Genomic DNA, 71,654 nt, shown 5'->3' with positions numbered 1-71,654 from the left:
GTTCCTGTGGGTCTGAGAGAGTCCCAGTCTCAGCCTTTTCTTATTGGAATCTTATTAATGACATCCTTAGGGTTTATAACCATCATCCAGATATTAAAGCTTTAATTACTGGGGGGGGGGAGGGGAGAAGTTCTTAAAGAAACCTCCTGCGTCTAGAGCAGCCTCGCAGCCGCCCTCCCGCTGCCCATTTATTATCATTGATAGGTCTGATGAGGAGACTGTCCCTTTATTATTTTTTAATCTTTATTTATTTATTTTTAATTTATTTATTTATTGAAGATTTCTGCCTCCTCCCCACCACCGCCTCCCATTTCCCTCCCCCTCCCCCATCAAGTCCCCCTCCCTCGTCAGCCCAAAGATCAATCAGGGTTCCCTGCCCTGTGCGAAGACCAAGGACCACCCACCTCCATCTAGGTCTAGTAAGGTGAGCATCCAAACTGCGTAGGCTCCCACAAAGCCAGTACGTGCAGTAGGATCAAAAACCCATTGCCATTGTTCTTGAGTTCTCAGTAGTCCTCATTGTCCGCTATGTTCAGCGAGTCCGGTTTTATCCCATGCTTGAGACTGTCCCTTTAAAACCTATTCCTGATCATGTTGTGTCTCAATTAGAGTCCAAATCATCTAAAAACCAACTATACCCTGATTTAAAAGATCTTTCTGATGCCTTAACACCCTAGAAAGAGGCTTCCTTGGAAAGAGAGATGGCAAAATACCATAATTCCTACCCGCCCCCCCCCAAAGGGGACGGGACGCAATTGCCTCCTCGCATTCTCGGCTCAGCGAGGCTGCATGCTGCACCCGTTCCTGCCCTTCCCGCTAAGCAAAAACGTCCCTTAAATTCCCTCCCCACCTTCTCCCCTCCGCCTTATTCATTGCCCTTCTGTGCCCCAGTCATGGATGATGATTTTTTTTTTTAATTTTATTTATTTATTATGTATACAACATTCTGCCTCAATGTATGCCCGCACACCAGAGGAGGGCGCCAGATCTCAGTACAGATGGTTGTAAGCCACCATGTGGTTGCTGGGAATTGAACTCATGACCTCTGGAGGAGCAGCCAGTGCTCTTAACCTCTGAGCCATCTCTCCAGCCCCATGGATGATGATTTTAGCTCTGAAAATTCTCCAGTCTGGCTAGCAAGAGTCTCCGCCCTTCGGAAACGTTTAACTGAGCGTCGGGAGGAACTGCGATTAACGAGGGAACTTGAGGAGGTAAATAGAGAATTGGCTCATTTCGCTCTCCCCAAAATCATTAAACAAAAAGGTTCCTCCAAAAAAAGGCTCTCTGCAGTCTAGACTGGTCCTAACTTTTCCAGTCACTCATAATCTATGATCAAAGCATTCTGAAGAGGAGGAGGAGGAGGAGGAGGAGGAGGAGGAGGAGGAGGAGGAGGAGGAGGAGGAGGAGGAGGAGGAGGAGGAGGAATCTGTAATGCAGGGAGGGACCTGGAAGGTCCCTTGGGGAGGATGATAAAGTTCCTAACTCTGCCTCAGAGGAGGAAAATAATCCCCAGTCAGGTTCTGCCTCTGAGGACAAGGGTTTAGAAGCTCCCCTACAAAGATATAACAACTTAAGTTTATGGTATTTGGAAAAATTAAAGGCCGCTGTCGCAAATTACAGGGCACTGCTCCTTTCACCTTAATATTATTAGAGTCGCACTATATCATCTCCCCTTTTCTGTCTAATTAAAAAGGAAGGTTTAACTTTATCATAGTAAAATTACATATACAAAAGTTATCAAACGCCGGGCGGTGGTGGCGCATGCCTTTAATCCCAGCACTTGGGAGGCAGAGGCAGGTGGATCTCTGTGAGTTCGAGACCAGCCTGGTCTACAAGAGCTAGTTCCAGGACAGGCTCCAAAGCCATAGAGAAACCCTGTCTTGAAAAAAAAAAAAAAATTATCAAACAGGAATTATAATAGCTAGTCCATTTACATTTGGCAAATTAAGGAAAATATTCTATCACCTATGTGAGTCTAAAGTTTTATATCTAATTTATCTTTTATATTTGTATCAATAGACCAAAGTCTGAAGCATGATTAATTAAAACTCAGAGAGAGGAACTGGAGTTCAACCTGAAGACCAGAAAAGCAATGTAGCCAGCCACTGGCTCTTACCTTGACCTCAGTCTGAAATGGTGATCTTGCCTCCAGAAATCTCAGAACTGTTTCTTCCCTTCTTATAATGATTAAAGGCATGTGTTACCACTACCTGGTCTGTAAGGTGGGGGGGGGGGAGGTTGTTTTACTCTCTGATCTTCAGGCAAGCTTTATTTATTAAAATACAAATGAAATGCCACTGTATTTCCCCTTTTGTTTAAAATAAAAAAGGCTATAACAAATATAAGAAAAACTAAATACTATAAGTCCAATAACTATATACAATATAAATGGGCAATAAATACATCAACAATGCCTAGTCTATCTGCATTTGACAAATTCAGAGAAAATACTCCACATCTATCCTATCTTGGTGCGTCCAAAATTTTGTTCCCAGTTTACTTTCTACCACAACTTACATTACTATCCAAAACTATCTTTTCATGTCTCTCAACCTTATATATTTTACATTTCTTTAGTGATTTTTTCTGAGTCTCATAATCAAGGGAGACCTATAACCATACCTATGTATTTTTTCTGAGTCTCATAAACAAGGGAGACCTATAACCATACCTATGTATTTTTTCTGAGTCTCATAATCAAGGGAGACCTATAACCATACCTATGTAGTCTTCAACTACCTCAGAGACCCGAGAAGGAACTAGTAATTGAGAGCAGTAAATAAATAAATAAAAATACAGAGATTGCATGCCAAATTGGCTTATCTAGAGGAGGGAAAAGTGACGGTGGATTTGGGTGTGTTGGCTCTTGTAACTGAAAAGTCAAAAAAAACCTGGTATGGTGGTATATATATTTTAAAAACACATATGGGTGTTTATATGTATGTCTGTATACCAGAAGTCAGAAGAAAGTGTCAGATCCGCCTGGGAATGGAGTTACAGACAGGTTGGAGCCACCATGTAGATGCTGAGACTCAAACTTGGGTCCTCTGGAGAGCAGCCAATGCTCTTAACCACTGAGCCATCTCTCCAGCCTAGGCACGTTTAATGCCAGCATCAGAGGTACATGGATCTCTGAGGTCAGTACAGCCTATGTATCAAGTTCCAGGTCAGCTGTGGCTATCCTGTATCCAGAGTTGATGGCGATGACAGAGGCTGAATGACTCACAGACTCTAAAATTATCTGGCCCTTACTAATCTGCCTAAACAATGGCATGCTGTGTAATTCTTACTGAGGGAGCTGAGTTGTTTTCTAAATGTGATGAAGAAACCACTGGAGAGTCTTACAGCAGTGATCCATATGATCTGATCTATGATCTCTTTTATCTTATTTATTCTATTTACTTTCATGTGTTTGAGTGTTTTGCCTGCTTGTATGTCTGTGCACCCACCATATGCATGCCTGGTACCTAATCTCTTGAGATTGGAGTTCCAGACAGTTGTGAGCTGCCATGTGGTTACTGAGTTCCAGGTCCTCTGGAAAAGCAGCCAGTGCTCGCTCTTAGCTGCTGACTCATCTCTCCAGTCACCTGACCGGCTTTCTGGAAGATCCACTCAGGGAAAGGATCAGAGGATGCTAAGTGTAACAGGGAAGCCAATCAGTGGGGTGCAGCCATAATCCTGATGAGACTGGCAGGAGTGGAAAACAGAGAAGTCGTTCTAAACACTACAGCTTAAAGTTGACTGTAAATACAGGCCATGATCTGCTTGTGTCCAGGGAGTGTGAGTATGCTAGTTTGGGGACCAGAGGGAACCTTATAAATGGGGAAAGGCAGGTTGAGAAAGATAGACATTCAAAGCCCATCCTAGAGACCAGTGAGCCCTGAAGCCAGGCTAGAAACTAGGAGGGAAAAAAGTGGGGCGCACTTGTGAAGCAGGGGGAGTCCTGGATTAAAGGCAGGCACCGGGGTGAAGTGAGGGCTTTCCTCACCACAAAGGAGGATGTTTGTCTAGGACTTGGAGAGACACCTGAGGAAGTAAACAATTGGAGTCAGGCCACCTGCACCCCAAATGCATGACTAAGTCAGAAAAGGGAAGAGTCAGACAAAAGATCACCATTTCCAGAAGGGAATTTCCCAGAACAGTCGACAATAAGAGAAACCAATCATCTGCCTTCCTTCCTGCCCAGTGGATGAGGACATTCCCCCCTCCCTCCTCGCAAACACACACTTTACTTTGTAGGGATGTGGAAGGGCTATAGCTGAGGTGTTTCCAGGGAAGAAATAACATTTTCAGGAGCTATAGCCACAGAGCAAATTCTTTTTAGAGTGGGGACAAGGTCTGATTGTACCTGGCGCTGACCTCAAACTCACAGCAATCCCCTGTCCCCAGTCTTCCAAGTGCTGGGACTACAGTGTGAGCCATCCACTGGTGTCATGTGCATGGACATCATGTACAACAACTGAGAAAGCTCTATAAATGAACGGCGTTCATCTCAGAGAACAACTTTAGGGCCACAGCAAAACTGAGTATAGCGTTCCCTGTCTATACCTTAACATGGTCCCCTCTACCTCAACTCAGTCTTGGTGGGCTTTGTTTGTTACTGCTACTAAAAAAGGGTCTCCATATGTAGCCTAAGCTAGCTTTCAACTTATTCTGCAATTCAGACAAGCCTTGCTATTTTGACAAATCTTGCTTTAGCTTCCCTCTGCTGAGATCACAGGCAGGTACTGCCATACCAGCAAACATGTCTTTTTTTACTTGCTTGGTTTTTTTCTTTGGATACCTTTCTCCTCACAGCTGTAGGTATCCAGGATACCTCCCTTCACAGTTGCAGGTCTAGCCTAACTTCCGACAGTCAGGACACTGTTCCCTCCAGAGCTGCGACACTTGTACTTAAGACAAACACCTTTTGCTTATTCCCAACAATACTTCTGGGTGATTGTAAGAAAACATCAGACAAGCTGGACATGGGAAATGGCCAGTTGCAATAAAGTCAAGCTAAGGAAACTCTGACACAAACATCCTACCAAACAATGAGACCATTGAGCAGAAAAAGCAGAGTAAAATTCCTTAAAAGCCTAGACTGGAGGATTCACTTCCACTCCCAAACACACGTCCTACTGTCTCCAAAATCCCTTCAAGATGGGGAGGAAAAGTCACCTTCAAGATGGACGAAAGCCACAAGGCGCACCGTGAGGCCAGGCACTCCCCACTGCCCTGCTAGTCTCTGCAAAATCTCACCTATTTGCCCTGGACTCATACAGAAAGTTATTTGTATGATTAATGAAAATAAAGCAGACCTTGTGCCAAAAATAATAATCTGAGAGTAGTTTTGACGCCACTCAGTCGTGTGGTCACCACAAGTATAAGCACAAGTACTGGCAGGCACTGTAACCAAAGCTGGATGCTGAATGTTTTGTGAGCTAAATCAGATTCTCCTGCAGTGAACAGCAGATTGAGACTCACTGATAAAGCTGTAGAAGAATCTTGACCAGAATTCAAACGATCACATTATCTAAAACTCCATCACTTGAATCCCACTCCTAATCAAAGCAAACTCACCCAAGACTTCAAGGCCCTCCCAAACTGTTCATCTTGATCTGTGACCCTATCATTCTACCAGCTACTAGCTTTGGTTCAATAATTATAATAATCAGATAGACCCATGGCAGTAGATTATCTCTTCTGTTCCTTCCCAAAGATGGGATGTAGTTTTACACAAAAGACATAATCTTCAGTATTAATCCAAATCCTCACTTCCTACTCCCATCCTCCAAATGGCCTGGCTTTTTGAAGCATTCACTTCAAACATGCATTCTGAACGGACCAGCATAATTTAATTGCTAGGACCTCAAAATAAAACTCATTGAGTGTTGTACATTTTTTAAAAAGATTTATTTATTAATTATGTATACAGCATCGGCCTGCATGTACCCCTGCAGGCCAGAAGAGGGCACCAGATCTCATCATAGATGGTTGTGAGCCACCATGTGGTTGCTGGGAATTGAACTCAGGAAGAACAGTCAGTGCTCTTAACCTCTGAGCCATCTCTCAGCCCCGAGTGTTGTACATTTTAAAAAATTCATGGGGTTGGGGAGATGGCTTAGTGGTATAGCGCTAGCTGTGCAAACATGGGATCTAAATTTGCATCCTGTGGTGGTAGCGGTGCAGAAAGATCCTCGGAGCTTGCTGACCAGTCAGTTTAGCTGGTGAACACTCTAGGTTCGGTGAGATGCCTGATGTCAAAAGCCAGTGTGGAGAGCAACTATGGACCAAGATAGACTTCTGGGTTCCTTGTAGGAGCACACACACAAACACAAGCATCTGTGCATGCAAAATCAGTTTCATAAGACCAAATAAATAAATAAAGAGGGGCTAGAGAGGTGGCTCAGAGGTTAAAAGCATTGGCTGCTCTTCCAGAGGTCCTGAGTTCAATTCCCAGCAACCACATGGTGGCTCACATCCATCCATAATGAGATCTGGTGCCCTCTTCTGGCCTGCAGGTATACATTCCAGCAGAACACTGTATACATAACAAATAAATAAATTAAAAAAAAAGAGAGAGAAAAGAAAGGAAAGAAGAACTAAATTCCATACAACTGTGTGGAACTCATTTTCTTTTTTTAAAGCAAAGATTGAGCATGCACATGATGGTTCATACCTTTAATTCCAGCTTGGTCTACATAATGAATTCCAGGTCAGCTAAGGATAATTAGCGAGACACTGTCTCAAAATAAAGCAAAAACAAAAGGCAAAGATTAGGGAGACTGAGGCAGGAAGGTTGCCATGAGTTTGAGGCCAGCTTAAAATAGAAACCATGTGGTTTTCGTGAAAAGGTCCAGGGCTAATTCCATAAGTAAACACAGGCAGATGTTGAATTCTGTTCTACAAGTGAACATTCTTTCTGCAATTGTCTTTTCTACCTTTGTTTGTTTGTTTTAATTCTTGGCTTTTTGAGACAGGGTCTCGCGTAGCCCAGGATAGCCTTGAACTCATAATCCTCCCAATTTAGCCTCCTGAGTGCTAAGACTACAGGTGTGGGCCATCACACCCAGCACCTGGTTTTTACATTGTCATTTACACTGAATCCCTGCTCCTGTGACCACTGATCTACTTTCTGTATTCATGGTTTTGCCTTTTCTAGAAATTTCATAGTAACGACATTATAGCATATGCACTCTTGTGTACCTGGCTTCTCTTACTCAACATATAGATTTTGAGGTTCACCCTTCTCTACAATGTTTTTCTTCCAGCAATAGGAGGAAATTTTAGATAATTTCTTAGTAAATTTCTATAAACAGAGAGAAGTTGCCAAGGCTAACTGAAAGCATTCTGGAAGATATATTTCATCATGAGACCAAGTCCCAGATTATACAATGTGATCTGTCTTCTATGTTAAAATATTGACTGTACTGGCAAAAAAGACTATTCCTTTCCTCATGACCCTTCTGCTCATGTCTCCAAAGCGCCATAATTTATATTCTGTGGTTCTCAGTTCGCATCAGCTTTGATATTCTGTATTCCCTTTCCTTTGCCATGGAGTGGTTTATAAAATAACAGTGTAAGTTGCCTCTCTGGCATCCACTCAGTCACCTGGAAACTGAACAGACTGCAACTGCCTTTTATGGAATTCAACACCTTGACAGGTGTTCATTTATTAAACAAGATGCATGCTATCGTGGATCTACCTCACAGGGAAATCGACAGATGAACCTAAGAGCTCCAATCCTAAAATTCTGAATTACAAGTCATGGCATGTATTAGAATAATAGATGCCACTGACCAAATTAAAAACACCCCAGGAGCTCGGGTTTTACGCCAATGAGCAGGTACCAAAGCAATAACAATCTCCCTGTGCACCCTCAAAACACTGAAAAGTCTCCCAGAGTGGGTGGGTGGGTGGAATTTCTGATTACAGCCTTGAAGACGGAACCACACAGAAGCTGCTAAAGTAGCTGCCCATGGAAACCACAGGCTTTGATAGGCGAGGGTGGAAAGCAGGAAATGCAGACAGATCCAGGCTAGGGTCAAATATCTGTCAATCACATTTTTTTTAAAGAATATTTCTTTATTATGTATACAATATTCTGTCTGCATGTATGCCTGTAGGTCAGAAGAGGGCACTAAACCTCATTACAGATGGTTGTGAATCACCATGTGGCTGCCGGGAATTGAACTCAGGACCTTTGGAAGAGCAGGCAATGCCCTTAACCGCTGAGCTATCTCTCCAGCCCCCATTTTTTAAAATCAAAGTCAAAACTAAACTGTTCTTTGTCTTTTTCATCCATCTGTAATCGTTTCATGCTTAGCCTGGGGACTGTAGTAACTCAGGCCTCTCTAGGGAAGTGGGGCTTGTAAGGACTCCACCCAAAGTCACCCAGGACACTGGAACACAATTCTCTGCTCACCGCCTTTCTTCCTGGGGTCAAGGTTGCTGGGGTGTAATACTCTCAAGGCAGCTCCCAAGAGCAGAGGGATGTGAGCTGTTGAGTAAGGCCCCCACCTTCATTGACTCTCCAGAGCGCAGGGTTAGTCATCAAGAGTTGTCACAAGTCACCTGTGCTTGTCACCAAGTCTAAACTTTTCAGTGGCCACCCAGCATTGTCCTCTGTATGGAGTCTAGTATTTCCAGGATGATACTTCCAGGCCCACACAACCTGCACCCAACAACTGACCTTACTAACCTCTGACCAGTATCTCCCATCATTTGAGGGCTCCAGTCTCAGCAATCTGGCTTCCCAACATGCATCACAAACTGGCCTTGACTGCCAGCTGAGACTTCTTTGCAGAGCATTCTTGGATGAGGAGAATCAGTCAGTCCTCTGGGCACACTGGCCTGGCTCCTCCATGTCTCACCCCTCCATATGCCCCAGCCTCTGTGCTAGGGGCTCTATACTGAATTACCATAGCTATTGTGAACATGCATTAGAGTCCACTATGTGAGTAATAGTTTACTAATCTGAAATAGGATCCAGTAAAATATCAAATCTAAGACAGTCCACTGACTGTTGGTTACAAGTGACCTGAGATAGGGAACTAGCTAGTTCAACTGACACCTTTGAATTAACCATCCTACGGGTCTTAGCAGATCCAACCAAAGGTCCTGGGGGCTTTGTCAGCCTGGTAAACAAGTTTGAACCCACTAAAATAATATATTCATTTTAAAATTTCATGTAATAACACACTAATGTTTGCTATCAAAAGAATGTTATTGTTGTGTTGTTGTTGTTGTTGCTCATTTTCTTATTAGGTTTTTGGTTGTTTTAGTACAGATCCAAGGTTGGCCTCAAACTCAGAGACCTGCCTATCCCTGCCTCCCAAGTGCTGGGATTAAAAGCATGCACCACCATGCCTGACTATTCAGTCCATTTTTTTTTTTTAAACTTTTTGTTTCAGGAGAGGTTCTCCCTTAAGTTACACGGCCTTGAGCTCACTATGAGCGTGGCGAGGAGTTGAACTTGTGATCCTTCTGTCTCTTTAGTGGCTGGGATCATAGATCTCAGCACTATGGCCATGAGTTTTAAGGGTTTCGCTTTGTTTTGGTACCAGGGACTGAGCCTAAGGCTTCCCACATATGAGGCAAAAGCTCTACTACTGAGTTACACTCACAGTGACCCATGCCCCTTTTGTTTTGAGACTGGATCTTGCTAATTTGCACATACCAGCCTGAAACTTGGGCTCTTCCTGCTTCCATCTCCTGCATAGCTGGAAATTCAAACATGTGCCCCCTAACCTTCCTCTTTCTATTCATTTTATGAGACAAAATCTCTATGTATTGCTGGTTAGCCTAAAACTCTCTGTGTATCTCAGCCTGCCTCTGCCCCCTGAGTACTAGGAGTACCATCAGCAATTGTTCTGTCCAGTTCACGCATTGTTTTAAGACAAGGTCTCACAATGTCTTCCAGGTTGGCTTTGAACTTGAAACAATCCTTCTGCCTCAGCCTTCATGTGTCCTAGGATTATGAACATGATCACAATACCTGGTAGTTTTGCATAATTTTTAAGAGAATAGATAGATAGATAGATAGATAGATAGATAGATAGATAGATAGATAGATAGATCTAAAGATCCTACCTCTTTTCCATCTGTGGCCTGTTCTGTAGGAACAGACCTTCAGAGTTGAGATGCTGACCCTGCAGTGAGGGCACTCTTTGGCAGGAAGGCCCAGGAGTTTCCTCCCCCTGCTCCCAGACAGCTATCTGGATGATAAATACACAGTTCTCGCAGGACTCTGCCTCCCAGTCAAGTTCAGATAAGTAATCACACCCAAACCTATCCATTTTCTAGTCGTTCTCCAACATTCTCTGGGGTGACTCATTCGGTGATGTGAAGCAACTTTCTGGGTTTTTTCCATGAGGACTCTCCGTTTTCATGACTCCTTCGTTGTTGTGGAGGCCGACATCTGGAGACGACATGTGACTTCTTTGTCACTTCAGGACATATTTTGACCAAGGAGGGACTGGCATGTGGACATCCTTCTCTTTGGTTTAGTTTGGTTATTACTTCTCGTTTGATCCAACTCTTTACATTTGAACCATGATGGCCTGTGGAGTCCATTTTCTCTTTCCAAAATCCTGTTTTGATTTTTGGTACAGTGTCTCATGTTGCTCGGGTTGACCTCGAACTCAAAGTGATCCTCTTGCCTCAGCCTTCTGAGTGCTAGAATTACAAGTATAGCTGGGGCTGGTCATAAACATTTTTTTTTCTAAGGCAGGGTCTCTCTATGTAGCGCTGGCTGTTCTGGAACTCTCTATGTAAACTGACCTGGTCTTTAACTCACAGAGGTTAATCTGCCTCTGTCTCCTGAGTGCAGGGATTAAAGGTTTGCAGCACTATGCCAAGCAAAGATTTTTATTTTTTGTGTTTGGATGTTTTGACTGCATGAATATACACCCACATGTGCAGTGCCCACAAATGTCAGGAGAGGGTGTCAAATCTTTTGGAACTGGAGTTACAGATGGTTATGAGTCATCATGTGGGTGCTGGGAACAGAACCTTGGTCCTCTGGAAGAACAAGAAGTGTTCTTAACTGCTGATCCATCTCTCTAGCCCAGTCATAAATTTTGATCCTTCTGCCTCTACTTCACAGATGCTGGAATTACAGATATGCACTACTACGTCTGTTTAAAAACATTTATTTAATTTAAACTTTAATGAATGAATGAATGAAATTCATTGCACTGAGGGAACTGAACCCCAGGTGTTGGACATGCTGGGCAAGTACTCCCCCACTAAGATACATCCCTAGCCCCTGAGCATGGAGTTTGAGTTGAGCAGGCTGGGCTTCAGTCCTAGTTCTGCTATATGCCAGCTGTATATTACACTCAAAAGGAAACTTTCCCTTCTCAGTATCCTCATTCATTATAAACAGGAGGCTGTGAGAAGGAACGATGTGGTCAAACCTGTAGAAGCGTCTTATTGTCTGACACTGAGAGGAGAGTCAGAGTGGGAATTTTTGTCTCTCCTTGCAATAGGAAAATAATCTAACTCTGTGGCCTGCACAATAGAGCTGGTACCCAATAAAGCGCCAGCTATGATGAAATGAGCAGGCGGACCTCCTGCCTGGAGGGTAAGTAAGGTCTGTCTGTGCCATTTGCCTCAGTCTCTCCAGCTTCTATCTACCAAGGAATGGAACAGACCATAGGAATTCGATGGGCAGACGGATAAAGATGTGGATGAATACATTTTTGCACACTGTAAAGGATTTAGGGTGTTTAAGCTATCTGAAGTCATCAAAAAACTTATATGTGAAACTTAGCTCCAAAAACTTATCTAATCCCTCCCTATACATCTGGATATATATATATATATATATATATATATATATATATATATATATACACTCAAGTTGGGAGGACTGGCCATGGTGGCACATACCTGTAATCCAAGCTCACTGGTGGGTGGCGGGAAGATGATGAGTTCCAGGTCAGCCTGGTCTGTATAGCACATTCAAAGCCAGATTAGGCTACACAGAGAGAGCTTGTCTCAAAAAAAAAAAAAAAAAAAAAAAAAAGTGATGTAAATCCATAATACAGAATATTCATAATATACAAAGGGGTAGCAGATGGCTTGAATTTAGTGTCAGAGCAGGTGGGCTGGTGGGCTGAACAGATTACAGAAGGTAATTGCTGGGGGTGATCAGCAGTTGGCAGAGAAGGCGTGAAGAGGGATTGCCCTGTAATTACTGTTTCAGAATGAATATATAGGGTTTGTTTTGGCAAGTATGTGCTGTGCTCCTGGCTGTAGTGACAGGAGGCTTTGGGAAGGGTTCCCATGATTAAGTAGAGCCTTGCATACCAGATGGCTCCCTGCTGCCACTATCTCTGGCCTCCCAGCCACCTGCCAGCCAGATTCCTGCCTCCATGGTTGGTCCAGCACAGTCCATTCTTCCCACCATAGCCACAGCAGACTTCCTAAACCCAGTCAGAGCTCATGACCCTTCCTGCTTAAAACTTCCTGATCAGTTTCCCTCACAAGCAGAGAAACTTCTTGGTGCCCACTAGCCCCTTATGATGATCTGGTCCCCACCGACCTCTCTGCAGCCACACTGGACCTCTAGCCTCTGCAGTACCATGCCCACCTTCCTGCAGGGTCTTTGACTTCGCTTTTCCCTGACTTGTTCTTCCTCATAGGCCGGCTCTCCCTCTGTCTGGGTTATTTTCCCAGAATGCCTTTCCCTGACTTCCTGAGGTAAAGAAGCTCTCTCTTTCCCTCTGTCTTCTTCTTCTGTTTTGTTTCTTACAACTCTCTCCCAGCAACCCATTCCTCCATTTGTTTAGGACTGCTTTGCTCATTTTCCTTCTCCGGATGAAATCTGGGGCTACTGGCATTCACATTTCTCTGGTTCACTGCTCTTGTGCCCAGCAAGAAATGGTCACAACAGGCGCTGCACTGCCGTACTAGGTGAGAACATGGAGGACAAAGGAGCGCTCTACTCACTTCTCACTGTGCTTTGCTAATGTGGGGGCAATGCCCCTGAAGGGCAAGACACTGTTACAGGGAGGACAGAGCTCAGAGCTCCCAGTCAGCACTGTGGCCCTCGGGCATTAGGTCATGTTCAGTGACTTGCACAACAGCCTGTTCCTAGAGTTCTCTGAAATCTCTCAAAGAGTTGCCAAGCACGGACTGAGGGTATAGCTCATGGGCACAATGGTGTAGTTCATCAGCACAATGCTTGCCTGGCATGTGCAAGGCCATGTGGGTTCAATTTCCAGGTAAACCTGGAAGGAGCTATTGAGTCCATGTCCCCAGAATCCCATTCCAAGCCCAGAGAATGAATTTGGTCATCATCTATTCTTGATGTGACTTGTTTGGGTTCCCGTACCCAGGGGTTCAACTCCCTTGCACAAGGAATGATGATATTCAGGAATAATTTGGCAGCAATGATATTAGACAGTGTGTAGCTAAACAGGATGGAACTTACTGGAAAGATGTTGGAGGCACAGAGAAGGAGGACCTGGCACAGTGAAGGTGGGAACGTAAGGAAATGCAGGGCTGAGTAGATGATCTATGGGAGACCAGAATGCAAGCCAAGAATGGCAGCAGGCAGGAAACCTGCCCTCAGCTTCAGACTTTAGGTGGAACCCTGCCTTGCTTCCCATTCCTCTTAAGGTTGAGGAAGGGCAAAACTGTCCGGAGCAGGATATCCGCCAGCTAAGGAAGTAGTGCAGTTTCCCCTGCTCTCTACCTGCAGAAAAAATGCAGAGGTGACTGCAGCACGTTTGTCACTTGTCAGCAGCAGGCCGGGACTGAATCCACTGCTGTCAGGACTGTGAGGGGGAGTGGCCCTGACTTGGTCACAAACACGTGTAAGGGACTGGTAGCTCACCCGGGTCCACCTGAGGCAGTCAGTTTGATGCTGTACTTCTTTATGGACAAACTGGGCCAGGAGACTGTTTGCAGCTGACTCTCACCAGCTTGAGGGAGCTCACTTGTTAACCTCTCCAGAACCTTTCAAAATGGCTGAGGTCATGCATGCTGGCAATTTAAACCTCACCTGGATGGCAGTGTTTACACCACTAAAACTGACAAACGCCATATGTCAAGCCTACTTGCTTTTCTTTCTCAGAGAACTAGTTATTAAGCCAGCACACACACTACCCACTTACATTTCCAGAACACACTCTGCTTGGTCTTTCTAATAGTATTACTTTTTAATCATTACTAGATTATATCTTTAACCATGAGATTAATCTGTAGGTTTTTTTTTTTTTTTGGACAAGCCTTACATTTCTCTCTGTGTGGGGAGGCACACCATGACACATGTAGAGGTCAGAGAACGGCTTCCAGGAGTAGGGTTCTTTCTTCCCACCATGTGGGTTCCAGGGATGGGGCTCAGGGTTACACACTGGACTGACAGTCCCTGTGGGGTTTTGCTTTTGTTTTTTAATTGAGAGTAATACATTCTTTGGGTTCACCCCACTCCCTGCCAAAACTGATGGTCCCTTTTGTCCCAGGATTCAAAGTGCAGGGTTATAGGCTTGACTTGACTGGCTTTGTCAACTTTATTTCTCCTCCTCCTCCTCCCCACTATGTAGCTGGAGATATCCTCTAATGTCTTATCCTCCTGCCTCAGCTTGCAGAGTGTAGGCATTATAGGCATGTACTTTACTTCGTAAAGCTGTCCTTATTTTAGTCATCTTACTTTTAATCTCTCATCCTCCATCATCTAGGAGCTATTTTATTATATTTTTAAGGACAGCATGTCACTATTTAGCACTGGCTGGACAGGAACTGGTTATGTAGTCCAGGCTGGTCTTCAATTTGCAGCTACCCTCCCATCTGTCTCCTGAGTGCTGAGGTTGCAAAGTGGTTCCCTTATTCAGGAAGTATTTTAAAACACAGATCCTAGGCCATTCACTTAACCAATAATAAGAATCTTTGCGGGTGAAACCCGCATTTTAATTTGTTAAGATTTATTTTTGTTTTATGTGTATGGTATTTTGTCTGCATGTACTGTGGTCCACATATGTGCAGTGACATAAAGTGGCATCAGATCCCCTGGAACTGGAGTTACAGACAGCTGTGAGCTGCCATGTGGGTGCTGGAATTTGAATCCGGGTCCTCTGGAAGAGTAGCCAGTGTTCTTACATCACAGTTACATCACAGTACATAGCCATAGTTAAGAAATCACTGGTACAAACCAGGTGGTGGTGTCGCATTCCTTTAATCCCAGCACCTGGGAGGCAGAGGCAGGCAGATCTCTGAGTTCAAGGCCAGTCTGGTCTACAGAGCAAGTTCCAGTGCAGCCAAGGATGTTACACAAAGAAACCCTGTCAAAACAAAAACAAAAACAAAAACAAAAAAAACCCCACTGGTGCAGCCCAGAGCTTCTCAAATATTAACAAGCACAGGCATCACTTATGGGCTTGATAATACAGTCTACTTTAACAGGTCTGGCTGGATCTTGAGACTGCTTTTCCAACAGGCTCCCAGCACTGCCAGCCATGGCTCACACTTGCAAACCAGGAATAGAAATAACATGTAATTTTCTGCGTTTTAAAGGTTATATGGAATATGGGATATAAAAAATGGCAGTGATGCAGCCATTTTACCCTGCAGTGTTTTCAATACCAGATCTCATTACTTTTCCAATCAGTTCTAGTCAAACTGTTGTCTGTTTCAACTCCTACTGTGAGCTAGCCTGGTGGTGTAGGCCTCTACCCCATTACTGGGGGGTGAGGAAAGAGGAGCCCAGGTTGCTTGCCTAGGCTACACAGTGATGGTACAGTCAGCCTGTATGACTTAGTGAGATGCTAACCCCCCAAATAAATAAGAAATAAGAAATAAATTGGACTGTGAATGTAGCTCAGGGGTGGATTCCCACACAGCATGCATGAGGCCCTGGCTTAGAATCCCAGCACTGAAAAAGAAAACTTGCTGGAAGGTAATCTCAGAAAGCAGCAGAGATGGACAGCTGTGGCAACTGCATAGTTAGCTGTCTGTTGGGTTTGGGGAGGTGGTTTTACTTTTGTTTTGTTCTTTGAGACAGGGTCTTTTTATATGGCCCAGGTTGGCCTCAAAATTGTGGTTTTCTTCCAAGTGCACCACTGTGCCCACATTGCTTTTAAAAATTTATGTGCGTGTGTATGTCCTCAGGAGTTTCTACATACCATACATGCAGAGGCCAGAAAAAAGTCATCTGCCTGCCTCTGCCTCCCAAGTGCTAGGATTAAAAGCACTACCACCACTCAGCTGTTTGGCTTTTTCTGAGACAGCGCTTCTCTGTAGCTTAAAGACAGGTTTGCCATGAAGCCCATGCTGTCCTGGAACTTCCTATGTGGCCTCAGACATGACCATCCTTCTGTCTTAGCCACCTTAGTGCTAAGATCACAGGTGTGTGCCATCATGCTTAGCAGATACTGTTAGATCTGCGGACAAACTAAGACTTAAGCTCCTGAGCTGCCCTCTGTCTTCTGCGCATCTCCTACAATTCTGCAGGTCAGGCAGTTGCTCTGACATACGTGTCACATGTCCTGGCAGTCAGATGACTTTTGGGATGCTCAGCACATTTCAATGTCATTAAGGAATCAAGCCTGACAGCTAGAGAGATGGCTCATTGATTAAAAACTCTTCCTAACCTTGCACAGGACCAGAGTGCCCATCCCAGCATCCAAATCAGATGGCTCACAACTGCTTGTCACCTCGGCTCTGGGAGATCGGATGCTTCAAGCCTTTGAGGACAACTCCATTCACATGCACATACCCACACACATGACATGAACATATACGTACACACATAGCTAAAAAATAAATAAGACTCTGAAAATAAATAGGAAGAAAGGAAGGAAGAAAAAGAAAGAAAGGAAGGAAGGAACCAAGCCAGGCACCGTGGTGCATAGTGCTTGCCTATAATCCGAGCACTTGGAAAGTGGAGGTAGGAGAATTGTAAGGAGCTTAACATCATCCAGATATATATTGAGTCGGAGGCCAGCCTGGGTGGAACCAGACCTTGCTCCAAAGAACAAGTGGGAAAGAGAACCGAGGATATAGTTACTAGGCAGAAGAGAACAGGAGAAAACTTTTTACCCAAAATCCAAGTTTGGGAATTTAGACATGACTTTCTGAGAATTATGACTGGAGTCTCAGGAGTACCCTTTCTCTAGTTTCCCGGCAAAACTCCTCATTCCAGAGGAGGTTCTCCACCCCGGCCCTGGGGGAGTGGAGGGCAGGAGCTAGCTGGTTCTTGCAGAGGTCTCTGTGAGCTGAAAAACTTCTGTAAAAACAGAGTTGGCCTAGAAACCATAGGTTCCTGGTTCATTCCTAGGCTTGTCACCAGGGCTGCCATCACACCACACCTCAGCCTGGGTGGCTGAAACAGCAGAAGGCTGTTTTCTTAGTTCTGGAGACTCCAGGTCTGCTATCAGGCTCCTTGATGTGCCCAGAGCCCCTTTCTTCCTGAGTCCTTACGTGACCCTTTTCTGTGCACATGCATCCTGCTGCCGCCTCTCTTCTAAAGGCTCAAGTCTTATTGGATTAGGCCTCCAGAAACATCACCATGGGGTTAGGGCTGCACAGCATGGATTTAAGGAGGAGACAGCTTGGCCCACAACCAGAGCCAAGTGGATCATTGCAGCCCTGAGAATAAACAGAGGCCTGGCCTGTAAATCCTGGTCTGGAGTATGCTGTGTCACTATTGAGTTCCCATTCCTAGTTTGTCTTCTTTCTTCTTCTTCTTCTTCTTCTTCTTCTTCTTCTTCTTCTTCTTCTTCTTCTTCTTCTTCTTCTTCTTCTTCTTCTTCTTCTTCTTCTTCCCCTCTCTCTCTCTCTCTCTCTCTCTCTTTCTCTCTCTCCTTCCTTCCACCCCTTTCTTTCTTTCTTTCTTTCTTTCTTTCTTTCTTTCTTTCTCTCTCTCTCTCTCTCTCTCTCTCTCTCTCTCTCTCTCTCTCTCTCTTTCTTTCTTTCTTTTTCTTTCTTTCTGCCACAAACCCATCTTAATAGCCCCTTTACTGAGTTCTTTAAAATCAAGTTCTCTGAAGAGGACACATCTACCCAGAGAACCTGAAGAGAGAGAGAGAGAGAGAGAGATTGAGAGAGAGAGAAAATGTAGAAGTTAGAGCAGAAATGTCTGCAGCCCATCTAACTGGTGATCCCATTGATGCATGTCTTTGTTTTGTTCTGTGACTCTGAAGGTCCATGTCATTTCTTCCATGGTGGAGCTTGTCATTCAAACTAACTTGAATCCATTCTACTAGACCAATGGTTCTCAACGCAACCCCTTTGGAAGTCACATAGTAGATATCTTGCATATCATATTTACATTAAGCTTCATTACTAGCAAAATTACAGTTATAAACAAGCAACAATGAAATTATTTTATGGTTGGGGTAACCGCAACATGAGTGATGTGGGATTCCCCTCTGTATGCTGTGAATACGACTGGTAAATTATAAACTAGTTTGGCCTGATAGGGTAGAGTAGAGCTTGGCGGGGGTGGGGACAGCGAACAGGGACTAAACTGGATGCTGGGAGAAAGGAGGCGGAGTCAAGGAGAAGCCATGGAGTCACTGCTGGAGACAGATACACTGAAATTTTGCTGGTAGGCCACGACCTCGTGGTGACACACAGATTAATAGATATGGATTAAATTAAGATATAAGACTTAGCCAGAAATGCACTTAAGCTATTGGACAAACAATATGGTTTCTGAGTGATTATTTTTGGGTTGAGCAGCCGGGAACAAACTAGTGGCCTCCTACTACACATGAGGAACTGTATTAAAGGGTCCCAGCATTAGGAAGGTTGAGAACCACTTTCTAGGCCAAGACCACTCATGTTTGACCAGAATAAATTTTTTCCTTATTTCTGTTAAAGGTTCCAGATGCTCTGCCAGTACCAAGGACATGGGTCTTGACTTTAGGCACTGACTGCAGTACAGAGTGATGGTCGTGTGGTCACAGATGGGGACAAGCAGTGAGAAGGAGGGCTCCCAGCCAGATCTTTTAAGATACACTGTAGACATAGGCATGGAGAGGGGCTTTCTAGACGGAGTGACACTGGAGCCCAGTCCTGAGAGGGGTCATGCAATTAGCTAGTAGAAGCTTTTCTTGGGATCTGTTTACCCAGGGGGCCTCCATAGGGCCCTTATGTGACAACACCATGACAGAAGGGAGCTCAGTCTCTTCAGATGGGGTCCACAGGTGATGTGCCTGTAGAGTATGCACGAAGCCTTGGCTTTGATCCCAGCTCAACAAAGATTGGATGTGATTGTCATGTCTGTGATCCTAGCACTCTGGCAGAGGTAGGAGGATCAGAAAAACAAGGTCATTTTTGGCTACAAACTGAGTTTGAGGCCAGCTTTGGCTATGAAGGATCATATTTGGAGGAAGAAATTGAGGAAGAGAATGAGGAGGGGGAAGTAGAAGATTCTCAGATAAAAATGTAGAATCTCAGAGTCTGTTCTAGATTTACAGACTCAAAAGTCACAATCAAGCGGGAATCTTAGGGGAGAGTGAACACTGAAATCTCGGGCTCCACAATCAAGCGGGATTACTAGAGGACAGAAAACACTGAAATCTCAGGGCTGGAGATGAAGTTCAACTGGTAAAGCAGCTGCTGAGTATGCGAGTCCCTGGGTCCCATCCCTAGCACCCGCATAAGCCTATGATCCTAGCCCTAGGGAGGCTGAGTCAGGCTGAGTTCAAGGCTATTCTTAGCACCTGAGAGTTCAAAGTCAGTCTAGGCAACAAGAGTCCCTGTCTTGCTAGGCAGTGGTGGCACACGCCTTTAATCCCAGCACTCAGGAGGCAGAGGCAGGTGGATTGTGTGAATTTGAGGCCAGCCTGGTCTACAGAGCAAGTTCTAGGGTAGTCAAGGCTACACAGAGAAACCCTGTCTCAAACAAACAAACAAACAAAGCACAGAGTCCCTGTCTTTTTTTTTTTTTTTTTTTTTTTTTTTTTTTTTTTTTTTTTTTTTTTTGAGACAGGGTTTCTCTGTGGTTTTGGAGCCTGTCCTGGAACTAGCTCTTGTAGACCAGGCTGGTCTCGAACTCACAGAGATCCGCCTGCCTCTGCCTCCCAAGTGCTGGGATTAAAGGCGTGCGCCACCACCGCCCGGCTCAGAGTCCCTGTCTTAAAACAAAACAAAGCCACGAAATATTATGTGGACCTTTTTAGCTCTTTTCGACATTAGCTCCTTGTCATTTGTCAGGGATCAGTACCCAGCTCACTGTCCTCACACTCTTCTCTGTCCCCTTCCTCCCTAGGGATGCGACACCCTCTATTGGCCTCCACAGGCACACACACAGGTAAAACACTCCTATGCATAAATAAAAAAATAAATAAAATCTTTTTTTAAAAAAAAATGTAACTTGCAAGGCTAGGCCATAGAGAGTTCAAGACCAGACAAAGAACAAACCAACCAAAAAAACCACAGAAAGCTCATGAAAAAATTAAATGCGTATTTTAGGGAGCCCCAAAATGGCGTAAGAGAGAACAGCACAGGTGACATTTGAAGCAACCTTCGTATAAGTGACTAGGAGTCTAGAGCTGCCACAAAAGGGATAGGGAGTGGTCTCCATGCTGGACCTGCCAGTGAGCCCCTTCTTCCTGGACTCGAAGACCCAGAACCACAGGACTGAGCCCATCTCCTGATCCCGCTTGGCTCCAGTGTTTCTTCTCCACAGGCCTCATTATTCTATCATTTATTTTCAGAAGGTCTTTATTCTGTAAGGAAATTAAAACTCTGAGCTTACTTTAGATTTCACATTCACTGCAGGCCCAATTTCTAGACAAAAATATGCAATTCTGCGGTGAAGAAAGAGTTCCATGTTTTCTGGCACTGCTGATGTTAGGGGCAAATGGGAGAGACAGAGAACAAGTCCTTGCAGTCTGAGCTGTAGGCCTCCCCACTCTCCAACTGCACAAAGGTGCCTTGAGGTAGAGACCTGAAACACAACCGTGCTTCTGCTTGCTGAGCAATTCTACCCAGAAGGCCTAGGGAGCGGAAAAGCACCTTTGACCAGAGAAACACAACACATTTTGAGGGATGGATTCACCCAGGGCATGCTGTTGAGTTTCCACAAAGATTCCAGTCAGTTGAGGAATGGGGGTCTACTGTTCATTAGAGAGGAATGGGGGTCTACTGGTCCCTAGAGAGGAATGGGGGTCTACTGTTCATTAGAGAGGAATGGGGGTTTACTGATCACTAGAGAGGAATGGTGGTTTACTGATCACTAGAGAGGAATGGGGGTCTACAGGTCACTAGAGAGGAATGGTGGTTTACTGGTCCCTAGAGAGGAATGGTGGTCTACTGATCACTAGAGAGGAATGGGGGTCTACAGGTCACTAGAGAGGAATGGGGGTCTACAGGTCACTAGAGAGGAATGGTGGTTTACTGGTCCCTAGAGAGGAATGGTGGTCTACTGATCACTAGAGAGGAATCCAACACAGATTAACTCATTCTCCTGTACTTCACAAAGCCAGTCAAAGACAAGTAACAGAACAAGGTCTCTCTCGTTTCTTTCTCTGTGTGTGTGTGTGTGGTGGGGGGATGATACAGGCCAGCCAGCAGGTTCACCTACTGAGGGGTCTTCTGCCATGTAGTAGCATCATGCTAAAATCAGGAATGACCCAGCAAACACAATGGCTGGGCCCTGTTTCCTTCCTAATGGAGGTTCTCATGTTGGGCAGTTTTCCTCCCCTTCCCCAGTGGTTCGGCGACTCCCTGCTGTGTTGGCACTCACATGGAAATGGAGAAGCCATGTTGGCTTGTTGCAGAGGAAGTCCCTCATATGAAGTGAACAGTCTGTGGGAATGTCCTTGGCTCCTCAGATGTCTTGGCTGACTTTGAAAGTGTCTTCTAGATCTCAGCCCTCCCAATGGCATTGACTGGCCTGCTGCACACTGCTCCTTTTTCTTTTCTTGAGGCAGGCTCTCCAGGCCCAGAGCTCCCTGCCCTCCTGCTTCAGCCTCTCAAGTCCTGGGATCACAGGCCTGAACCACCATGCTTGGCCCTGCTGCTCTCACCCTCATTATAGCCAACATCTTTTTATTTTTTTTTTAAGAGTGGGAAGGATTTAGGATAGGGTCTCATCATGTAACTTGGGCTGTTCTGGAACTCCCTATGTAGACAGACCGGCCTCTCTGTTCTCTAAATTACCAAACATAACCCGCCCCACCCTCTTCCCTCCCTCTTTTCTTTCTGAGACAGTCAGGCCAAGTATCCTTGGCTGACTTGGAATTCACTGTGGAGCAGGCCAGTTTCCAATAGTGCAGCATTTTCAAGAGGGACCTCATAAAATGAAGCGTCTGACCATACAAAGGGAACAGTTAGTTAAACGAAGAGACAGCCTACAGAATGCAACAAAATATTTGCTAGCTACTCATCTGACACAGGACTGATATCTAGATTACAGAAAGAGGACTGGAGAGGTTGCTCAGCAGTGAAGTGAGCGCTTGTTGTTCTTTCAGAGAACCTGAATTTGATGCTCAGCACCTGTATCAGGTGGCTCACAATCACTTGTTATAACTTCTAGCTCCAAGGACTCTGACGCCTTTGGCCTCCACAGGCACCTACACTGATATGAAGATACACACACACACACACACACACACACACACACACACACTTTTTAAAGAGCAAAAACACTTTCATAAAAAATATACAAAGAGCTAAAAAAAATAAAATAAAAAACAAAACACAAACCCCACAACAACTAGATAACAAAAAATCAAACAATTCAGTTACTAAATGGGCAAGTGCAGAGCTCGGGAGATTGCTCGGTTAGTAAAGTGTCAGCCCTGTAGACATGAGGGCCTGGGCTTCATCCGCAGAACCTGTCCAGCAATCCCAGTGCGGGGCAGCTGCTGTCACCTCATTGCTGAGAAGATAAAGACAGGAGGATTCCTGGAACTCACTGGCCAGCCAAGCTAACCTAATTGGGCTGTGCCCTTGCATATCAACCACTGAGAAAATGTCCTACAGGCTTGTCTGCTATAGCCTGATCTTATGGTCTTCCTCCTCCTCTTTTTTCCCCTTGGCTTTTTGAGACAGAGTTTCTCTGTGTAGTTTTAATTGTGTGAGAACTCACTCTGTAGACCAGGCTGGGTTCAAACTCAGAGATCTACCTGCCTCTGCCTCCCAAGTGCTGAGATTAAGGGTATGTGCCACTACCACCCAATCTAATTTTATTTCTAATAAAATATTTGGCTTTAGAAACAGAATATGTATAGTTTATAGGAAATATTTTATTCCTAACAGAAAACATGATCCTGCAAAGCACCCCTTTGCTTTTCCCCATTTCCCCCTGGAGTGGCAGCTGTGGAACAGGAAACCACCCTATCAACGACTACTGGGACCACGGAGAGCTCAGCTGGTAAAGGCATCTATCACCAAGCCTGAGGATCTGAGTTCAAGCCCTGGATTCACACAAAAGAATACTATAAATAATGTGTAGCAGACTGATATCCAAGATATAGCCCTGCCCTTGCTTGGCCTTCATCCTGAGCAGTAATAAAATACATCTTCAGAGTTATTTATCGATAGAAGAGGTCCACAGAGTGTATATTATTATCCACAGGGAAAAGCTTCAGATTGTCTATTAGGTCCTCCATCTATTTATGCTCTCCAGTGCGCCTTGAGGCTTTACAGATATCACAGAGATTGCCTAGAAGGTGAAAATTTGGTTGAAAACAAACTGATTTCAGGAAACAAAAGTAGACTGAATGTTGGTAAGAGCATCTTCAGTTTATTTTGTCCAGTGAAGTACAAATCAATCCCTAACAGCTGAAGTTGGCCTAGAAAGCACATTTTGACAATGCTCTCCTTACTCTGCGAGGTCAGAAAAAGTGGTCCCTGTATAACTGTGACTAAGACGGTAGTAGAAACTGATCACGGTGGCACACACCTTTAATTCCAGCACTGAACACAAACCCAGGGACAAGACTACATAAGACATTGTCTCAAAAAAGTCAATAGGACATTGAGCGTCTATCGCCACCTTGTGGTAGCCTATTCTTAATCCCAGGTATTTGCAAGTGTTCCAAAATTAAGCCTCCTTGACGAGGAGCTAGGCTATGAGTTGTTTGAAACATCTAGACATAAAAAATCATGTGGGAGGTTGAAGGCAGAAGGCAAAAAAATATTAAAAATACCTAGCATTTGACAGAATTTCACAGTTTATATTTCACAGTATGGACAACGCTCTCTGATGTGGATGGTCTCATTTAGTCCTGATGGCAGTCCTAGAGACCACAGTCTTGAACACATGACAACTAAGTCCAGGGACATGAATGATCAAACTCAAACCCTGTGATATTTTATTAACACTAATGTGTGCAATCTATTTAACTTTAGTATATAGCATTAAGTATGTGCACATACTGTGCAGTGTATTTTACACTCATACCTCCAACTCTGCTATTACTACACACACACACACACACACACACACACCATCTCCTGTAGTAGTGTGGAGTTCACTAGGTCTCTGGAGCTGTTTTGTGTGTGCAGTGGCAAAGCTGTACTGGTTGACTCTTCGGGGAGATGTCTCAGTATAAGGGTACTTCCTGCTAAGCCTGATGACCTGAGTTAATTCCTACGACCCACATGATAGAAGAGGAGAACTAATTTCAGCAATTTGTCCTCTTATTTCCATACATGTATCATGACATATGCATACCCACATACATGTACACACATAAATTAGTGTAACTTTAAAAAACTGTCAACTCACATGAAATCCTCTTTTAAAAAATGATTAATGTGTGTGCACGTGCCGACGCCAGTGCATGGGCCTGAGTTCCACGGTGCGCATGTGAAGGCTAGAGGAAACTTTTGGTGGTTGTTTCTCTCCTTCCCCCTCACTGAGGCGGAGCCTTCCTGGTTTCTGCCGGCTGTTTCTTCAACACTAGGCAGCCTGACAGTTTCCAGGTGACTCTCCTCCTATCTCCATCTGGCAGTGCTAGGATTAGAGACATGCACCACCACACCAGCTTTTAATTTGGGTTCCTTGGATGGGACTTGTAGTTAGGCTTGTATGTCAAGCCTTTTTATCCACTGAGCCATCTCACTAGCCTCCCACTGTGGCCAGAGGATTACGGAGACTGCCAGGCCATCCCCAGCCCCCAGGAATCCCCACTCCCTTTCAGCTATCTCCACCAGACCAAATACCTGTTTAGTCCCTTGAGATTACATCCTCATCAACACTAGCAGAAACGACAGTGGCTCTCCTGTTCATTACTGAAGTTGTTGAAGGTGCTACAAGGATGGAGGTGCAGTGCATGAGAACTCAGGAGCAAAGGCCTCAGCTTTATCTCCAGCAAGAAAGTGATAGCCCCCTCTCTAAGAAGCGACATTTGTAACTGAGCTAGTTTGTAAGATCTCCTGAAGCACAAGGCCTTTATGTGTTCATCTTACTCTTGAACTCCACTTTCTCCATCACTGTTTCCTTACTTAGGATTTGTCGACTGAAATTTTAGTTTTAAAATGTATTTTATGTGCATAGGTGTTTTGCTTGTATGTTTGTTGTGCACAACATGTGTGCCTGGTTCCTGCAGTGGCCAGAGGATTCCCTAGGACTGGAGTTACAAGATGGTTGGGAGCCATCATGTGGGAGCAAACTTGGGTCCCCTGCCAAGCAGCAAGTGCTCTTAACCACAGAACCATCTCTTTACTTCCCAAGTCATCTTTAATTTCCTTCAGGGAGAATTTTCAAACAGAAAGGGAAAACTATGGTGTTGAAAGTCAGCATGGTAGTTACCCTGGGTGGGGGATCAGTGACCAGAAGCAACATTTAGGAATACTGATCATTTCTTCAGCTGGATGCTTGTCAACAGGTGTGCCCACTGTGACATCCCTGAACTCATTACTGTGAAAAACCCTGTCTTGTTTATGTAGCTTTTTGTGTACAGGATAAACAACAATGTGTTAAAATGAGACCTGTGTACCTGGGGTGTTTACTCTGAGAGTCAAAAACTTTTCATTTAATCCTCATATTCTGAGGTCACATTTTACATGGGGAATCTAATCTGAGGTTCAAAAAGCAAAGGAACTAGACCAGAATTCCCAGGTTAACTTCACTGATGTGGGAGGTCCTTATGTATATGTGTTGTTTTTATTGGATAATGAATAAAGCTGTTTCAGCCAATGGCTTAGCAGAGTGAAGCCAGGTGGGAAATCCAAACAGAGATATATAGAGAAAGTAGGTGGAGTCAGGGAGACACCATGTAGCTAGCTGCTAGAGGAGAAAGACATTGTAACCTTACCAGTAGGCCACATCCTCATGATGATACACAGATTAATAGAAATGGGTTAATTTAAGATGTAAGAACTAGCTAGTAATAAGCCTAAGCTATTGGCCAAACTGTGTTGTAATTAATATAGTTTTGTGTGATTACTCGGTCTCTGCCTACACTTCACCATTACACTATGCCTTTCCCTCTTCCTACTTTATGCTGTCTTAACTAGGCTCAGCTACAAAATCTGAGGTAGAGGGAAAGGACTTTCTGGGCTAAGCCAGCATGGGATGCCTTTGGTGGAAGCGAGGGACTTAATTGAGACCCAGACCCTCCTGCCCTCCCCCCATAACTGCTCCTCCTTTGGGACCTATGCAATTTCTTGTAAGTCTTTACAAGTTGATTTTAAGAAAAACACTGCAGCCGGGCGGTGGTGGCACACGCCTTTAATCCCAGCACTTGGGAGACAGAGGCAGGCGGATCTCTGTGAGTTCGAGACCAGCCTGGCTAGTTCCAGGACAGGCTCCAAAACCAGAGAAACCCTGTCTCGAAAAACCAAAAAAAAAAAAAAAAAAAAAAAAACAACCAAACAAACAAACAAACAAAAAAAAACACTGCAAAAGACAAAATCCTCTCATCAGTTTTCTTCTTGCTTGTATAGCCATTTTTGAGTCTCCAAAGGAGAGACTACATAGAACTGACTAGCAGGAGAAAAGGGCTGCTCCCAAGCTGAAACAGATGGCCCTGAAGGTCAGCCAGGAAGCCTGAGCTCTAAGTCAACTGCTCCTCTATTCAGGACTGGGGGATTTATTCTGACTGGACAGAACCACATGAATAGTGCCTATCTCCATCAGTACTGCCTCTCTTCAAAAAATGGTTGAGGTTGAAAGGCCCTAGTTGGCTGCACATGCAGGCAATCATGTGCTCAGGGTGGTGTTCTTATCAACAACTTTCTGCAAGCAAACATGTAACATGAGGGCCTGCTTGCCGTCCAGGCCGCCCAGCTAGCTTAGCCCGGAAATAATCACACAGAAACTATATTCACTAAAACACTGCTTGGCCCATTAGCTCAGGCTTCTTATTGGCTAACTCTTATAACTTATATAGCCCATTATCTGTGTTAGCCATGTGGCTCAGTACCTTATTCAGCGGGGCAGGTCACATCCTGCTTCTTCCGTGTCTGGGCAGGTCAGGGAGGAATGGGCTTCCTTCTTTCCAGAATTCTCCTGTTCTCTTTGCCTTGCCTATACTTCCTGCCTGGCCACTGGCCAATCAGTGTTTATTTAAAATGTAATTGACAGAATACAGAATTGTTCCACACCAAACATGGAAACAGCTTGCAAGGCCATTTTTTATGCACATATGCAAAGAACTTCAATTCTGTGTCATAATGTAAAAGTCATGTATGACAGGGTCCAGGGTATCAGACCAATTTAGGGAGTTCCCTATAGTCTACAGCAAAATTAGCACCGGGCCTCAGCATTTCTCTCTAGCCACTGCTTCCCAGCAGGAAACTGGACACACTCCAATTCCCTTTCACAGCTAAAATTCAAACTGAAGCAAGCATCAACTGCGTTTCTGGAGAAACTGCACTGGGCAGATGGGGGTTGGGTGGGATAGGTGGTAGTCTTCCTATTCCCTTCTTAGGGCAACTAGCCAATTATAGAGGGCATCCACAATCTGGCAGAAAGGGCTGGCAAGATGGCTTAGCAGATAAAGGCACTTGCTATCATGCTTGAGGACCTGAGTTGTTTCAGTGTTAAATTTTTTTTTAAAGGATTGTGGGTTAGCTCAATGATAAAGCACTTGCCTAGCACATGTGAGGGCCTGGGTTCAATCCCTAGTACAACAACAAAAAACTAAGTAACTCAGCTAGGTGTGGTGGTGTATGCTTTTAATCCCAGCAGAGGCCAGCCTGATCTACACAGTATATTCCAGGCCAGCCAGGACTACACAGCAAGACCCTGTCTCAACAGCAACAGAAACATTTGCTTTTAGATTAATGTATATGAATATTTTGCCTGCATATATGTATTGCAGCAAAAGAATGCCTGGTGCCAGAGAAAGCCAGATAAAAGTGTTGAATCCCTTGGAAATGGAGTTACAGATGGTTGTGAGCACGCGCGTGTGCACATACACACACACACAACAATTATCAAAAAGGCAGAAAGCCATGATAGGTTCTTCAGCAGACGAGAGCAGTGTTTAGGAACACTGGTGCTAGAGAAGTACCAAATGATTTAAAGGGAGAAAAAGACCAATCAGGCTAAAAGTATGGGTTGTTTCAGCCCCATTTTCCCCTTGAGTTGTCTGTTGGGCGACCTGGAGACATAAGTCCCATTAATGACAAAAGTGTCTTTATGTCCCAGGTTTTTAAACGGTGGGTGCTGACCACATACAAGGTCAGATAACTAAAGGTGAGGGTCACAAAAGTTTTCTAAATGTGCAATCACCAAATGCATTTCAGAGTCAAAGGTGAAATGAACCTAAGGCCATGCTGGCCATGCCTACCTGCGATGCACTGTGTGATGTCACTGAAGCCTTGGCTGTGAACAAACATGTATGTACGCCTTGCCTGGTGCATGCAGTCACAGCACACACTAACAACACCATCTAAAACAGTTCAGCCTAGGCTCAAGACGAGTATGTACTACTGTATATTACAAACTGCAGTGTTTTGTCCTTTTCTGTTCTCACAGTATGTTGGCTAATTTTATATTAACTTGACAAAGGCAAGAGTCCTAAGAGGAGGGAACCTCATTTGAGAAAGTGTCTCCCTAAGACTGTGCTGTAGGCAGGTCTGTAGGGGATTTTCTTAATTAGTGATTGAGGGGAGGGCCCAGTCTGTCTTAGTTAGGGTTTCTATTGCTATTAAGAGACATCATGACCACATCGACTCTAATGTTAACTCTTATAGAAGAAAACATGTAATTGGGGCTGTCTTACAGTTTAGTCCATTATCATCATGGTGGGAAGCATGGCAGCAGGCAGGCAGATGTGGAGCTGGAGAAGGAGCTGAGAGTGCTTTATCTTGATCCATAGGCAGCAGAAGTGGACTGTGCTCCACGCTGGGCAGAGCTTGAGACCTCAAAGCCCCACCCCACAGAGACACAAGTCCTCCAAGACCACACTTACTCCAACATGGTCACACCTCCTAACAGTGCACTCCGTACAGGCCACACATTCAAACATAGGAGTCTATGGGAGCCATACTTATTCCAACCACCACACAGCCTGCTGTGGGTGGGGCCATCCCTGGGTTGGGTTCTACAAGAAAGCAGGCTGAGCAAGCCATGGGGAGCAAGCCATGGGGAGCAAGCTGGTAAGCAGCACCCTCCGTGGCCTCTGCATCAGCTCCTGACTCCTGGTTCCTGTCCTGTTTGAATTCCTTTCCTGATTCTTTTCAATGATGGACTGTGGATGTAGAAGCAGAAACCCTTTCCTCCCCAACTTGCTTTTGGTCATGGTGTTTCATCATAGCAATAGCACCCAAACTAAGACATCTGGAAACAATGGTTTAATTAGGACAAGCAGGCTTTTAATATTTTCCTATCACCACTCCTCAGCATGTAAATATCAAATTAGTATATCTTTAAAATTGTACTGTGAGAATGATTTTTAAAATTACTGTCTAAAGGGACTGGAGCTCAATGGTTAAGAGCTCTTCCAGAGGACCTAGGTTCGATTCCCAGACCTCACATAGTGGCTCAAGACTCAACAATCTGTGATTCCAGTTCCAGAGGATCTGATGCCATGTGGCCTCCAGGGCAACTAGGCATGTAGTATACAGACATACCTGTAGACAAAACACCTGTAACAAAAACATAATTACTATTTAAAGGGCCTAGTGCTTAAGAGTGAAGGCACAAGGACTTGAGGTCAAATATCCAGCAATCATATAAAAAGCTGGGCATGGCTCAGCCTGCTTTCTTGTAGAACCCAACCCAGGGATGGCCCCACCCACAGCAAGCTGTGTGGTGGTTGGAATAAGTATGGCCCCCATAGACTCATGACTCTAGCAGCACTGGGAGGTGGAGACTGGTGGATCCTGAGAACCCAATGACTAGCCAGCCTAGCCAGATGACAAGCTCCTGGTTCAGCAAGTGACTGCATCCAGGATATAAGGTATAGAGTGAAAGAGGAAGACATCACACCTGCGTGCACACGCGCACACACACACACACACGTAGTGGCATTTCAATTGTATTTTAATAAATAAAGACTGCCTGAAGATCTGAGAGTAAAACAGTCCTACTGATCAGCCTTATATATCAGATTATGGTAACACACCTTTAATATCAGTAGCCATAATGACACACACCTTTAATCCCTGTAGCTACAATAGTTGCCATAGAAACTGGGCGGTATAAGCCTTTAATGACAGTGGTGCACGCCTTTAATTCCAGCTCTATTATAAATTATTATAAATCTATTAGAGGATTATAAAATTGGAGGAAACAGCTCTCAACACAGTCTCACTCTGAGATTCCTGGAGGCAGGATCACCGTTTCAGACTGAGGTCAAGCCAGTGGCAGTCAGCCTTACAGACCAGTGGGACTGTTTTACTCTCAGACATTCAGGCAGTCTCTATTAAATTACAATTGAAATGCCACGACACACACATCATACAACACACATATACACACCCCAAGACAAAAAAACCTAGCAAATTGCTGACTTGTTTCTTTTTGGGGGGAGTGTTCAAGACAGGGTTTCTCTGTGTAGCCCTGGCTGTCCTTAAACTCACTCTGTAGACCAGGGGGGCTTAGAACTCAGAGGGCCACTTGCTGGGATTAAAGGCATGTGCCACCATCACCTGGTGACTTGTGTTTCTTTAAACGTCATTACATTTTGGTTTAGGAATAGAACAGAATTTCCAACAATTCCTGAAACAACCATAAACATGCTCCTGCTATTCTGTACTGCACATATTTATGTGGTATTTTCAGCACTGGTGATCACAAGAAAGTATCAATTAACTATGAAAAAACTGAAGATGCTCGGCATCTTACGTATCAAGTATTCAACCAAGATTTAATTCTTGGCTCTGTTTTGGGGCTGGAGCCTCACATAGTCCAACCTGGCCTCAAACTTGCTATGTACACCTTTAATCCCAGCACTCAGGAGGCAGAGGCAGGTGGATCTCTGTGAGTTGAGGGCAACCTTGTCTAAAGAGCGAGTTCCAGAACAGTCAGGACTACATAAAGAGATGCCATCTAAAACAAACAAACAAACAAACAAAAAAACTGGGCAGTGATGGTGTGTGCCTTCAATCTCAGTATTCAGGAAGCAGAAGCAGAGGCAGGTAGATCTCTGAGTTTGAGGCCAGCTTGGTCTACAGATTGAGTTCTATGACAGTCAAGAAAACACAGAGAAACCCTATCTAACAAATTAAAAACAACCTTTTAAAAATATTTATTAACTGTGTGTGCACATGTGCCATGGTGTGCATATGGAGGTCAGAGAACAATCTGTGAAAACCAAGTCTCTCCTTTCACAATGTGGGTCCCAGGTTTTGAATGGGTCAGCAGGCTTGGTGTGTGTGTGTGTATCTATATGCATGGGTGTCAGGGAACCGTGTGAGACAGGACAATCTGTTATTGGACCTCTACTTTGTACCAGGTTATCTCTGCTGTTTGTGGTTGCATACACCTGGCTAGCCGACTTCTGGGAAATTTTGTCCCCATCTCCCATCTTCCACTGCTAGAATTACAATGCACGTCACCATACCTGGCTTCATGCAGATTCTTGGGATTTAAATTTGGTCTTCACTTGTAAAAAAGCTCTAGCTGTCTCCTTAGCCCAACACTTCTTTCTGCCTTTACCCCACAAGAGCTTAGATTATGAGTGTGCCCCTACACCTGGTTAATTCAGTGTTGAGGATGTGACCCAGTTTCATCCATGCTAGGCCAGCATTCTACCAACTGAGCTACTGTCAGTTCCAACCCAAGATTTTTTTTTTCTTTTTCGAGACAGGGTCCTGTAATCTTGGTTGACTGTCTTGGAACTCTCTTTGTAGACCAATCTGGCTTCAAACTCATAAGATCCACCTGTCTCTGCCTTCTGAGGGCTGGGATTAAAAGCGTGTGCCACTACTCTTGACTCAATTTATTTATTTACTTATTGTTTTTTTTTCTTTTTTTTTTTTACTTATTGTTTTTTTGAGACAGGGTTTCTCTGTAGCTTTGGAGCCTGTCCTGGAACTAGCTCTTGTAGACCAGGCTGGCCTAGAACTCACAGAGATCCCCCTGCCTCTGCCTCCCCGAGTGCTGTGATTAAAAAGGCGTGTGCCACCAACGCCCGGCAAATTCTGTTTTCTATGTGTGCAAATATTCACTGTTCATTTACTCATCTGTGCACATGTGAAGGTCAGAGAACAATTCTCAGGAGTCGGTTCTCATCCTCCACCTTTCTGAGGCCAGGTCTCTTGCCTCTTCTCTGCCATACTGCGTCATTCAGGCTGGCTGGTCTTGGAGCTTCCAGATGATTCTTCTATCTTTGCTTCTCTTGAGGTAGGAGTACTGGATTATAGATTCAAATTACGAAACCTGGATTTTTTCTTTTTTATTTGGGTGTTTTGCCTGCGTGTATGTCTATATACCATCTGAAGAGGCCAGAAAAGGGCATTTCATCCTCAGCGGTACCCTAGGACTAGAGATGTCATGTGGGTGCTGGAAATCAAACCCAGATCCTCTGAAAAAGCAGCCAACACTCTTGACCACTGAGCCATCTCTCCAGCACTCCGCCTTTTTTTTCTAGACAGATTCCTGGGGTTCACACTTGGTTAGGCATGCACAGCTAACACTTTACCTCCTGAGCTAACTCCCCAGTCCTCACTTGTTTATCATACAAAAATTATGCATGAAATTTGAAAAATTCAGAATATAAAAGTATATAAAGTAGATTAAAACTTCTTTCTTCAAAGTGAAGCAGAGTCAGTGGTAGGGTCTGGATCCCTTGGCGGTTTCCGGAACTTGCTCTGAAGGAAAACTCGAGACACACACAAGCCTTCTTTTCTATTCACCGTCTCTCGGAACACATACTCGTTCACCACTTCCTCATAACCTGCATCTGCAAAGAGCTGCGCCAGGAACTCTAGAAGGCAAGCAGTGGTGAGCTCTGAGGGTGAGGACTGAGACAGGCTGCAAGATTGTCTGTTGTTTTTCCTGTAATGCAAACTTCAATGCTAAATTTTATTTCATTTCATTTCTTGCTAAACTTTTCTTCTTTGATTTCCCCTGCTGAGACAGAATTTTACTTTACATCTCTGGCTGGCCTGGCATTTTTTTTTTTTTTTTTTTTTTTTGAGACAGAGTTTCTCTGTAGCTTTGGAGCCTGTCCTGGAACTAGCTCTTGTAGACCAGGCTGGTCTCGAACTCACAAAGATCCGCCTGCCTCCCGAGTGCTGGGATTAAAGGCGTGCGCCACCACCGCCCAGCTTTGGCCTGACATTTTTTTTTTTTTAATATTTATTTATATATTATGTATACAATATTCTGTCTGTGTGTATGTCTGCAGGCCAGAAGAGGGCACCAGATCTCATTACAGATGGTTGTGAGCCACCATGTGGTTGCTGGGAATTGAACTCAGGACCTTTGGAAGAGCAGGCAATGCTCTTAACCACTGAGCCATCTCTCCAGCCCTGGCCTGGCATTTTTAATGCTTCTGCCTCAGCTTCCCCAGTGCTTGGTACAAAGGCCTGTGCTAGTATGCTGGGTTTCTTTCTTTTCCTTCATTCATTTTTTGTTATTGTTTTTTTTTTTTTTAAAAAAAAAAACAAAAACAGGGGGCTGGAGAGATGGCTCAGTGGTTAAGAGCATTGCTTGATCTTCCAAAGGTCCTGAGTTCAATTCCCAGCAACCACATGGTGGTTCACAACCATCTGTAATGAGGTCTGGTGCTCTCTTCTGGCCTGCAGACATACACACAGACAGAATGTTGTATGCATAATAAATAAATAAATAAATAAATAAATAAATATTAAAAAAAATTAAAATAAAAATAAAAAAAACAAAAACAAAAAACATATCCCTACTTCTCATGGTAGGGCCAGCACTCTAGCAACTGAGTTATATTCCCAGGATTCTTTGGTAGCAAATTTGTCTATTTGAAAACAGATCCAATTACTTTTATTCAAGAAGAATTTTGCCTCTGGTCTGGGAAATTAGCCTCCGTTACCATGCTATCTTACGGTTCTCCCTTTGGCCCCATGTGACATGTCTGAGGTCTGTCTACTCTTCCAGCTCACTCATTAGCCACCATCAGCAGAGGCCAGAGCTGGGGTCGTCTCAGCAGGCTCTGGGAGGTGGTGTGCAGCAGGTTTATTCTAAGGATCTGGGACTTGTGTTAGCATGGCCACATTAGCTGCCCCAGCAGCAGTCCACTGATGTGGAGTCAAGTAAACAGAGACACAGACTGAAACATTAAGGAAATACTCCATTCCTCTTACCATCAGTAAAAAAATAGGACCTGGTTCCATCTTGTCTGACATAAAAATTTTCTCCAAGTTTGCTTCCAGCTTTAAATCTAAGCATCGCATGATCATGTAGCCCGTAGTCACGGAACAAGACACTTCTGCCTGGTTTTAGTACCTACAAAAGTAAAGCAGGTTGCAAATAACTCAGAGGAACCCAGTCAAATAAAATACAATCTGATGACATTAGGTATCAAAACGCAGACCTGTGGTAGTTATGAAAGAAAGCATATAAAATACCTTAATATGAATGGTTGCTTTTAAAAAACTTGTCAGGTGTGGTACATACCTGTAATCCCAGCACTCATGAAGCTGAGGCAGGAGTAACATTCTGAGTTTGAGGCCAACCTGGCCTACCTACTGAGTACCTGGCCCACCAGGGATACATAGCAAGAAGACCCTATCTCAAAAAAAAAAAACAAAAAAACAAAAAACAAAATTAAAAAAAATGTCTTGGGGACCACAGTACAGCTTTAGGTCCCACATAAAAGTAAGAACAAGAGACACACTCTGCCTTCCGCAAGGCATAAGACATCTCCTTCATTAGCCTGAGTTTCCAGCTATCTGCTTCTGACAACTTAGCTCTGAAGGGCTCCTGTGTGAGACTCCCTACTGGGTTCCAACCCTGATACTCCCCCCACCCCAAAGTGCTGGGCTCTGGCCTGACCATCTGCTCTCTGTAGCAGGAAGTCTGCACCATGTGGAAGAATAAGGAAAGTCACCCTTTCCTCAGGGAAGACGGTGTGTACACATCTATTCTATACCCTAGGTGACAGGTGTGCCAAGACCCACAGCAGTTCGCCGTGCACAGAGCACTTGTTTTAAAATGATCTTGAACTCTTGATATTCCTGAGGCTGAAGGTGTATGCTGGCATGCTGGCTTGTTTTCAGAGAAAGTTTATAGCTCAGGCTGGCCTTGAACTCATGACAATCCTCCTATCTCAGTCCCAAGTCCGAGGATTACAGGCATGCTATAGCAGCCTCCTGTTGGCCACAGCGGTTTTGAGGAGCACTTAGGAGAGTGCAGGCATTGTGCTGGCACACGCCATGTATCTTATTCAATCTTCCTCAATTGCTACCGTCTCAGAAGCATTATCCCAATATTTCTCAGGCATAGAAACAGGCTTGGAGAGGTGAAGGAACCTGCCTAGGTAGTGAACCAGCTTAGAATCTAGGCTTTCAGTGACTGTACTCTCCACTTAATCACATGCCCTCTCACCTTACGGATCCCAGGTAACTGCAACACCTTCCTTGCTCTGGAGCTGGCCATGGCACTGCACAAACCCAGAGCTTCAGTGGCTGCTCTATGCCAGCAAGTCCTCCCCTTAGACTGGCTATAGTCTACCCATTGAAAATGGGAAGATGCTGGGGCTACAGCAAGGAAGCCAGGGTGGCCAACCCTCAAGTACAGACATCAATCACTAACCTTGTAGACATTTAGTAAGACAAGGTGCATCTTCTCAGGGTGAACTGCTGAGAGCACAAAGATCAATGTAACGGCATCCACAGACTCTGGTGGGATATGGTCAAGAAGGTCATCTTTAGTGAGGTCACACTGGAACACTTTGCATCTCTCTGTATTATATAAAGGATTTTGCTAGAGAGGGGAAAAACAGAAAGAACTAAAGATTTTAATTAACCACCCTGCTGATTTATGTATGAACACGTAGCACTGAAGAAAGATCCTGTTTCTACTTGTTTACTGCTACATAGACTGGTCACTTGCTACTGGGGAAGTAATATTTGACACTGCTACAGGGAACAAGGTAGTATTTCAGCAAACTCTTTTTAACTGAGGGCAGAATATAGTCTATCACTTAGTTAAAACCAAGCATCTCAGAGGCCTGCTTCTCTAGAGATAAAGACTAACGATCCTAACCCAGTATACTTTCTAACGAGTACACTCCTCGCACAGTTGATTGATAGGCTCCAGTACATGTATGAGTATTATAAAGGAAGGGAATAAGCTTTTTTATCATGTAAACAGGGACCTGAAAAAATTAATATGCAAAGCTACTGGGTGAGAATATTTAGTATTAAAAAAAGGATTCATTTATTTTTATTTATGTTTCTGTATGTACAGGTGAGTACAGGTGCCCTTGGAGACCAGATGGCACTGAATCCACTGGAAGTGGAGTGGTTGTTGTGCCCAGATTACAACCTCCAGAGAGACCACTAGAAATCAGAGAAGACCAGACTGCAAAAAGCAAGGTTTTATTGCGAGCTAGCTTGGAACCCCCGTCTCTAACACCCCACCACAGCGAGGTAGAGAGAGGAGTTAAGTGTTCCTTTGTGGGGTTAGCTTTTTGAAAGGCAAAAATCACAAGCAGCCCTTCTGGGCAGTCAGGGGGGTTTGGCACAGGTGCAAGGTCTTTGCTTTCTCTCCCATTCATTTAGTTAGCTTGTTCTTTGTTTTCAGAGAAAGGCCACCTGCCCCTGAGTCAGGCCATCTTTGTCAGCCTCCACCAGGTGGTCAGGTCCTTATGCTTTGGAATTTCCCGAGCGAGTGTGTGTGTGTGTGGGGGGGGGGGGGGCACTTTCTGGGAACATGAAGCTAGTCTGGGGTTTCTAATTTTAAAACATTCTTCTAGGAAATTCCTTCTCGTCCCTTTAAGAATAAGGGATGAGGGCTGGAGAGATGGCTCAGCCGTTAAAGGCTAGGCTCACAACCAAAAATATAAGAATAAGGGATGAGGGTCTCACACAGTCAGTTGTTAGCCACCAGATGAGGGTGCTGGGAATCAAACTCAGGTTCTCTATAAGAGCAGTAAGCACTTTAAACTACTGAACTGAATCTTCTGACCTGCGAAAGGCAATTTTTTTTTCTCTTTGAAACAGGGTTTCTCTGTGTAGCCCTGGCTGTCCTGAAACTCATTCTGTAGGACCACTCTGTCCTTAAACTCAGAGACCCGCCTGCCTCTGCCTCTTGAGTGCTGGGATTAAAGGTGTGTGCGACTATCACCTGACACAAAAGTCACTTTTTAAATGAATAAACTAGATGTTCAGAGTGACTGTCCTCCAAGCCAAGCAACTGCTATCTTGGGGAGTTAAGCTGTGTGTGCACCCTTGCAAAAGGATTCTCCCAGTAAGCTCTCAATAAATACATGTAGAAGAAAGAAAGGAGTTCATGGCAGAAGAAAAGGTATATGTATTTGCATATTTCAATCTTCAATATCCCTGGTAATAAGAAAAATAAAATACTGAGACATTATTTTTCTCAATGATTGGCAAAATCAAAAAATACTGAGGAAATAGAGGAAAGAGTGCCTTTTATATCAATTATAAACTGGCAGCTGGGCAGTGGTGGTACACGCCTTTAATCCCATCAGAGGCAGGAAGATCTCTGAGTCTGAGGCCAGCCTGGTTTACAGAGTGAGTTCCAGGACAGCCAGAGCTACACAGAGAAACGCTGTCTTGAAACCACCACCCCTCAAAAATATACACACACAGCATAACGTTTTAAAAAGGAAACGCGATATTATCTATTAAAATTTAAATATTCACACTTTTCTTCTGAGGGATTTTATTTTCTCCAGTATTTGTCGCAGAGGACTGCGCATATGAGTTTTGAGAAGCACATGTGCAATACTGGTCACATTAACCTGATTTATAAATGCAAACAATCAGAGACAAATCTATAAAGCAACTGATATGAATGAAGTACAAAGGCACTGTACAGTATTTTTCTTGCTTTGCTTTGAATCAAAATGTTTCCATACATACATTCAAAAGAAAATGACATGCATGGTGATCATAGCTGCTAAGTGCTATAAAAGGACTGGAATTAGACAAATGGGCCAAGGACAGAAACAACAGAATAATATATGGCACACCAACCTTAACATAGTCAACTGCCCTTGGAGAAAAGTCACAGGCATAGGCAAAGATATTCACATCTTCTTCCAACAGTGGGAATAAACAGTTCCCAACTCCACATCCAGCTTCCAACAAAATCAATTTTTGACCTTCATACTGAGGAATGAAAACACAAAACATGATAGGACATTAAACACACCAAGCTAAAAGGTTTAGCAGGCAAGAGACAACATCTCTTAACCTCATGAAGCAGATAACAAGCAACAGAACCAGTAAGGAAAAGCTAATACTGGTACCTCACTTATGACCTCAAACCAGGCAGTTCAGTAATAAGAACAACAACTACAAGAATTAAACCAGCATGATCACAATGCAGACACTCTGGGGCTAGCCTTCTGCCTCAAATCCCAGCTCTTCTTTGCCTCTGTAGTCAGTGCTTGGGCAACTATTTCTACAGCTTTGAGCCTCCAAATTTTTCTACAAATGAGAATATTAATGGACTTCATAGATCTGCTATAAAGCTTAAATAGGAGAATGTATGTAAGATTCTTAGAAATGGTTGATCGCTACTATTAACTACCATAAGTAGCCTCAATCTGTCGCTAAAGTTTACTCTGAATCTTTAATATTTCCAACTTTAAGATTAGCTTTAAGTAAGCAGAAAATAACATTAAGAGGCTGGAGAGATGGTTCTGTGGTTAAGAGCACTGGCTACTTCTCCAGAGGAGCCAGGTTCAATTGCCTACATCCACATGGCAGCTGCTGTAATTCCAGCTCCAGTGGACCTGGTGCCCTCTAGAGCTTTCTCACCTCCACAGGAACCAGACACGCATGTGGTGCACGGACATACATGCAGGCAAAACACTTATACACATAAGATAATAAAAATAAACTAATCTAAAAAGAAAACCTTAAAAGTCGTTTCCTACTAAACAGCACCGAAATTGCTAAAATTATTTAAAGCCAAACAGAACGCTCCTTCACAAATAGGACAGGCTCTATAAATTTTCTTTAGGATAGTTCAGTCAGTAAAGCGCTTGCCACACCATGGCAAGGGCTTGAGTTTAAGTCCTGGCATTCACATAAAAAGCTAGTCACAGTGACACATGCTTGGAATCCCAGTGCTGGGAAGGCTCCCTGCGGCTTACCGGCCATCTAGCCCAAGCTAATCTGTGTGTCCCAGGTCCTAGTGAGAGATGCTGTTTCAAAAAACACGGTAGACAGCTTCGGAGAAATGACAGCCAAGATTCACATCTGGGAGCACATACTCTATGCTCGCATTCCAGATGAAGATGGCTCAGGGCCAGCAGAAACCCCAGCCTACCTCCCTACATGATCTCAGCTCCTCAAACTCTCTGGTGGTCCAGTGTCTGTCCTTGAAAAAATTGGTACTGTTTCTTTTGTAAAAAAGGTCCCAATTCTTCTGAGCCTCTTTTTCCAGTTTTTGCTGTTTAAAATCAGAAACCAAAGCTCGGTCTCTTTGCAGCTTGTCCTCTTCTTCTGAGCTAAGAATCCTTGCTTGCAGACTTTGCCTTTGGAAAGAAGCCATTGCAGCTGGTGGGAACACATTCAACGCTGCTAAAGATTCTCTGGTCTTTGACCGGACGAGTACTCGGAGCTGATACTGCAGACACCGGGTTTTCCCAGGTGCATTTTCCCCAGGTGACTTTCAAGCTTCAGCAGCCTACAATGCTACTTAGGAAAAAGATTCTGGTTAGTGATTCTGTAATAGCCTGCCTGTGCTCCATCCCCACTCCTTTGTTCCTGTTAGCCAGGGTCTAGTTATGGAAAGTTGGCCTTGAATTCCCTATGGAAGAAGCCCAGGGGGTCACTTGAACGTACATCCTCCTGCCTCAGCCTTCCAAGTGCTGGGATTGTGGGTGTACCGACTCACCGAGCTAGAGCATTCTTTAGAACTTCTAGAGTTTGGTTCTAAAATAGTCCAAGACTCTGGGGGGCGGGGGGAGGTTCCTGACGAGCTTTTAAGGCGCCGGCTCGATTCACCAAACACCCACCAGATGCTGACCCTACCCAAAGGCCCTGCCGCCCTGCCGGGGATGGGAGAGGTCACAAAGCCCAAGTCCGCCTCTACAGCACAAAGAGACGGCTCTCCACATTCAGAGAGCAGAACTCTCACGTAGCGGACTCCGGTTCAAACCAGATGAGTCAAGTACTACAAGAAATAGATTCGGTTGAGGCAAAGGAACGCTTCCACGAATTGACTGAGTACATGCGAGAAGACAACTCTCATCAACGTTCAGTGCCGTGGAAAATGAGACTTTAAAACGACAGCAGCAGCCCGAACTGAAGGCAGGAAGACTACTGCCAGGTAAAAAGAGGAATCACGGTTCGCTGGGACCGTAGCTTCTTGTTTTCGGAGGTGATGGAGCTAATCCGGAGAGGCCGGAGTTTCTGATCCAAAAAGGCTACACCACCAACCGAAGGAAGCGTGCCGGCCAAGAACTGAAACCCTCACACCGCAGCCATGGAGCGGAGTAGGAAGGACCGAGGGACGGGTCGCTGAGTTCCCAGATCCGTCATCTCTCTCGGGACCCTCAGGATAAACCAGGCCGCAAGGATCTCGGGCACGTCTGGGGTCGTCGGAATCAACGCTCAGCCTCGCATGCACCCACTCCCCTCGCTCGGGGCGCCCGGCCATCAATTCACAGCAAAGGACAGGCCAGGGCGCACTCACCTGTCTGTCGAATCTCCCAACCGAGGTGTTAACCTCCCGAGACGAGGAGGGTCCATTGAAGTTCTCTCTGTTCATGGCACTCCCCCCGCTATTTCCGCTGGGGAGCCGGAAGTCCCTCCCCGCTTCCGGAAGCGCAGCGGCAGTACTTCCTCAGAGTCTCTCTGGACGCGGTGGAGTCTGGTTTCCGGCCCCCGGTGGGCGCGGACTTGGCTCAGTGCGCGCTCCGGAGCTGTGTCCCGGGAGCGAGGTCCTGCGGGCTGCTTGCGCGGGGATCTGGGACTGCGGCCGCGCGAGGAGAGCGCCGATCCCGGTACCAGCCAGTTGCAAGGCCATGAACGGCACGGCGAACCCGCTGCTAGATCGCGAGGAGCACTGCCTGCGGCTGGGGGAGAGCTTCGAGAAACGACCGCGGGCCTCCTTCCACACTATTCGCTGTAAGTGAGCCCTCCCCGTGTTCCCTTCGGCCTCTCTGACCACCACGTGCCAGCTCCGACTCCCTCCTGGCCAACCTCGGCTCTTTAAAGCGTCTCTTCTCTTATCTCTCACCCCAGATCCTCTGGGACTTCGATCTGTTCTTTTATTTTCAGATGGCTCCTCTCAAACCAAATCTCTGACTGCTGCCAACTAACTATTCCTTTACCATACAGTCCTTAAGCCAAACTTTACTCCTTTGGAACGAGGCCCCTTTCTTCTCCTTGTGTCCCCTTTGTCGAATTACTCCACCAGGACTGACGCCCTGGAAAAGACTTCTCGTTTGCCACGAGCCTCATTTACTCCTTTCTGCACCATTCTTTTCCTTTTCCCTTGGGGCTCTTGGTCCCCATCCACATCTACGGAATCTGCATTCTTTGTAGCACCCATGAGATTTTCTCTTCCTCTTTCTGTGCTTCTTTTGACACATTTTGTTGTTGGTTGAGACTGTCTTAATGTAGGCTCTGCTGGCCTAGAACTCACTGTATATCTCAGGCCAGTCCTGAACATGCTGTAGGACTGCCTCAGTCTCTGTAGTGCCTAAATTATGGCCCTGACCTACCATGCCTAGCTGACATTAATGTCTTCAAGTCACCTACACCACCCTATAGGCCAACTCACTTGTGGGGGAAGAATAAAATTCGAGTTTGTGGACCGGGCATAAGTTAAAGCTTGATCTATGTTTGGAAAATGAAGACAGCAGCGTAAGGAATATGGAAATAGTCATTATGTTGGGCCTTTTCCTACATGATTATAGACTCAGAGGGCTACTTACACTGTGTCCTGAGTAAAGATTCGGCTGACCGAGCACACCCCTCTCTGATTCACAGGCTTCTGGTTTCCGGTAGCGTTAACACCAGTTAGGACATGCTCCGTCACGGGAGCTAATAAATGTGACTCAACACATCGGAAGGGGGTGTGTGGCGTGTTAGATACAAAAGTCTCATCTTTGTGTGGCCCCTTGTCATGCCGTTTCTGTGCTTCCCACTGACAGCAGAGCCAGCTGTTTGAACGAAGCAATACTGGGGGAAGTGATAAGACTATCGTTTTTTTTTTTTTTCCACTGAGGAGCAGTACGATAAGTGAGAATCTGCACGTGTGTGCCTGGCCTGAAGTGTGAGGCAGGTGTGTGATAACAGGAAGTAAAATGGCTCTTCCGATTGTGTCATTTGTAAGAATAAGCAAGATAACTTCTGGAGTTCGCCCGTCTGCTTCTGAATATATCTAGAAGTATCTTTTTCAAAATGAGAGAGCTTGAGTGTGGCAGGTTCTACTTTTGACCGTTTCTATGCAGAAAGAAGCCAGCCTCGTGTGGCCTCCTGTGTCTCATGTCGATTTGCAGCCAGAATGTTTGCTCTGTGGCTTCTGTGCACACAGTTCTAATAATTCTCGTATTGTGGAAGATAGATGTTAGCTGTCTCTTGGAATATGGAAATATCTTGCATTAACATAAGGGTGTATGAGTTCCAGCTCCCTACACTAAAATAATAATGTCGTTGAAGGCAACATATGTAGAGGTAGGTATTCTTGACTTGGTAATTATTGAATTGGATGGCAGTATTTTTGGCTCATTGTTCTAGTCTCTATACTTTAGCATATATAAAGTTTTCTATGATGTAATTTTTTCTTTTTTCTTTTTTTTTTAAGAATTTTAAATGATGGGGCTGGGCAGTTGGCTTAGTTTATGAAATGCTTACTATGAACGGATGGGTGTCTGATTTGGATTTCTAGAACCCACATAAAAGTGACACAGTGTGGTAGTAAACAGCTGTCATCCCAGTGCTGGGAACGTCGAGACAGAAGGATCATGTGCGACTCGCTGACCTCACTTACTCTGTGAGTTCCAGGCCAATGAGAGACTCTGTCTCAGAACAAGACAACCCGCACAGTGGTGGTGCACGCCTTTAATCCTAGCCCTCAGGAGGTAGAGGTAGTCAGATCTCTGTGAGTTCACAGCCGGCCTGGCCTCCAGAGCAGCTTCAGGACAGCCAGGGCTACTCAAGAGAAACCCTGTCTTGAAAAACCAAAACCAACCAAAAAAAAAAACACCCCAAAAACCCCACAATAACAAAAAGACTAACAGTACCTGAGAGACTAAAATCCTACAGATATATGTACCCATGTACATACAGGAACATACATACATCCATGAAAGAATCCTCAACAATTTTTATTTAAGTAATACAGTTTTTAATTTGAAATTAAAATGCCCCAGAAGTTCTTATATTCAGTCCCCCAATGAGAAATTTTCTTTCTTTCCTTTAGATGATTTTAAGCCAGCATCGATAGACACTTCCTGTGAAGGAGAGCTCCAGGTTGGCAAAGGAGATGAAGTCACAATCACACTGCCACACATTCCTGTGAGTTGTTTCCCTCGTTGACTTAGTAGAATGAATCCTTGTATTTTATTTAGTTTGAATTTCCTTCTGTTTATTTATTTATTTAGATTTTTAATAAGTCAATGTAAGTAAAATTGGAATTTAGGGGTTGGGTGGGTAGTAACTCATGTGTCATGGGACTTGGTTTAAGGTAGTTCTTTGCCCTTGTTCCTGAACCCACCTCTCCTGAGCATGCAGTACAGTAGGTAGGTTTCCATCTGGACAGTAGCCCCTCTGCTAGACATACATAGAGTTTCTCCCATACTGTTCTGGAGAGAAAGGCCCCATGTGCCATGTGTAACCATAGCAACTTCTGAACACTAGGCAGCCAGAAGGCAGGTAGGAGCCAGAGGGGCATCTTTATATATGGTAAGGGTTCCGTGCAGGCTGATGGTCCCAGGAAGGAACTAAAGGTTTGGAACATTGCTAATTTAAGGATGAAGTTAAAAGCTGCACCAGGGACTTGGAAGAAAAGATTTTGTAAAGCTCTCTTCAGGGCAGCACTTTGGGTCTGTAGCTGCAGCTCAGTGGTAGAGGACTTGCTTTGCATGATGAGATCCTAGGTTCAATCCCCAGCCAAAGGAAAACTGAAGTGTGTGTTAACAGTGCTTTGGCCTGGGGAGATGGCCCAGAATAAAGGGCACAAACATGAGGACTGGAGTTGCGTCCTCAGAATCCATGTAGAAAGCATGGCAAACATGGCAGCTGCCCATGGTCCCACATTTACAGAAGTAGGGAACAGATATCCATGGGGCATGGTGGCTAGCTCGACTTAGTGGGGTTCAGCAAGAGACCCTGCCTGTAGAGCAGTTGAGGAAAGTACCTGATGTCAACTTTGAGCCTCCAGGGGTTGTATGCACGCGTGCACACACATCTACCTCCACACAAGGAAACAAGCACACGTGCAAGTACACCGCACACACGAAAGAGGTTCTTAGCGCATTCCACAGCTCTGTGTAACTGTTGACAGAATGGCCTGTATACCTCTGAGCTGAGGAAAAACAACAGTCTGTTCATGCAGACTCCTCTTTTCTTGCATGTTACTTGTGGCAGGTTACATCATCTCCCACTGGACCTTAGTTTCCCAAATGAAAAATGAAGGGGTTGGGTAAATGGTCCCTAAGCTCCCTTTCAAACCTAAATTTTTATTGCAAAAATAAGGGGTTGAAGAGCCAAGCATTTTTTTTCCTAAGCAAGAAATTAAATCTTATGTCTGACAAATAGTGAATGGATGTTCAGTGTACTAGCCCATTCCTAGGCTCTTAAGAATTGAACAAGTAAATTTCTTCCCTTTGTGCAGCTTAGGGTCCAGAATTAAATATGGGAACATATAGCCATTGCTGGATGTGATGCTTTCCTGTAATCCCAGCATTTGAAAGGTGGAAGCAAGATGATTGAGAGTACAAAGCCAGCCTGGGCTACGTGGGACCCTGTCTCCAAAACAAGCACTTGTTGTGGAAAGCTAGAGAAGAGTTTCCTAGCTCGTCTTTGGACTTAGCAGAAGGCTGACGAATTTAGACAGGAGTGTCACGGTATAGCAGGCAGAAGCCCAGTTAAAGCCCTGGGGCAGGAACAAGAGCTCCTTGTTTTCTGAACATCATAGCGCTGTGGGATGGGTGGTGGAGCCAGGGGCCACCTTAAAGATGGTACCCTTTGGTCCTAGAGCAACAGGGGAGCAGTTGAAAGGCTTGCTTAGATGACTAGCTTGGGTTAGTTTCTGCTTACCAGGTTGACTGGCTACCATTGGAGAATGCTATGTTGGTCATTTGCGTGATACAGAAACCCTGGACTCTTCAATTGCAAAGGAATACAGATCACTCACTAGTTTAACCAGTCACAGTGTAGAGAAAAGTTTATTGTTCTTAGTTCATGTAGCACTATTCTTGAAACGTTTCCCCACACCCTTAAAAATGTGCCTTATAACCTAAAACTTTTATGATACATTTGTGATTACCTAAAATCAGATGCTTGCTATGTTCTAATTGTTCCTTTTGCCTCGACAGAGACTGGTCATTTGTTCTTTTTTTTTTCTTTTATTTTTTATTAAAGGAGCATTTATTTATTTATTTATTCATTCATTTATTTATTTATTTATTTATTTATTTATTTACGAGACAGGGCTTCTCTGTTTTAACAGCCCTGGCTGTTCTGGAACTTGCATTGTAGACCATGCTGGCCTTGAACTCACAGAGATCCCCCTGCCTCAGCATCCCCCGCCTAGTGCTGTGATTAAAGGCATGTGCTACCATGCCTGGCTGCCATTTGTTCTTTTTGAGTAGCTCTGATGAAGGGTGGATGAGGCAGTGTCCTTTGTAAAGGTGGCTGTTCATAACTGGTGTGTTTATACTTTTGTGGCAAACAGGGGTCCACACCACCAATGACCGTGTTTAAAGGGAACAAACGGCCTTATCAGAAAGATTGTGTGCTCATTATCAATCATGACACCGGAGAGTATGTGCTGGAGAAGCTCAGCAGCAGCATTCAGGTCAAGAAGACGAGGTATGGCTGACTTCTGTGCCCTCCCTTCCTCTTGCACTGTGGGGATCATGTGTGCCAACAGGTGCTGTCCTGAAGGATATCCTTAAACGTTTCTAAATCTTTGGTATTTAGTCCAATTTTATAAAGGTGCCAACATCTGCTTGTTCATAGTGTCCCATCAGTAATGTTAGCTACTTCTGTCTCAGACAGAAATGCACATTTCCCTCAAATGCAGTAAATAACGCATTTAAGAGCTGAAACATGAAGTCATTGGGGAAAACAAGGTACTTATAATTGAGCCAATTTTGTCAATCTCATAATTGCTCTCATACTATCAAGTGGGGAATTTGATTTATACGTATATACTTAAAATTACAAAATAACAATTGCATAACCTTTTTAGAGTGAATTGTTGCTTATAAATTGGGATGTTTTGAGGTGATTATATTGTCAGATAAACCCTTGCTGACTGACTATGGGGGGTCACACTTGTAAGTCTAGCATTTGAGAGTTGGAGGCAGCAGGATGAAGAAGCCAAGGCTATTGGCAGCTACATAGTGAGTTTGAGGCTAGTCTTAGTTACATGAGACCTTGTCTCAAGACAACAGCAGCAACGACAGAACACGGGCTTACAAGATTGCTTAGTGGGTAGAGATGTTAGCCACCAACTCTGATGACCTGAGTTGAGTCCTCAGGACCCACACGGATAGAAATATAACTTTAAAAATTTAAAATAAAACAAAATGTTTTTTAATTTTTTAAATAGTGAACTTTCTTAGTAGGTCATTCAACATTAGAGTTTGTCTGGACATCAATTTATTATATAAAGACCCTGGAATAGAGTATTCATTGTAAGATAGTGATTACGGGTTCTGTGGGGTGGGGTGGGGTACTGGGCATCAGATCCAGAGCTTTGCACATGGTAGGCAAGTGCTCTTACCACTGAGCTAAATCACAAGTCCGCTAATTACATTTTGAGAGCTATTGCAGCCTGATGTCTGTTTCTGCTTCCCTGAGCCAGTTTTCTTCTTTCACTCATTTTACCAGAAAAGGAAAAGCTCCCACTCGTTAAGATTATCATGGGCCATATGCCGGGTGTTTTAGGTGTGGTACCTAGTCTTTACCAGTAATTTCTAGATTATTGTTTCTTTGAGGCAGGGGATGCACCTGGGCTTCGCAGAAGTTGTGATTTACCTAATTTGACTGTTAGAGCTGAGACCCCACCCTAGGGGATAAGGCTGTAGTGCCTGTTTCTGTCCTGCCCCTTTGTCTTGTATCAAGGCCTACAGTAAACCTGCTGTTCCTGTGCCACCAGTGGTGCTCTGTTCCCTTTCTACTCTGTGGTCTGGGAACTAGCAGCATCCCTCCTGGGTACTTGTTATACTCTCAGAATAGCAAGACCTACTAGGTCAGAACCTGCAGAGATCTCCAGCGGATTTGTGCAGATGCTAAAGTTAAGAAACACTGGGCTATTCCATTTGAAGAAGAAATTATTATTTTTTTAGTATACAGACACCTTTTATTGGTTATTGAATAGTGTATCTTTTTTTCATCTAGTCATTTCTGAGCATTTTGGTTTCTCTCTTTTTTAATTCTTCTCTCATACAATACATCTCAACTGCAGTTTCTCCCAGCTTTCCCCCGACCAGGTCTTCTGTGCCTCCATTTCCCTTCAGAAAAGAGCAGGCCTCCCAGTGGCCCCTCAGAACATAGCATACCAAGGCGCAGTAAGGCTAGGCCAGACCCCTTAACCCAGACTGGGTGAGGCAACCCAGTAGGAGGAAAAGAGCTCCAAGGGCAAGCGAAAGAGTCGGAGACACCCCCACTCCACTGTTAGGAGTCCCACATACACCGGGCTCCCACAAACAATCACAGCATGTATGAGAGGAGCAGGAGGAATTATTATTAATGAGTAAAATTTCTCACTTGGAAGTAGATAATGGAAATAATGGAAAATTTTGCAAGCTGCCAACATTTCAAAATCTAGTTTATTCAGAAACTTTATTTATTATTACAACTGTATATTAGAATTTAAGTCATTGTGATATTTTCTTATAAACACATTTAATCACACTATATCTGTGTTTTATCTCCTTGCTGAACTTATATTAGATGTAGCACATCTATAATCTCAGCTCTTGGAAGGCTGAGGCTATCCCAGAGTACATAGTTAGACCCTGACTCAGAAAGGAAAAAAAGTATGCTCCTTGGAAGCAGAGGGTCATTTCATTGTTTTGAATTGCTAATGCTTAGTACAGTTCTAGGATGCAGTAGCCATGTGGATGTTGAGTGCTTTTTCATGAAGTCGTAAAGATCAGATTTATAGTCACCCGGAAAGAACACTGGTTCTGCAAACACTGCCCGTGTGCTTGGTCATCGGGAGAGAAACTATTTTGCCTCTTGATTTAATATCTATTTCAGAGCCGAGGGGAGCAGTAAAATCCAAGCCCGAATGGAACAACAGCCTGCTCGTCCCCCACAGCCATCGCAGCCACCACCTCCTCCACCACCCATACCATTCCGAGCCCCAACGAAGCCTCCAACTGGACCCAAAACGTCTCCCTTAAAGGATACGCCCTCACCTGAGCCCCAGCTGGATGACATCAAAAGAGGTAGAACGCTGGGCTAGTGCATGCTGTCAGGCACAGGGTTCTCAAGAAGCTCACAGAGTTCATACTACCTTATAGATGTGTCACCAGAGCTGCTGGCTCTAGAGCTGCTGAGGGCTGACGTTTTTCCCACATGCATCATTTCACAAGAATGAGTTCGGGTTGAGTGGGATTGTCTTGGCAGCATTCTTAGAGGCTTAGGGGTTAAGTAAGCGCTACTATCAGCCAAAGCTATCCAGGGCTTTAGACTCCTGGAAAGAGTATTCTCAGTGTGTAGATTCTGAGCTCTCTGAGCTCACATACTAACTAATGTACGCAAATATAACATACAGTATCCAGATTCGCCGTGTATTTTCCACCTTTATGTGACGTTACTTTAACATCTATTTCTTTTATTTTTACTTTTACTTTTTGAGACAGGTTCTTTGTATATCTTTGACTGTCCTGGAACTCCCTCTGTAGACCAGGCTATCTTTGAACTCACAGGGATCCACCTGCCACTGCCTCCCAAGTGTTGGGATTAAAGGTGTGTGCTACCACACCTTGAACTCACAGAGATCTGTCTGCCTCTGCCTCCCAGGCATTGGGATTAAAGGCATGTGCCACCACACCTTGAATTTATAGAGGTCCGTTTCCCTCTGCCTCCCAAGTGTTGGGATTAAAGGTGTGTACCACCACACCCAACTATTCTCTTTCTTTTTTAAGGACTTTATCCTTTTTCTTTTCTCTCCCAAGCCAGCATATATTTTTAACATACAGTAAAACATTTAGAGGTTTTTTTTTTTCTTTGAATCTCTCCTTACTGTATAACTCTCTTTTTCTGACTGCACAAGCAATATGGGTAGGATTAAAGCTGTGGCTTTGATGGCTGAATCCACCCCATTCCTTAGCTTTATGAGATTCTAGCATCATGGCTGAGGTACCTGCCGGAGCCATGTTTATTGCCACAACTCTATGGCGTTTCAAGGTCCCTGCCAGCAAGCAAGCTGCAGCAGTGTGCCCACAAACCACATTCAAATGCTCTGTAGTCAGACCGCCTGCCTGAAAGAGTCAGAGTTTGCCCTGACAGGACAGCCCAGAAAGCTAGCATTTTAAAATGGCACAGCTTTTTTTCCTACTACAGCTGAAAACGGAAAAGCATGCGGTCAGCTTTTTGTCAACACTATTTAAGTGTTTCTTGGCAGGACCTCTTAAAAGAGTTACAAGGCTTTATAGCTAAAGCTGAGTCAGGAAGCCTCTCTTAGATGAGAGCTCTTGCTTGCCTCTAGCAAGCAGAGCAGATCTGAGAAATTGCTGCTACCAAGAAACCATGCGTAATGCTGTTATTTTGTTCTAGAATTACTTCCCAGGCTATTTCAGGCTTTATGTGGATGCAGCTGTCCACAAGTTGGGCCCATTCTGTAACATGAGGGCCTCCTTGTTGGGGTTTCTGTCCTGCCCAGTTCCCACAACCGGTAAATCCCAAAGAAAATACACAGAAGTCTATATTAATGATAAAACTGATTGGCCCATTAGCTCAGTCTTCATATTAGCTTTTATAATTTATATTAACCCATTATTCTTATCTAGCCACATGGATCGATGCCTTTTTCAGCAGGGCAGGTCACATCCTGCTTCTTCAGTGTCTGGACAGGACTGGGGAGAGAGTTCCCTTCTTCCCAGAATATTCCCGTTCTCATTGCCCTGCCTCTACTTCCTGTCTGGTTGTCCTGCCTATACTTCCTGCCTGGCTACTGGCCAATCAGCATTTATTGAAAACATAATTGACAGAATGTAGAATTGTCCCACACCGTGCCCCCCTTGCCAGGGTCTTCCTTACAGGTGTCCATGGGAGTCAGAAAGGACTCAGGCTCACACAGGCTGGCCAGTTGTCTCTTTTCCTTGGTGGCTGAGGAAATCCATTGACATGGGCCTCACTCCTAGTCAGCGGTTGTGATGTTTAGTGTTAACTGTCAACTGTCAGGCTCTGAAATCACTTAGTGACAAGCCTCTAGGCACTCCGGTGAAGGTTTATTTAACCTCTGGGCATGGCCCTAGGTGATTGTCTAGATTAAATTGAGGTAGGAATACCCCCAAGAGTCTGTGGCACCAGGCACCATCGGATTTGGTCACTGACCATAGAGGAAGAGAAAGTGAGCAAACACAGGCTTCTGTTGTTCTCTGCATGTGACTGGGTGCAGAGTGACTCAGTGCCTCAGGTCCCTGCATTGTGACTTCATTGATAGCTGGGAACTGGAATAAATCCTTGCTTACATTACAGTGACAGAAAGAGAAACTGAGGTAGGATCTAAAATAAGCCCTCTGACTCGCTGCTGCTCCATAAGTGTTGTTCTTTCTTCTCTCTCAGCTGGAGTTTTAGACAATAACTCCCATTTGTCTGCTTGTCTGTGGAAAAGGTCTTGCTCTGTAGCCCAGGCTGGTCCCAAACTCAAGTTCCACCTGCTATGGGCACACACCACACCCAAATCAGGGTCTGTATTTAAGGGAATAATAACCCTGATGTGCCTTACACAGAAGAGTCATTCTGTAGCAGCTCTGCCTTTTGTTCATTTTGATGAATTCAGTGTTCCCGTCAGCCCCAAAATGGAGTAGGCATTGTTGTCAGTTTGGAGGTTCATTGTGTTGTACTCCAGAAACAGGGAAGGTCGAAGTCCCTCTCTGCAGTTGGTCTTGTCAGCTCACTGTTCCTAGACACTTCCTGTCATCTCAGAGCAGGGCTGTGCTGATGCTCTGGTGTCGTTGCAGAGCTGCGGGCTGAGGTCGACATCATCGAGCAGATGAGCAGCAGCAGTGGGAGCAGTTCCTCTGACTCCGAGAGCTCCTCTGGGAGTGATGACGACAGCTCCAGCAGCGGAGGAGAGGACAACGGCCCAGCCTCTCCTCCCCAGCCTTCACACCAGCAGTCCTACAACAGCAGGCCCACAGTGGCCAATGGAACCAGCCGGCCCCAAGGAAGCTCTCAGCTGATGAATACGCTCAGTAAGTGTGTCTTCCTTTAGTGGCTGAGACAGGGCACACCATATGCAGCTTCTATTGCCCTGTGCCAGAACCTATATTTATAGGTGTTTAGGGCATAGGGAAGGTTCTTGACAAGGACAAACTGGGGAGACCCCAAATTCACAATCTTTTCTTTTTACCCTTTACTTGTGACTTTAAAAGTTAACCCATTACCTCTATTTAGGTAGCCTTTGGCAAGAGAAAAGACAGGATATTGTCATGCTTGGGTAGATTTCCAGCAGTTGATAAGGTAACAGAGAAAAGCCATAAATATTGGCTTTGTTTCAGAGTGGGGCGATTCTGTGTTCTCTCTCTCTCTCTCTCTCTCTCTCTCTCTCTCTCTCCCTCCCTCTACCTCCCTCCCTCCCTCACTCCCTTTCTGGAACCTTGCATGATGAAGTTAGAAGGCCTGGCAACAGAGATGGGATGCAGACCTGATTAACCCTGCAATGTGGTTAGAAACCAAGCAGACATTAGTTTCAACACTGTGGACATTCCAGGATGGGTAGTTCCTTTCTGCAGGCCTTGTTGGGTGTGTAGTGTCTGGCCTTCACCTAAAACACCTCAGCATTTTGCCTGGTGTGCCCTGTCGTCTGTGTAAGTTGAGGTCCAGGTAAGAAGTCTGTCCTCACACAGCCAAAAAACGAAGTCCTTAGGGATGATGCTGGGCCTGCAAGGGTGCTGAGTCCAGAGACAGAAAAAGCTGGTTTAAATTAAAGAAATATGGATGTTCACTTTCATTCAACTGCTATCAGCTAAAGTTCTTTTATATACATTTCTGTTATGTGAACTTGAAGTATTGAGTCCTTTTGAATTCTAGATACCTACATACCATCTAAGAATCTGGAGCTTTCTCTTAAAGAAATAGAAATATCCTGGTCAGAGGTAGGCAGAGGTGACACTGGATTGGCATGCTGTGGCTCTCAGCTTCCATAATGGAAACATCTTGTTTACTTAACTTTTTTGAAAGTGGGGTGGGGAGTTAGGGAGGTTGAATTTAATTTGATCTTCCTGCCAGAGGTTCCTTGGTACTGGGGTTATGGGCATGAGCCACCACACCTGGGGCTTGGATTCGTGGTCTTCCTGCTGTAGCCTCCTTGGTACTGGGATTATGGGCATGAACCACCACACCTGGCTCTACTTAGTTTTTCCTAAAACAATTTCATGAAGCTACTAAGATGGCTTAGGGTTAAGAGCACTTGTTCTTGCAGACAACCTGGGTTTGATTCCTGGCATACACATGCTAGTTCACAACCACCTATAGCTCCAGTTCCAGGGGATCCAATACCCTCTTCTGACCTCCAAGGGTACCAGGTACCCACATGGTATATAGACATGAATGCTGGCCAAACACTCATATACATAAAATAATTATAAAGCAACTTAATGTGAATGAGTCTGCCAGATGTTGTGTGTTATTTCTATTTTCTTAGCACATTTAAAACTGACTTGCTGCTCCTTCTCAGTACTAATAAGCAGTACCAAACTGCTTTGCACATACTAAAAAGAGTGTTTATTTTAGAATGTCGACTGCTCCAGCCTTTTCAGTGAGCCAGATTGGTTTTTCTGCCTTATAAATTGGATTAACAAAGTTTTTTTTGGTATTTATTTTGTTTTTAAATTAGATTTATTCTTTTTATTTTATGTATATGTTTTGCCTGCTTGTATGTGTTATGCTATGTGCATGTTTGATGCCCTTGGAACTGGAGCTATAGATAGTTGTGAGCCACCATTTGGGTATCAGGAATCGAACCTGGGTCCTCTGCAAGAGCAACAAATGCTCTTAACCGTTGTCCAGTCCCGATTTGGAAACTTTTAGTATTATGTGATAGCTGAGCAGCCAGCCAAAGAATTTTAAAGAAGTCTTGATGTTTTAAGTGAAGGAGAAAATAAGCATATTAAAGTGTAAAGAGCTACACTCTAGGCAGAGCAGAGGGAAGTGAAGAAGGCAGAGGAGCCAGAGAAGTTATTAACCACTATGCTCTTAGCTTCATTTTGTTTTCTTTCGTAGGAAATGACTTGCAGTTAAGTGAGTCTGGCAGTGACAGTGATGACTAGCTCCAGGCTTTTGAAATCTGCTTCCGGTACGTGGACATGCTGCAAGACCCAGCGACTTCTGCCAGGATTCCACGCCACAGGAGGATGTTGCACAGCAAGGCCTGTAGGAGGAGTTAAGGCCTGGGAGCATGCAGACACTCAGTTTTTGACTTGGTGGTGGTGGGTGATTTTCTCACATAGTTCTTGAACAATCTCTTGTTTCAGAGTTTAAGTAGATCTATAGGAGAACGAATGGAATTTTGTTTCCACGTGGTTAACATTATTAATGAAAAACAGACCATTGCACCCTGGTCTCGGGCACTCAAGGCCCCTGTCCTCACCAGGCCAGTAATTCAGCAGCCATCAGTTTGGCCAGGCAGTCTGTACCAGTAAAATAAAAGTCTTTGAGGGTTATGGAAAGAAAGGAGATCCTCAAACTGTGTCATAGAAATATGTTAAGACCACTTTCCATCTTTGACATGAAGTGGTAAGGAAGTTTTGTGTGACCCAGTTTGACAAGACCATAGAAGTAGACCTTGGCAGAGTCTTTGGGTCAATTAGTGGGTGTGTGGGGGTGTGGGTGTGTGTGCTGGAAATCCAGTTGCTCGACTCAGCGCAGCTAGGAAAGGAAAGCACACTGCAGGGAATGGCCAGTCACCTGTCTCAGGTGTACGCTTGCTCGCTACTTCTTTGAATTACATTTGCTGGCATCAGACTTTTCTGCACAGACGTTTCTGTCGGATTCCAAAAGACAGAAGCATTGCTGCCATTCAGACTCAGGCAATTCCCGTGTATGTGAGGTGGAGTGAGCAGCAGCTGCCATGCTGACACACATCCTCAGCTCATCTGAGACTTCTGGGTTCACATGGATCCATCCTTAGGTATTCTGAATCCCGTGGCTGTTAGCGGAGGATAGGAATCAAGGAGGGGTGTGGTGGAGAACCTCTGAGCAGATTGACCAGCCACAAACCTCCAGAGTCCAGATAGGAGTTCTGCCCTATGAAACACTCTTCATGAGCTCTCTCTATGCTTTTGTGCCTGACTCCCAGACCAATTGGAATTTTCATAGAAGAGAATCACAAGATTGCCTTTTGCAGTGTTCTTGCTGGAAACTGGTTGGAGTCAATGTTCCACGCTGAGGAAGTGTGTGGTGACTTGTACGTTGCCACCCATCTCACAGTAGATGTAGTTAGAATGAATATATCCGAGGAAATTCCTGTCTTTAAGATAATACTAATGCTCTTTTTCCCTTGGGTTTTCCCCCACTCACATAAGCCTTTCTCCTGAACTAGTGGAGGGAGGTGTTCTGGACCTAGAAAGGAAATGAATGGTCCATGGTGGGGCTTAGGTTAGACTTGTACCGTATAGGTATGATCCTAACTGTTTGATCCGCAGATTGCAGTAAGCTGAGGCAGGATAGAAGCCATTGCCCAGCAGCACATGTACACCATTCTGCCCAAGTACCTTGTGCTGGGGTCTCAGCCTCTGGGGCGATGCTTGGTGAATCTCCATGGCAGGTGGGAACCTCCTTGTAGCAAACTGATAATTACTTTATAATTCTTTGGTAATGGCAGCTCAGGGAAGGTGCAGGTTATGATTGGGTGGCTTGAATTGTCCCTGGATCTGGGAATTGAATTGTCTTACTGCTCTTTGCCTGCTTACACTGGGGCAGGTTCCAGGAACTTGAACTAAATATGCAATGTAAGTCTCCCCTTGCTCTGCCCTTCTCCAAAGCCTTGGTTTCTGTAGACAAAACCGTGTGTGGGCATGCTGGCCAGTGACTGTTTCTATAGGAAGTGCCTGCATGTGCCACTGGGCTTGGTCAATCAGACTCTCTGAGCCTCAGACTCCCTGTCACCTGGCCAACCAGCACCACGTGCTTTTGTTGGCTCCAGTTTGTGCTCTCTGCACAGTCCTTCAGTGCTCCCATCTCCTTTCTCTTCCTTAGTAAAAAACAAAACAAAAAAACCCAACAAGAACCATTTTTGAAAATCCAGACTCTTGCCTCTTACATTGATGATGACAATGATGACTTCTCAGGGGTATCCTTGTGCCAACCGAGTGACTTCCTTCCTGTCTCTGTGCCTTTGCTGTTCCCTCCTCTTCACCCACTCAACTTTCTCCAGACTCCTCAGGCACCATCTTCACCAACTCTTCAGGTCTTCCCACCTTTGGGGTATGTCCTAGTGTGCGTACAAATTGCCTTTCTCCTACCTGGTCTCTGGTTGGTATGAGCACCTCAAAAGTAGGGACTGCTATCACAGAAGTAGACATGCATGTGCTCCTAGCTTAGAAGGCAGGAGGCTGAGAGAACTAACTAGTTAAGGATTGAGAATAAACATAGGGGAAACATTCCAGTGTGGCTTTATACCCGGAAATAATTACACGGAAACTGTATTCTTTTAAACACTGCTTGGCCCATTAGCTCTAGCCTCTTACTGGCTAACTCTCACATCTTGATTAACCCATTTTATTAATAAGTGTAGCACCATGAGGTGGTGGCTTACCAGAAGGGATCTTAACCTGCATCCATCTTGGAGAGGAGAGCTATAGCGTCTGCCTCACTTCCCTTCTTCCCAGCATTCTGTTCTGTCTACTCTGTCTACCTAATTTTCTGTCCTATCAAAGGCCAAGCAGTTTCTTTATTAATTAAACAATGAAAGCAACAGATAGACAAATGACGCTCCTCCATCATTTCCCCTTTTTCTGTTTAAACAAAAAAGAAAGGCTTTCACTTTAACATAGTAAAATTACATATAACAAAACAGTTATCAAGCAAGAATTACAGTTACAATATTTATATCTATTTTATCTTGTATCATAACTAAGGAAAACTATAACTATCCATTCTTCAACTCCATCAAAGACTCCAGAAGGATATAATATTACCTAAGTAAACAAGAAATAAGCAACTTTCAAAACTCTAGAAATGACAGAGACATCTTGCTGCCTGGACAATTACCCAAAGTTCCTCTGTACCGTTGGGGTATCCATCTTCGGCCTGTTGGCCCATAGTATCCAGCAGACATTTCCGTGGAGCAGGAAATTTCAAAGGCAGTTCAGTCACTATCTGTTGTGTCCTGCAGAATGTCTTGCAAATTCTTTTATGAAGCAGGAACCCCGAAAGACCATCTCACCTTTAGGCAAGTTCAGCAGTCCTCTCTCTGAGGGTTCTCTGTGTCCAGTTTATGCATCAGTCCAGGCAAGATCAGTTTCTTGCCCAAATGGCTATCAAACTCCATAAGGAGCCTCTTCGATGCCCATCTTCCTCTCGAAGTAGATTGGTGCTGCCAGGAACAGACATGTCTCATTGTCATGAAAAGCCCTAAGTTATTAAAACATTAAATGCCATATTCTGCAGTCTTTGAAAGATATGAAGAATGTCTACATGACTACAAGCTTGACCATTATCGATGATTATTCATTAACAACCTATATTTCCTGATTATACATTACATTTTTAAATGAATTACACAATCACAATACCTTAATAAAGATCAGAAATACATATACATATAACAAAATTGACCTTAACTTAATACCAATAAAGCAAAATTTATACCAATGTAAATTATTCATATCTATCCCCCTTTAAATGTAAAAGAACATTTATAAACAATATTTGGGAACATGGGTACAGTTTTTTCTCTCTAAACTGCTTCCTGCTGTATGGGGGTGCTGTTAATCAGGTCTTTTATGGTGTAACCTGTGTGCCAGGTTCATCTCAGTTGGCAGTTGAGTAAAGTAATTTTTTGAGGGTGTTCATAGCAACCTTTCAGGAGGGTGTGGTCTATCATGCCAAATTGGGATAGAAGCAATCCACAGGGTCTCATCCTCTGTGGAAACAAAAGAAGACCCACTCCAAAGCATCATATCCTTAGGTCCAAATTCTGAAGTCATACCCTTATGGTATCCATTCTGGTCTAGCTTGGTAGCCCATATAATGAAATGTCTCTCTGTACTTAGCTCCCTTTATAGTCAAAAATTTTAAAGAAGCCGGGCGGTGGTGGCGCACGCCTTTAATCCCAGCACTTGGGAGGCAGAGGCAGGTGGATCTCTGTGAGTTCGAGACCAGCCTGGTCTACAAGAGCTAGTTCCAGGACAGGCTCCAAAACCACAGAGAAACCCTGTCTCGAAAAACCAAAAAAAAAAAAATTTTTAAAGAAAACACAATGTACATAATCCAGACTCTCTGTGAATTTTCCATTTTTACGTGGCTTATTTTTATTTCTTTTAGTCTATAACTGTCTGTATTCTGTCTCTTTAAAGACTTTACCCTTTGTTTTTATTCTCACTATCTTCTCTCTCTCAAGCTTACGTACACCCATCCAACATTGTGACCCATTTAGTGGTCTTTTATGTCTGAATCTGTCCTATTGTGAATCTGTAATTTTTTACTATCCAGGAGCACTTCTTAAAATGTTAAGCACTTCTTAAAAACTTAAAGTTGCGCCATGTAGAGGTAATACGGTACCACCTGTTTACTGCCAGTCTAAACCTTAATTGCACGGTTATTAGGATAATTACGATAGTTCCTGCCTGAGACCAGCACAGTTCAGCATGGCGGAGCTGCTTGTGCCTCTGGGTCACTTGTGCCTCTGAGCTGCAGAGCAGAGGGCTGCTGTGGATGTTGGCTCTACCTCTCTCCAATTTCAAAATGGAGGGCGTACCATTTTCTACTAGCTCTGGGGTCACCAGGTAGGAGCCACACTCAGCACTTTAACTCTGAGACTGAGCGTGCGGCAAATCGGGCACACAGAGCACTGCAGTCTGAAAACATCTCTCTGTATGTCAGCAGGAATCCGCCATGCTCTCCAGCCTGCCTAAGTCTGATTCTGCCATCTGCCCAGGCAGGAAGAGCTGAGCCAAGGACAGGGTCTCAGCTACTTTCCTCCCGATCCCGAGCGGGAACACAAACATCCAGTCTCATAAAAGCCATTGAAATGCTTTATAGCCAGAGTTCGCACTGGCAGCACAGCCCAGGAAGCTGCATTTTAAACCTGTAGCAGCTTTTTTCCTACTATGGCTGCTGAGTCAGGGAAATTTCTTTGCAGGATGCTACCCACAAACAGCAAAAAGCTGTGTTAAATTCTCTCTCCTTTTTAAGCCCTCTCAGGTTTTACGTGGAATTAGTTACCATGTTGGAGCGCCACTCTGTAGCTTTATACCCGGAAATAATTACACGGAAACTGTATTCTTTTAAACACTGCTTGGCCCATTAGCTCTAGCCTCTTACTGGCTAACTCTCACATCTTGATTAACCCATTTTATTAATAAGTGTAGCACCACGAGGTGGTGGCTTACCAGAAGGGATCTTAACCTGCATCCATCTTGGAGAGGAGAGCTATAGCATCTGCCTCACTTCCCTTCTTCCCAGCATTCTGTTCTGTCTACTTTGCCTACCTAATTTTCTGTCCTATCAAAGGCCAAGCAGTTTCTTTATTAATTAAACAATGAAAGCAACAGATAGACAAATGACCCTCCTCCATCATTCCAGGCATTGAAACAAAGCTGAAACTACCCATGCAAGTCCCTACTGAATTTTTAAATTACCTTTTTGCTCTATGCAATGTTAGCCACTTGGGTGAGGTGGGAAAACTAGTTCTACAGAGAAGCCATGGCAATCCTTTGAAAAGTTTTGGGAAAATGCAATACAGATAAACTAGAGATTTGTAATAATGCCACTGGTTAATTTATTTCTGTAGCAGAATAATTTTATCTATGGGTGGTATGCTGCAGTAATAGGGAAACTTGAAAATTCCAAAGTCCTTTCTTTTCTTTATTGATAGTATGGTTTAACGTGTGTGTGTGTGTGTGTGTGTGTGTGTATGATATATTTATTACATTATTTTGAAAGAGAATTTAATCTGTTTTGTAGATATGTATTAAGAACAATAAAGTGGATCTTTCCACTTGGCAAGGAACATATACTTTCTAAGACTCAGGCCTTAACCAGTAGGAAGTGTTAGGAAGTGTGTTTTTGTTGCCTCTGTTATTTTGGTCTTAGATTCCTTGTCTCCTTTATTAATGATATTTAAAATCTTGTGCCTAAAAATTCATTTGGCTTAATTCTGATGTAGACATGCATGTTTACATTTATATTTGCTGTGTAGTTTCTCTCAAGATGAATATATTTAAATAAAAATGAAGGTCTGCAATATATTCAATGTCTTGGGTTGTTAGTTTCTTTAACTGAAAATCTGTGTAAAATAGGGTGATGTGGGAGTGATTTCTTTCTAATCTGTTGCTTTCATTGGTTAATTAATAAAGAAACTGCCTAGGCCCATTTGATAGGCCAACCCTTAGGTGGGTAGAGTAAACAGAACAGAATGCTGGGAGAAAGAAGCTGAGTCAGGCAGTCACCATGATTCTCCCACTGGACACAGACGCAGGTTAAGATCTCCCTGGTAAGCCACCAGCTCGTGGTGCTACACAGATTATTAGAAATGGGTTAGATCAATATGTAAGAGCTAGCCAATAAGAGGCTGGAACTAATGGGCCAGGCAGTGTTTAAAAGAATACAGTTTCCGTGTAATTATTTTGGGTATAAAGCTAGCCGTGCGGGCGGCTGGGTGCCGGAACATAGCCCGCCGCTCCTAATCACAACAATAGGGCTTTTTAAGAATCCTTTAGGCTGGGGTTGGAGAGATAGCTCAGTGGTTAAGACCTTTGTCTGCTCTTCCAAAGGTCCTGAGTTCAAGTCCCAGCAACCACATGTGCTCACAACCATTTGTAATGAGATTTGGTGCCCTCTTCTGGTCGGCAGTGATACATGTAGGTAGAACACTGAATACATAATAAATAAATAAATCTTAAAATAAATAAATACATAATAAATAAATAAAAGGCTAGGCAGTGGTGGCACATACTGTTAGTCCTAGCCCTTGGAGGCAGAGGTATCTCTGTGAGTTTGAGAATAGCCTGGTCTAACAGATACGGAGAGAGTGGACAGCCTTGTCTTATTCCTGATTTTAGTGGAATTGCTGTGAGTTTCTCTCCATGTAATTTGATGTCGGCTGTTGGCTTGTTATATATTGCCTTTATTATGTTTAGGAATGTTCCTTGTATCCCTGCTCTCTGCAAGACTTTTATCATGAAGGGGATGTTGGATTTTGACAAAGGCTTTTTCAGCATCTATTGAGATGATCATGTGGGGATCATATGGTTCAGTTTGTTTTTATGGTGGGATTATATTGATGGATTTTCATGTGTTGAACCTTCCCTGTATCTCTGGGGTGTTCATGATCATGGCAGATGATTTTTTTTTTTTGATGTGTTCTTAGATTCGTTTTACAAGTATTTTATTGAGTATTTTTTATTAATATTCATGAGGTAGATTGGTCTGTAATTCTTTCTTTGTTGCACCTTTGTGTGGTTGGATATCAGGGCATCTGTAGCCTCAAAAGGAGTTTGGCAGTGTTCCTTCTTTTTCTATTGTGTGGAAGAGTTTGAAGAGTTTTGGTATTAGCTCTTTGAAAATCTGATAGATTTCCGCACTGAAACCATCTGCTTCCGTTTTTGTTTGGGAGGCTTTTAATGACTGCTTCTATTTCCTTAGGGGTTATAGGTCTATTTAAATTGTTTATCTGAAGCCGGGCGGTGGTGGCGCACGCCTTTAATCCCAGCACTCGGGAGGCAGAGGCAGGCGGATCTCTGTGAGTTCGAGACCAGCCTGGTCTACAAGAGCTAGTTCTAGGACAGGCTCCAAAACCACAGAGAAACCCTGCCTCGAATAAATAAATAAATAAATAAACAAACAAACAAATAAATAAATAAATAAATAGTTTATCTGGTCTTGACTTAATTTTGATATATGGTACCTATATAGAAAGTTGTATATTTCTTTTAGATTTCCCAGTTTTATGGAATATAGGTTTTGAAGTATGACCTAATGATTCTCTAGATTTCTTCAGTGTCTGTTGTTATGCCCCCTTTTCATTTTTGATTTTGTTAATTTGTATAGTCTTTCTCTGTTGTTTGGTTAGTTTCAATAAGGATCTGTCTATCTTATTTTTTCTCAAATAACCAGCTCTTTGCTTCATTGATTCTTTGTATTCTCTTTGTTTTTATTTTATTTATTTCAGCCCTCAATTTGATTATTTCCGGTTGTCTACTCCTAGGTGAGTTTGCTTTTTGTTCTAGAGCCTTCAGGTGTTCTGTTAATTAGCTAGTGTGAGATTTCTTCCACTTTGTTATGTAGGCACTTAGTGCTATGAACTTTCCTCTTAGCACTGCTTTCATAGTGTCCGATAGGTTTGGGTATATTGTGCATTCATTTTCATTGAATTCTAGGAAATCTTTACTTTCTTTCTTCATTTTCTGCTTGTCCTAGGGTGATTCAGTTGAACACTTTTCAGTTTCCATGAGTCTGTATGCTTTCTGCAATTACTGTTGTTGTTAAATTTTAACTTTAAACCATGGTGATCTGATAAGATACAGGGGGATATTTTATTGTTTTTGTATCACTTGAGGTTTGCTTTGTGACCGGGTATGTGGTCAGTTTTTGAGAAGGTTCCTTGAGGTGCTGAGAAGAAGGTACGTTCTTTTGTGTTTGGGTGGAATGTTCTGTTGATGTCTGTTAATAAGTCCATTAGATTCATGACATCTGCTAGTTTCCTGTTTCTCTGTTAGGTTTCTGTCTGGATGACCTGTCCAGTGGTGAGAGTGGGGTGTTGAAATCTCCCACTATGAATGTGTGGGGTTTGATGTGTGATTTAAACTTTAGTAATGTTTCTTTTACAAATGTGGGTGCCCTTGTATTTGCTGCATAGATGTTCAGAACTGAGACTTCATCTTGGTGGATTTTTCCTGTGATGAATATGAAGTGTCCTTTTACATCTCTTAATTTTAGTTTGCAGTCTCTTTTGTTAGATATTAAGATAGCGACACCAGATTGTTTCCTAGGTCTGTTTGATTGGAAGGTCTTTTCCCAAACGATTATCCTGAGGTAATGTCTGTCTTTGAGGTTGAGGTGTGTTTCTTGTGTGCAGCAGAAGGGCGGCTCCTATTTTCGTATCCATTCTGTTAGTTAGCCTGAGTTTTTTTACAGGTGAATTGAGTCCATTTATATTAAGGTATATTAATGACCAGTGATTTTTATTCCTGTTGTTTTTGGTTTTGGTGTTGGTGTTGGTTGTGTGTGTGTGTGTGTGTTTCATTTTTTTGGATTTGCTGGTGTGGGATTATCTATTGTCTGTTTTTGTGGGCGTGGCTAACTTCTTTAGGTTGCAGTTTTCCTTCTAGTACTTTGTGTTGGGCTGGGTTTTTGGATAGGTATTGGTTACATCTGGTTTTGTCATGGAATATCTTGTTTTCTTCTGTGGTGATTGAAAGTTTTGCTGAGTCTAGTAGTCTGGGCTGGTGTTCGTGGTTTCTTAGTTTCTGTAGCACATCTGCCCAGAACCTTCTGGCTTTCATTGTCTCCATTGAGAAGTTGGGTGTTATTCTTGATAGGTCTGCCTTTATATGTTACTTGGCCGTTTTCCTTTGCAGCTCTTAATATCCTTTCTTTATTCTGTATATTCAGTGTTTTGATTATTATGTGGTGAGGGAACTTTTTTCTTTTTTTCTATTTTTTTTTTGTTGTTGTTGTTCAGTCTTTTTGGTGTTCTGTAAGCCTCTTGTATCTTCATACGCATGTCCTTCTTTAGGTTGGGAAAGTTTTTTTTCTATGATTTTGCTGAATATATTTTCTGTGCCTTTGAGCTAGTATTTGTCTCCTTCTATCTCTATTAGTCTTAGATTTGGTCTTTCCATGGTGTCTCAATTTTTTGTGTGTGTGTTAAGATTTTGTTGGATTTAATGTTTTCTTTGATGAATCTATTTCCTCTGATGTATCTTCACCACCTAAGATTCTGTCTTCCGTCTCTTGTATTCTGTTGTTTATGCTTGCATCTGTGGTTACCAAATTTTTCATTTTCTGATTTCCCTTGATTTGTGTTTTCTTTATTGTCTGTATTTCAGTTTTCTTGAACTGTTTTCTTTACTTATTTGATTGCTTTTTCTTGGTTTTCTTGACTTTAAGGGATTTATTGATTTCTTTCAGTTTTTTGTCTTTTCCTTGATTTCTTTAAGGGAATTTTTCTCTTTAAGGGCTTCTGTCATCTTCATAAAGTTATTTTTAAGGTCATTTTCTGCTTCATCTGTGTTGGGATAGTCAGGTGTTGCTATTATAGAATTCCTTGGTTCTGGTGGTGCCATATTGCCCTTTATGTTGTTGAATGTATTTTTATACTACTGTTTACTCATCTGGGTTTGGGATTAATTATAGATACAGGTATTGATTCTTCCTCCAGTTGGTGCAGGTGGTGCCTGTGCCTTCAGGGGCTGTTGATGCTGCAGGGGGGGAGGTGATGGGTTCTGTGGGCTTGGGAGGCGGAGTGGGATTTGAAGGTTCCAGCGTCTAGTAGGTGGCAGGTGTGGTGGAGAGGCCTGCCTGCAGGAGTCTTACCTGTTGACCAGCTGCTGGGGCTCTTCCTCCAATCCCTTAGTGGTTATTGAGTCTAAAGATACCCTGTACTTAAGAAGACATTCAGGGGTTAGTGAGTCTAAAGCAGAGATATCCAACCCACAGCCTGCAGGCCACATGTGACCCAGGTTAGGTATGATTGTAGTCCAACACAAAATCTTAAAATATAATGAGGTATTTTTGTGATATTCTTCACTGCTTTTGATAATTTGATTGCATGTTTCTCTGATATTAACTTTGTAGATGACAGTATACTGTCACAATGTTTCAAAAGGTAAACATGGGTATGCTCTTATAACTAGTTTAGACACCACTAGATTGAACATTCTGTTCCAAACAATTCTTGCTTATCAAGTGTAGCCTGGACATTTTTCAGAAGAATCTGTAAAAATGTATTATCCTGAAAATAATTTAATTTTTATGTGGTTAAAATAACGAAGGGGTAGTAGTTTATGAGGCAAAAATGTACTTGATGAGAAATTAGAGCTTAGTTAGAATAAATGTCTCCGATTCAGTGTCCTGTCCCTTTCCTCACATCAGTGGTGTCGAGAGTGCAGTGAGTAAGATTCTGAAGCAAAGGGCAAAGTCCTCTTTCTGCCTCGAGTGTATTCTGAGTTTACACCTGCTCTGACTGCCGAAAGCAGAATTATACCATCTCTTAAATATTTACTTCCTAAGGGCAGACAGTCTCCAGGACGAGTAAGCTCTGAAATACAACAGTTATTATAAATCATAATCCTGAAGCTTTGTATAGCATAGGAAATTCTATTCACTAGAATTGTTTGTTTGCTTAAGTTATAAACTTTACTCATCATGGGAAATTGAATTTTCTCTGCTGGTTTTTTTTTTTTTTTTTTTTTGGTTTTTTTCGAGGCAGGGTTTCTCTGTGGTTTTGGAGCCTGTCCTGGAACTAGCTCTTGTAGACCAGGCTGGTCTCGAACTCACAGAGATCCGCCTGCCTCTGCCTCCCGAGTGCTGGGATTAAAGGCGTGCGCCACCACCGCCCGGCCATCTCTCCTGTTTTTGTATAATTAAACTGATTATCACCATATGTGTTATCGTTGATGTTTCCAGTATTTTCCATGTGAATTTCCTACATATTTTCTCCTTATAGTTGTGAAAATGAAATATGAAACTTGTAAAATATTCATGTCTAAAATTTGATGGGAAAACCATTCTTGTACAGCCTCTAGAGGTTTGTAAATCCCAACACATGGGTTCCACCAAGTCAGTGTAAGGAAGCCCCAGCCATTAGACAGTCCCTGATCTCTCCTGTTTTAAGATCTGTTGGAAGATTTGCTGATGAACTAGCAGGAATATATGGGAAACAAAGAAATGGGAACATCAGACAACTGCAGAAAACATGGTGTTGTATAGGAAAGGAACTGTTACCATAGCATTGTATATAGTTGAACAGCAATATTGTTCATTACACAAAAATCCCTTTTATGTGCTCCTTACTTAAGCCAATTAACATTCATTGCAGGTGGGATGATTGTTATGGGTATTTTATACAAAACAAGGCAGCTTTTCTGTAGTTCTGCAGGAAAAACATTGAAGTTTATGTATGCAAAGAGCAGAAACACAGTTGGAGAATGAGTTCAAAAACAACCCCTAAGTTATACACACAGAATACCACACCAGAACCTCTGATTGAGGGAAGTGGACCATCATTAGGGCACATCCTTCTCCATTGTTCTCTCTCCCTTTCTAGGTGGGGGTGTCTGATCTCTTATTTTACTATCTCTTTTCTCCTCTCGATATAGGCAGCTTCCATATCAGTTTCACCAAACTGAATAGAAACCAAAGGAGAAATAGGTAATAAAAGAAGAAATAAATTAGTATGCAGTGATGAACAAGAATGGATTATTGATACATGCCATTACACAAAATGCATTATTGCTAGTGAAATAAGCAAGATTCAAAAGGTTATCCATTGTATTATTTCATCCCCTAACATTCCAGAAAAGGCAAAACTCTTGAGTGGCTGGGTAGTGGGAGGCTGTATCATATAGTATAAAGTATAGTAGTATAGAGAATTCTGGGATGACAGAGGTGTCTTCTCTCTTGGTTCTGGTCATGGTTACACAATACTACATCTATGTCCAAACTCAGAACTCTAAACTGAAAAAAGTAAGTTTGACTCTATGTTAAGTTTGAAAAAAGCAAAAACCCCAAAGTTGGCAGGGGGGAAGCAAAATTAAAGATATGTTAAGGATCATGAGATGCTCAGTCAAGAAGGGCATGCTGTGTAAGCAAGCACAGAACCTATGTGCAGAAAAAGCTGGGTATGGTGGTAAATGCCAATAATTAAAAAGGGAGGACCAAGGCAATCCTTGGGGCTCAGTGGTGAACCAGCCTAGCCAGTTCGAGAGCTCCGACCATAAAAGACCCTGTTTGCTTTTAAAAAGAAATAAGAAAGTTGAACAGCACTGGAAGCTGTCTTCTAGCTTCCATGCACATGAACGTTCCAACACAAGCACACCCTTGTGGAGTTACAGGGTCTGGGGGACATAAAAACATGGTAGAAATCTTGCCCTGCGTGTTTAAGTTTCCATGTTTTAAAAAATGTAAAATATAAGGCAAAAATCATGGATTCATTTTATTAAATACTCTTTAATATTTATTTATGAGTGTGTGGGACCACCTTCATTGTCAGCTTGACAGACTGGACAGAGGAACCTTTATTGAAGAATTGCATCCATCCTATTGGCCTGTAGACATGTCTATGGGGGAATTTCTTGACTAACGGTTGATATAGGAGAGCCCAGCCCACTGTGAGTGTGCCATCCCTAGGCAGGTAAGCCTGGGCTGGCTGTTTAAGAAAGGTAGCTGAATAAGAGCAAGATCACCAGTGACAAGCAGCACTCCTCCATGGGCTGTTCCAGTTTCTGCCCTGAGTTCCTGCCCCGAATTCCCTTGGGGATTGTGACACGAGAATTGTAAAATGAAATAAATCCTTTCTTTAATTTGCTTTTGATCAGAGTGTTTAATCACAGCAATATAAAAGCAAACTAGAATATCATGTGTTGAGGGAATGTGTGTGTGTGTGTGAATATGGAAACACATCGTACAGCTTGCTTGTGCTGCCTAATTTTAAGTCAACTTGACACAAGTTAAAGTTATCAGAGAGGAGAGCCTCAACTGAAAAAAAAATGCCTCCATAAGATCAAGTTATAAGGGGCTGGAGAGATGGCTCAGAGGTTAAGAGCACTGACTGTTCTTCCAGAGGTCCTGAGTTCAATTCCCAGCAACCACATGGTGGCTCACAACCATCTGTAATGACATCTGGCGCCCTCTTCTGGTGTGTGGGAAGCAGAATGTTGTACACATAATAAATAAATAAATTAAAAAAAAAAGATCAAGTTATAAGCAAGCCTTTAAGGCATTTTTCTAATTATTGATTGATATGGGAGGGTCCAGCCCATTGTGGGTGGGGCCACCCCTGAGATGGTGGTTCTGTTCTCTGTAAGAGAGCAGGCGGAGCAAGCTGTGGAGAGTGAGCCAGTAAGCAGCACCCTCCATGGCCTCTGCATCAACACCCAAAACAAATGCAGGATTTAGTGCCTCATGATAAATGGACGTCTCACAATCAACAGGCAGATTAAACAAATTTCTGGTTCCTCAGAGGCCCCTCAGGTACCCCACCCAAAGGCATTGTTCTCTCCCCCACCAGTAGTAACAGCTACACCGAGTCATATCTGTCTTTATTGTCACCCAGGTATACATCCCCAGTCACTTATTCTTAAAGGTTATTGTTTTTGATGACATAATCCCCAGAACCCACATTTTCCTTCTTGTCTCTAATTCTCCTTGACAGTTTATCTGTGGTATGGGAGAACTCTTAACTCTTTGGCATGTAGTTCTTCATGGTTTGGGTTTTCTGACTGCATGCTCATGATGAAGCCAAATATGTCTATCATGTGTCCTGAGCATGGTAGCTGGATGTAGGCTAGGGATCACATGGCTGGTATAACTCAAGTCCATTTCCCCAACAAAGGTACAGGCTAGGTGCTCTGTTGTTTTACGAGAAGACCCTGTAACTGCAGTTGGTGGATGTATTCAAAATTCACAAGGCTGAGTATGAAATATATTTAAATATTTAAACATTTAATTGACTTGTATCATTTGTTCTTTAGCAATATTAAAGACTTACAATGTTTTTACGTTTGAGGATATTCTATATATAAAGAAGATAAAATATGTCATGTGTTCATATTGATCCTTGGAGTTCAAAGCAAGGACTTTGAATTTTAAATTCTTGGTTCTCAGGGACACAAGTGATAATAGAATCTCAATATTAATATTTTTAGTTCTTAGGCATAACATGCATATAGTAGCAGAGACAATGCAAAATATAAACAATCTGTGTGCTATGTCTAATGAAATTATTGTGCTGTAAAATGATGTAAGATTGTACATGTGGAAATAAATTAGTATACGCATCAATGTCTTTGATTCATCCCTGATTAAAATCAGAATCAGCATCCATCCCTTTAAAAAAAAGTCTATTAATTGGGTTTGGTGAAACAAACCAAAAAAAAAAAAATGCTTAGTTACTTAGTCCACAACAGAACAGAGGCACAGAAATATTCAGATAGGAACAATATCAAAATCCAGCTGTTATTAATCTAAAAAAAATCAGTAAGGACAGAGACCACATGATCATCTTATTAGAGGCAAAAAAAAAAAAGGACAACTACTCCACCTGGTTGATATGATGTCATGATACTGATAGCGCTACTACAAGACCTGTTTTGGGTACCAGCTGCATAAGCCAGTTCTAACTTAGTTAGCTGAAATGGTGCACATCTTTTACAACGTTCTGGCCAGACCTCCACAAAATACTCAGAGACTATTTGCAGTCTTACCAGACATTAATCTTGAAATTTAACCATCATTTTACTTTCACAGGATCCCCTAGAAAGAACGTCACCCCCCATGACAGCTTGGAAGTAATTCTAGAGGATGATGTCCCCTATCCCAGAAAAGTTAGTCCTCAGGCTTAGGGACAGCATTTAGAAGTTGATTATAATTGGTATACAGTTGAAGGTTGGGGAAGAAATTTTTTTAAGCTCAGGAATCTTTTTTTTTGTTTTTGTTTTTGTTTTTGTTTTTGTTTTTTTTTTGTTTTTTCGAGACAGGGTTTCTCTGTGGCTTTGGAGCCTGTCCTGGAACTAGCTCTGTAGACCAGGCTGGTCTCGAACTCACAGAGATCCACCTGCCTCTGCCTCCCGAGTGCTGGGATTAAAGGCGTGCGCCACCACCGCCCGGCTTCAGGAATCTTTTTGAAAAAAAAAAGAGGGAAAATTGGATGATGGGATAATAGATTGGTATTTGTGAATTATTATTTATAGACAATTACATTGGTATAAATTCTTGTATATTGATACAAAGTTAAATTATATTGAATATTGTATGCATGCATGCTTCTACCTCTGTTTAAAACATTTTTTATGTATTGATTATATATTTACCATATTGCAGTGTACATTTCTACCTCTGATCAAGATACTTATACATTATTTACATTTGGAGGTCATTGTCCTCATTTATTGCACATTTGTTTATTGTCTTAGTTTTTAAGTTATATAGGTATTAAGAATTATAGATCAATAGTCATCTATGTCTGTCATACTTATAGTTAGACTAGTCAGGTTCTTTATATATATATATATTAAGAATTATAGATCAATAGTTATCTATGTTTGTCATACTTATAGTTAGACTAGTCAGGTTCTTTAGATACATAGAGATCATATTCTGCATAGATAGATAATCTTCAACCACTTCAAAGAGCTGTAGAAAATGGCATTTAAATAACTTAGAGTTCTGTTGAAGTGAGACACAATTGCTCCTGGCAGCACCAATCTATTCCTGAGAGAATGTTGAGTACCAAAGACACTCCACTTGGAGCTTGTTTTCTTCTTGGCAAAAATTGGCCTGTGGGCAAAGAAATGCCCATGCCTCAACCAATGACAAAATACATAGTATCTGGAAATGGATAAGTAGGACCGTCAACTCTTGTCAAGACAGGGTAAGACGGTTTTGAAAAGTTTCTCTCCTTTGAAAATAGTCTGTCAGTTATTCTAGGCCTTAGCCAAAGTTGGTTACTTCAACATTGCAAATGAGACTTTGGGTGATTGCCCAGGTAGCCAGTTGTCTCTGTCATTTGTTGCACATTTTGGAAGTTGCTTGATGGCATTTCCTACTTACTCAAGTAATATATTTCCCTTCTCGAATCTTCGATGGGGTTGAAGACTAGATAATTGTAGTTACTTTCCTCTTATGACTTGGACAAGTTATTTATTATGCAAGACTTAAGCTAGTTAGGATAGGATATTTGTTCTTATTGTATATAATTTTGTATAAGCAGCAGGAGGTCTCAGTGTATAGATGCCAGGCTGTGACATTCACTGCCCTGGGTAGTCCAGGCACGGCCTGAATTCTCTTGAGATGCTGAAAAATGAGCAGGAGCCCATAATGTCGGACCTGCAGAAATGGCCCATGGAGGTCAGTGATGCCTTGAACGAGTTCAAGCGACTGGGAGAGGAGAACGAATCCTACAAGTAAGGACCTGATTTAGCTTTGGAGAGATTGTTATTTCCCTCTGTCTTTGAAGCAATATGAGGTCTCTGGTTCTGGTCTGTCTGTCTCTTAGAAGCAACCTGTCTTGTGACCCTTGGAATTGTGCCTCTTTGATTCAGTTTTGCTGAGTGTGAAAAGATACTGTGTCCCTCCCAGTGATGTCCTGCCAGCCTCAGGAACCCTTAGATAGAAAAATGGTTTGCACCGTGAAGTGGGTGTTAGGTAGCTCAGGGGCTCTGGGACTCTGGCAGGGGCTTTACAGAGCTGATATCCATGGGCTCCGTAGACAGAATTTATTCTATTTGGGACTTCTGCCCTCATTCAGGAGTGTCTGCCCTCCACCTGCGGATGCTTTCCCAATTCCATGACTCATTAAGCACAGGTGGGGCTGCATCCTGTTCTCAGGGTCACAGTATAACTTTGGGTGCCCAGGTTTTCAGAAGTAGTTTGACTCTTTCTGGAATTT

The 71,654-nt window shown here is 43.5% G+C and overlaps 2 protein-coding genes across 2 annotated transcripts; one reads left to right on the top strand and one right to left on the bottom strand.

Moving 5' to 3' along the window:
• Positions 1-30,179: 30,179 nt before the first annotated feature.
• Positions 30,180-41,274, bottom strand: Mettl6 (methyltransferase 6, tRNA N3-cytidine). The gene is made up of 6 exons (XM_057769340.1): positions 41,163-41,274; positions 39,792-40,159; positions 38,489-38,623; positions 36,078-36,248; positions 34,628-34,769; positions 30,180-33,273 (listed from the first exon to the last, which is right to left on the bottom strand). Exons 2-6 carry the CDS (start codon positions 40,014-40,016, stop codon positions 33,098-33,100), a joined length of 849 nt encoding a protein of 282 aa, XP_057625323.1. The 5' UTR covers positions 40,017-40,159; positions 41,163-41,274; the 3' UTR covers positions 30,180-33,097.
• Eaf1 (ELL associated factor 1) lies at positions 41,236-60,594 on the top strand. The gene is made up of 6 exons (XM_057769339.1): positions 41,236-41,596; positions 43,899-43,993; positions 46,374-46,510; positions 48,911-49,101; positions 51,844-52,077; positions 54,107-60,594. The coding sequence occupies exons 1-6, from the start codon at positions 41,236-41,238 to the stop codon at positions 54,151-54,153; spliced, it is 1,065 nt and encodes a 354-aa protein (XP_057625322.1). The 3' UTR covers positions 54,154-60,594.
• The last annotated feature ends 11,060 nt before the right edge of the window (positions 60,595-71,654 follow it).

This window comes from Chionomys nivalis, chromosome 5, assembly GCF_950005125.1.
Source record: "Chionomys nivalis chromosome 5, mChiNiv1.1, whole genome shotgun sequence".
Lineage (NCBI taxonomy): Eukaryota > Metazoa > Chordata > Mammalia > Rodentia > Cricetidae > Chionomys > Chionomys nivalis.
Note: the sequence above shows the minus strand (reverse complement) of the source record. Positions and strands in the feature narration are given on the sequence as shown.

Bases quoted from the DNA above. Each gene is read 5' to 3' on its own strand.
- Mettl6 (XM_057769340.1), bottom strand. From the start codon at position 40,016: ATGGCTTCTTTCCAAAGGCAAAGTCTGCAAGCAAGGATTCTTAGCTCA. The intron at 36,249-38,488 runs GTTGGTGTGCCA...TCCCCTCTCTAG, and splicing joins GGGCAGTTGACTATGTTAAG to CAAAATCCTTTATATAATAC. The intron at 33,274-34,627 runs GTAAGAGGAATG...CTTGCCTTCTAG, and splicing joins GTCCTATTTTTTTACTGATG to AGTTCCTGGCGCAGCTCTTT.
- Eaf1 (XM_057769339.1), top strand. From the start codon at position 41,236: ATGGCACTCCCCCCGCTATTTCCGCTGGGGAGCCGGAAGTCCCTCCCC. The intron at 41,597-43,898 runs GTAAGTGAGCCC...TCTTTCCTTTAG, and splicing joins CTCCTTCCACACTATTCGCT to ATGATTTTAAGCCAGCATCG. The intron at 43,994-46,373 runs GTGAGTTGTTTC...TGTGGCAAACAG, and splicing joins TCACACTGCCACACATTCCT to GGGTCCACACCACCAATGAC.